General features: G+C 48.4%; 1 protein-coding gene and 2 long non-coding RNA genes across 4 annotated transcripts; 1 reads left to right on the top strand and 2 right to left on the bottom strand.

Moving 5' to 3' along the window:
* The first annotated feature begins 533 nt into the window (after positions 1-533).
* On the top strand, positions 534-30,846 carry RDH13 (retinol dehydrogenase 13). 2 transcript variants are annotated; one of them, XM_047790492.1, is made up of 7 exons: positions 534-595; positions 19,220-19,338; positions 21,412-21,567; positions 24,991-25,095; positions 26,056-26,268; positions 28,518-28,619; positions 29,887-30,846. In XM_047790492.1, exons 1-7 carry the CDS (start codon positions 549-551, stop codon positions 30,129-30,131), a joined length of 987 nt encoding a protein of 328 aa, XP_047646448.1. In that variant the 5' UTR covers positions 534-548; the 3' UTR covers positions 30,132-30,846. The 2 variants fall into 2 exon arrangements, with proteins under 2 accessions (XP_047646448.1, XP_047646447.1); XM_047790491.1 differs by lacking the exon at positions 534-595 and adding an exon at positions 13,074-13,252.
* LOC125132785 (uncharacterized) lies at positions 30,701-34,368 on the bottom strand. The gene is made up of 3 exons (XR_007136322.1): positions 34,016-34,368; positions 32,156-32,244; positions 30,701-30,816 (listed from the first exon to the last, which is right to left on the bottom strand). It is a non-coding gene; the product is annotated as an uncharacterized LOC125132785 (long non-coding RNA).
* A 782-nt stretch (positions 34,369-35,150) lies between these two features.
* LOC125133949 (uncharacterized) lies at positions 35,151-49,294 on the bottom strand. Its single transcript, XR_007136532.1, has 3 exons — positions 48,822-49,294; positions 36,793-37,004; positions 35,151-35,319 (listed from the first exon to the last, which is right to left on the bottom strand). It is a non-coding gene; the product is annotated as an uncharacterized LOC125133949 (long non-coding RNA).
* Positions 49,295-56,942: the final 7,648 nt, after the last annotated feature.

Here is a 56,942-nt window from a genome sequence, read left to right as displayed (position 1 = left end):
ACGAATCTGACTACAAATCATGAGGTTGCGGGTTCGATCCCTGGTTTCTCTCAGTGGGTTAAGGATCTGGCATTGCCGAGAGCTGTGGTGGAGGTCACGGATGCAGTTCAGATCCCGAGTTGCTGTGGCTGTGGTGTAGGCCAGCAGCAGTAGCTCCAATTTGATTCCTAGCCCGGGAGCCTCCATATGATGAGAGTGTCGCCCTAAAAAAGCAAAAGAAAAAAAAAGAAAGAAAAGAAAAGGAAAAAAAAAAAGAAAGAAAGAAATTGACAGGGCTGTAGAAGTGTTTTGATGAAGTTTTTTATATCTAATGATTTTTATTTTTTCTATTCGAGTTGGTTTACAGAAGTGTTTGGTTTGGGGTTTTTTCGTGTCATTGAGATCACACAGCATGTAAGGAAGCGGCTTGCACACTCGTGGAGAGCGTCCTTGAGACCAGGTCACTACCCCGTGTGTCATCAGCCTTCCCCGCCTCAGTTTTGGCATCCACGGGTGCTTCTTGCTTGAATCATTTATGACCAAGCCGGTTCCCCAATGGCACCTGGGTTATGTTTCAAAAGGAGCCCCTCAGTTCTGTGCGGAGAACGGGCTGGAGGTAAGAACAGGAGGAAGCGGGGAGACCTAACAGGAGGCTTCCCACGAATCCAGGGAGCGATGGTAGCAACGGCGCTGCTGAGAGTGTGGATGTGTTTTTGGAGCAAGAGCTGGCAGATTGGGAGGGAAAAAGAGGAGCCTCCATGTCTCATGCTAGGCGACTGGGGAGCTGGAGTTCCCGTGTGCGTTCCTTCTTTTTCTGATGGCAACGTTCATATCAGCTTTATTTATATATATACATAAGAGTTATTTATATACATATTTAGAGTTTGTTTATATATATATATTTGGAGTTATTTATGTATATATATTTAGAGTTCCTGTTTTCTTTCTTTCTTTTTTTTTTTTAAATAATTTTTTTAATTTTCCCACTGTACAGCAAGGGGGTCAGGTTATCCTTACATGTATACATTACAATTACATTTTTCCCCCCACCCTTTCTTCTGTTGCAACACGAGTATCTAGACAAAGTTCTCAATGCTATTCAGCAGGATCTCCTTGTAAATCTACTCTTTTATTTATTTATTTATTTTTATTTTGTTGTTGTTGTTGTTGCTATTTCTTGGGCCGCTCCCGCGGCATATGGAGGTTCCCAGGCTAGGGGTCGAATCGGAGCTGCAGCCACCGACCTACGCCAGAGCCACAGCAACACGGGATCCGAGCCGCATCTGCAGCCTACACCACAGCTCACGGCAATGCCAGATCGTTAACCCGCTGAGCAAGAGCAGGGACCGAACCCGCAACCTCATGGTTCCCAGTCCGATTCGTTAACCACTGCGCCATGACGGGAACTCCTGTAAATCTATTCTAAGTTGTGTCTGATAAGCCCAAGCTCCCGATCCCTCCTAGTCCCTCCCCCTCCCATCAGGCAGCCACAAGTCTCTTCTCCAAGTCCATGATTTTCTTTTCTGAGGAGATGTTCATTTGTGCTGGATATTAGATTCCAGTTATAAGTGATATCATATGGTATTTGTCTTTGTCTTTCTGGCTCATTTCACTCAGGATGAGGGTCTCTAGTTCCATCCATGTTGCTGCAAATGGCATTATGTCATTTTTTTTTATCGCTGAGTAGTATTCCACTGTGTATATATACCACATCTTCCAAATCCAATCATCTGTCGATGGACATTTGGGTTGTTTCAATGTCCTGGCTATTGTGAATAGTGCTGCAATGAACATGCAGGTGCATGTGTCTCTTTTAAGTAGAACTTTGTCTGGATAGATGCCCAAGAGTGGGATTGCGGGGTCATACGGAAGTTCTATGTATAGCTTTCTAAGGTATCTCCAAACTGTTTTCCATAGTGGCTGTACCAGTTTACATTCCCACCAGCAGTGCAGGAGGGTTCCCTTTTCTCCACAGCCCCTCCAGCACTTGTTATTTGTGGATTTATTAATGATGGCCATTCTGACTGGTGTGAGGTGGTATCTCATGGTAGTTTTGATTTGCATTTCTCTTATAATCAGTGATGTTGAGCATTTTTTCATGTGTTTGTTGGCCATCTGTATATCTTCTTTGGAGAAATGTCTATTCAGGTCTTTTGCCCATTTCTCCATTGATTGATTGGTTTTTTTGCTGTTGGGTTGTATAAGTTGTTTGTATATTCTAGAGATGAAGCCCTTGTCGGTTGCATCATTTGAAACTGTTTTCTCCCATTCTGTAAGTTGTCTTTTTGTTTTCTTTTGGGTTTCCTTTGCTGTGCAAAAGCTTTTCAGTTTGATGAGGTCCCATGGGTTTATTTTTGCTCTAATTTCTATTGCTTTGGGAGACTGACCTGAGAAAATATTCATGATGTTGATGTCAGAGAGTGTTTTGCCTATGTTTTCTTCTAGGAGTTTGATGGTGTCCTGTCGTATATTTAAGTCTTTCAGCCATTTTGAGTTTATTTTTGTGCATGGTGTGAGGGTGTGTTCTAGTTTCATTGCTTTGCATGCAGCTGTCCAGGTTTCCCAGCAATGCTTGCTGAATAGACTTTCTTTTTCCCATTTGATGTTCTTGCCTCCCTTGTCAAAGATTAATTGACCATAGGTGTCAGGGTTTATTTCCGGGTTCTCTATTCTGTTCCATTGGTCTGTCTGTCTGTTTTGGTACCAGTACCACACTGTTTTGATGACTGTGGCTTTGTAGTATTTCTTGAAGTCTGGGAGAGTTATGCCTCCTGCTTGGTTTTTGTTTCTCAGGATTGCTTTGGCGATTCTGGGTCTTTTGTTGTTCCATATAAATGTTTGGATTGTTTGTTCTAGTTCTGTGGAAAATGTCATGGGTAATTTGATAGGGATTGCATTGAATCTGTAGATTGCTTTGGGTAGTATGGCCATTTTTACAATATTGATTTTTCCAATCCAGGAACATGGAATATCTTTCCATTTCTTTACATCTTCTTTGATTTCTTTGATTAAAGTTTTATAGTTCTCGGCATATAGGTCCTTTACCTCCTTGGTCAGGTGTATTCCGAGGTATTTGATTTTGTGAGGTGCAGTTTTAAAAGGTATCATATTTTTGTATTCCTTTTCTAATGTTTCATTGCTGGTATACAGAAATGCAACTGACTTCTGAATGTTAATCTTATATCCTGCTACTTTGCTGAATTTATTAATCAGTTCAAGTAGTTTTGGGGTTGAGTCCTTAGGGTTTTCTATGTATAGTATCATGTCATCTGCATACAGTGACAGTTTGATCTCTTGTCTTCCTATATGGATGCCTTTTATTTCTTTTGTTTGTCTAATTGCTGTGGCTAGGACTTCCAAAACTATGTTGAATAGCAGTGGTGAGAGTGGGCATCCCTGTCTTCTTCCATGTTTCTTTCTTTTTTAAATGGGAATATTCATAGCAGCTATATATATATATATATATATATATATATATTAGAGTAATTTATATATATATATTTAGAGTTTTCATTTTCTTTCTTTTTTTATGGGAACATTCATAGCAGCTTTATTTATTTATTCTTATTTTTATTTATTTATTTTTTTGGGGGGGGAGTTCCCGTTTTCTGAGATGGGGAAGATTGCTGCTCTAACAGAGGGACTTGGACTATTAGTGGCTCAAATCAGGTTGAAATTTATTTCCTAAAGTTGATCTGGAGCATGTCTGGCAGCTCCACGATTACCAGGGGCCCAGGCGCCTTCCATCTCATTGCTCTGATAAAAATAGGGCTTCCAGGAGTTCCCGTCGTGGCTCAGTGGTTAATGAATCCGACTAGGAACCATGAGGTGGCGGGTTTGATCCCTGGCCTTGCTCAGTGGGTTAAGGATCCGGCATTGCTGTGAGCTGTGGTGTAGGTCGCAGACGCGGCTCAGATCCCACGTTGCTGTGGCTCTGGCATAGGCCAGCGGCTACAGCTCCTATTTGACCCCTAGCCCGGGAACCTCCATATGCTGCAGGAGCGGCCCAAGAAATGGCAAAAAAGACAAAAAAAAAAAAAAATAGGGCTTCCAGGGAGTTCCTACTGTGGCTCAGCAGGTTAAGAACCCAGCTGGGATCCATGAGGATGCAGATTCAATCCCTGGCCTTGCTCAGTGGGTTAAGGATCTGGTGTTGCCCCAAGCTACATCGGAGGTCACAGATGCGGCTTGGATCCAGCATTGCTGTGGCTGTGGCTGTGGCCAGCCCCTGCAGCTCTAATTCAACCCCTAGCCCAGGAACTTCCATATGCCACAAATACAGCCCTAAAAAGCAAAAAAAAAAAAAAAAAAAAAAAAGGGGGGGGGGATGCTTCCACATCATGGGCCAGAACAGCTGCTTCAGTTCCTGCCATCAGATCTGCTGCATCAGATCTGCCGTCCAGCCTGAAGAAAGGAAGAAAGGGGGAGCTGTTTTTTCTTTTAAGTACCAATGTCCTTTCTGCTCACACCTTGTCGGTCAGAACTTAGATACATGGCCACAGCTAGGTGCAGAGGAGGCTGGGAAATGCTTCTTTATTCTTTTATTCACCTACCCAGCTATAAACCAGTGGGTCATGTACTTTGAGCAAGAAAGGAAGAATGGATCTTAGGGGAAGAACTAGCTAACTTTCCCTAATGGGTCCCCAGTGCTGCTCTTTCTACATCCTTGTGTCCCCCTCCAGTTCACATTCCACATCTCGGCTGGAGAATTCCGAAGACACAGATCGGCTCATGACCTTCCATTGCTAATTACTCCTCTGTGGCTCCCCAGTAACTTCTGAATCAAAGCCAAGCTTCTCAGGCCGGTATTTGACCTGGAATCTGGCTCCATCTTCCCACCACTCTGGCCTCATTCCTTCCCCGCCTTCCACGCCTTCCCCGCCCTCAACATCTGCACACACCTGTGTGCTACCTTTTGCTGAAGCTGATCCCTCAGTGGGGAGCTCCCTTCCTGGCCTGAGGAAATCCTATGTATCCCTCTGGCTGTGATCAACACCACTTTCCAGAGAAAACTTGCCCAGCATCTAACAGAGGGCTCTTTCGCCTCCCATAGGCTCTCAGGGTCCCTCCTTACCCCATCAGAGCTGGGAGGTCAGCTACCTGCTAGGTGCCTGCCCTGCCTCAGGCAAAGTCCCGCCTCTCTCCCTTCCTGTCTTTCTTCCTTCTCATCACCCTTCCCTGCTCTCTCTGCTCTGCCCCTCCTCCCTCCTTCCCGACCTCCCTTCCTCCCGGTTTTGGAGCCGGTTTTGGAGCCGTGCTTGTGCTACTCTCAGCACCCGTACGAAGCAAACAAACCCAAATCAATTGGTCCAGTTACGATGGCCATGCATCAAATCATTCCAAGACCTCCTGCACGGAGAGAATGAATTGGAAGCCCTCCGACGGGGGAGCGTTCTCTCAGCACCTGGGACAGCACCCAGAGCATATCAGGACTTTATTAGCAAGGTCAACAATGATAAAGCTGCGGAGTCTTGGGTGCGTCTGGGAATCAAGTAGGAGGTCCTTGGAGGAGGGATTTGTCTGCATTGTTCTCTTGATAATAAGAGAAGCCGTCAAGGCACTGGGGGTTAGGTCCTTGTCATGAATTACTTTCTTTCAAAAATTGTTTGTTTTGCTGTAGTTGATTTACATTGTTCTGTCAATTTCTGCTGTGTAGCAAAGGGACCCAGTCATGTATCTGTACACTCTCTTTCTCTTTCCATCATGTTCCATCACAAGGAATGGGACATAGTTCTCCGTGCTGCCCAGCAGGACCTCATTGCATATCCGCTCTTAATGTAACACTTTGCATCTCTTAACCCCACACTCCCAGTCCAACCCACTCCCTCTCCCTCCTCCTTGGCAACCACAAGTCTGTTTTCCATGCCTGTGAGTCTGTTTCGTTTCTATGGATAGGTTCGTTTGTGCCATATTTTAGATTCCACATATAAGTGATATCAAAAGATATTTGTCTTATTTCACTTAGTATGAGAATCTCTAGTTCCGTCCATGTGGCTGCAAACGGCATTATTTTTGTTTTGTTCTTTTTTATGGCTGAGTAGTATTCCATTGTGTATATGTCCCACATCTTCTTTATCCATTCCTCTGTCATTGGACACTTAGGTTGTCTCTATGTCTTGGCTATTGTGAATAGTGCTGCAATGAATTACTTTCCTTTTTTTTGGTTGTTCTTCCGATTTACTTCTTTACAAAGAGAAAATAATATTTCCTATGACAGTGTCAGGTTATACAGACTCCTTAATAATATAACATAGAATTACCCTTATCAATATATCTACTTACTTAGTTATTGTTGTCAAAACTGACCCTGCAATCAGAAACATTGTAACAGACTATATTATATTATTTCTCTAGATTACAGTGTAACAAGATATTAAAATATGCACACTAGGGATATGAAGTAATGTTATGTAAATAAAAATAAAATGAAAATGATGCAATTATATCAATTATCATGGAAAAATCATATAGGTATATTGTTGAGAGGAAGAAAGAGCCTGGAAATATATTAAATGCAATGACTTACTTTTGGTCATCCTTCCAAACTCTGTGACAGGGGCCAGCAAACTTCTGCCCCCCTGCTTGTTTTTGTAAATAAAGTTTTATTGGAACACAGCTCTGCTCATTTGTTGGCATGTTGTCTGTGGCTGCTTTCTCGCTCTAGTGGCAAGTAGTTGCCACATGGACCAGATAGCCTGAAACACTGAAATTATTTGCTGTCTGGCTCTTTGCAGAAAATGTTTGTTAACCCTGCCTTAGAGGTAGAGGATATTAGGAGCCCATTTTACAGAGGAGGAGGAAAAGACTCAGAGAGGGAATACTCTATTTGAGGTTGAGAGAACCAGCATGTAAACTGAGCACCCATGTTTTTTCCTCAGACGTGTTTTCCCTATTTTTTTTAAATTTTTTATTTTATTTTAATTTTTGTCTTTTTGCCTTTTCTAGGGCCGCTCCTTCAGCATATGGAGGTTCCCAGGCTAGGGATCGAATCAGAGCTGTAGCTGCTGGCCTGTGCCAGAGCCCCGGCAACTCAGGATCCGAGCCACGTCTGCAACCTACACCACAGCTCATAGCAACGCCGGATCCTTAACCCACTGAGTGAGGCCAGGGATTGAACCTGCCTCCTCATGGATCCTGGTCAGGTTTGTTAACTGCTGAGCCATGAAGGGAACTGTAGAATTTCTCTCCTTTTTAAGGCTGAAGCTTATTGCACTGTGTGTGTATATATCACGTTTTGTTTGTCCATTTGTCCATCGGCAGACATTGGGGTTGTCGACCTCATGCTCTTTTTTCTTTTTTTCTTTCTTTTTTTTAAATGGCTGTACCCACTGCATGTGAAGTTCCCCGGCCAGAGACTGAATCAGAGGCACAGTAGTGACCTATGCCACAGCTGGGGCAATGCCAGATTCTTTAACCCACTGCTCCAGGCCTGGGATGGGACCTATGCCTCTGCAGTGACCCTGGCCCCTGCAGTCAGATTCTTAACCCATTACTCCTGCACTTAACCTCTGCCCTCCATTACGTCTCATGGATGGTTTCACCTGAACAAGGAAGAAACCTTTTCCAGAACAAGGAGAAAATGCAGATGAACAAAAAGCAAAAACCAAAATCACCCATCATCCTGTCTGGCAGAGAGAGACCCCCTGCAGAATATTACAGGTTTTTTTTTTTACTCTAAAAATATTCAATTAGTATATAAATGTAAAAAAATAGAATCAGAAGTTCCTTGGAGTTCCCGTCATGGCGCAGTGGTTAACGAGTCCGACTAGGAACCATGAGGTTGCGGGTTCGGTCCCTGCCCTTGCTCAGTGGGTTAAGGATCTCGCGTTGCCGTGAGCTGTGGTGTAGGTTGCAGTTGCAGTTCAGATCCCATGTTGCTGTGGCTCTGGCGTAGGCCGGTGGCTACAGCTCCGATTTGACCCCTAGCCTGGGAAACTCCATATGCCACAGATGTCGCCCTAAAGAAAAAAGATGACCAAAAAAAAAGAGAGAGAGAGAGAATCAGCCTGCTTCCACCACCCCGCTGGCCTGTGTCAGTATCTGATTAAGGAAGTTTGGATTTTTTTTTTCTTGCTTTTTAGGGCCATACCTGTGACATGCGGAGGTTCCCAGGCAGGGGTCTGATCGGAGCTACAGCTGCCGGTCTATACCACAGCCACAGCCACACCAGATCCAAGCCACATCTGCGACTTACACCACAGCTCATGGCAAGACTGTATCCTTAACCCACTGAGCGAGGCCAGGAATTGAACCCTCAACCTCATGTTTCCTAGTGAGATACATTTCTGCTGCGCCACCCCAGGAACTCCTGGGTGTTCTTAAAGCTGTAGACAGACTCTATCCAGAAAAGAAACACATACAGACAAATTAACTTTTACTTTCAGAGGATCAGTGAGTGAAGGGCCCATGTCTGACTTGTCACTGAATTCCCAGATTCAGTGCCTCAGACGCAGGAGGTGCTCATTGAATAATTTTTTTCTCTTTTTATTTTTAATTTTTTTATTACTCAATGAATTTATTACATTTATAGTTGTACAATGATCATCACAACCCAATTGGATAGCATTTCTGTCCAAACCCCCAGTGCATCCCCCTAGCCCCCGACCTGTCTCCTTTGGAAACCATACGTTTTTCAAAGTCTGTGAGTCAGCATCTGTTCTGCAAAGAAGTTCATTCTGTTCTTTTTTCAGGTTCCACATGTCAGTAATAGCATTTGATGTTGGTATCTCACTGTCTGACTGACTTCACTTAGCATGATAATCTCTAGGCCCACCTATGTTGCTAAAAATGCCAGTATTTCATTCCTTTTCATGGCTGAGTAATATTCTATTGTGTATGTACCACATCTTCTGGATCCACTCCTCTGTCGATGGACATTTAGGTTGTTCCCATGTCTTGGCTCTTGTAAATAGTGCTGCAATGAACATTGGAGTCCATGTGTCTTTGCGAGTCATGGTTTTCTCATTCAGTAATTTTTCAGACGGGTTGTAGAAGTAGGAATAGGAGAGTAGGACTATTCTTTGATAGACATCGAGGTTGATTTTATTTGTGCTGGCATCTTGCTCTTACAGAAAGACAGGGCTGTGTGATAACATTTCCCCTTGCATATTTCTTTTCCAATGACTGACTGTTCTCGGCATAAGTTCTTCCAAGGGGAATGGCTGGGTCAAAGATAGGCAGAGATGGTTTTGCCACGTAGAGCCGAATGGCCCTTTAGGAAGGCTGTACTAATTGCCCCTCCCACCAGCAGGTATGCCTACCTGTTTTGCCGCATCCTTGCCCAGCTGATATTGTCATTGCTTCCGTCCTGCCCATCTGGTGGGTGAAAAATACTGTCTCATTATCCTAAGTAACCACTCGTTTGTGCTCTGTGGGATGGTGACAGCTTGGGGATCATTTTTATCTTTTGTTTTTGTGTTTTCCTTGGCACAGGGTGGGGGAGGTGGTTAATTCATTTGATGACCCTCCTTGGGCTGTGCAACGGGCGTTCCTCACCTCTGGAGCCATGAGATGAGTTTCTGGATCTTTCTTCACCCTGGACATCCTCATCCTAGAGACCAGCCTGGAACTTGCTGTCCAGCTGCTTTTGTCCTGTCACCTGCTTTCGTGCTGTCGCTGGAGGCAGGGTCTCCCTGAGCTCGCAGGACAATCCTTTCCTTGCTGGTCAGATGTCTGGAGCCCCCAGAACCTCACGTAGCCCCGAGGAGAGGAGATGATAAACTGCCCACCTCCAAGACTCCTGACCTCGGATTTCTCCATCCTGACACAGGTCCTGTTGTGCTGACCTCTGACCCTTTCATCTCCAGCCCCCGACACTGCTGCCACCTCCCACCCACACTCACCAGCTTTAACTGAATAGAGCATGTCTTGTCTTGTTTTAACAAGAAAAAAGAGGAGCTCCTGTCATGGTGCAGCAGTTACAAACCCAACTAGTATCCATGAGGCCGCAGGTTCGATCCCTGGCCTCACTCAGCAGGTTAAGGATCTGGCGTTGCCATGAGCTGTGGTGTAGGTCGCAGACCCGGCTTGGATCCTGCGTTGCTGTGGCTTTGGCGTAGGCCGGCAGCAACAGCTCCGATTGGACCCCTAGCCTGGGGATGGCCAGTGTGGCTCTAAAAAGACAGGAAAAAAAAAAAAAAAGAAAAGAAAAGAAAAGAAAACAGAAAACCTCATGGGACATTGGAGACAATTTATTAGTCAGATATCTGTCATTTCATAAGTATTCTCAAGTATGTGTCTTTTTTTTTTTTTGTCTTTTTGTCTTTTTGCCATTTCTTGGGCCACTCCTGCGGCACATGGAGGTTCCCAGGCTAGGGGTCCAATTAGAGCTGTAGCCACCGGCCTACGCCAGAGCTACAGCAACACAGGATCCGAGCCGCGTCTGCGACCTACACCACAGCTCACGGCAATGCCAGATCGCCAACCCACTGAGCAAGGGCAGGGACCAAACTCACAACCTCATGGTTCCTAGTCGGATTTGTTAACCACTGCGCCATGACGGGAACTCCTCAAGTATGTGTCTTGATCGTTGACAAACCCAATCCAATCAAATCAGCTTATCTGTGGTCAAATAATTTTCAAAACAAAATCACTAGTCTTTTTAGCGTTGTTTTCATTTTCATCAGCTTTCTTGAAGTACAATTTACATGCAGTAAAATTCACTTTTTTTTTTTCCTTTTTATGGCTGCACCTGCAGCAGATGGAGGTTCCCAGGCTAGGGGTCAAATGGGAGTTACACCTGAGGGCTATATCACAGCCACAACACTGGATCTGAGCCCCATGCTGCAGCTTGTGGCATTGCTGGATGCTTAACCCACTAAGCGAGGCCAGGGATCAAACCCACATCCTCAAGGACATGATGTCAGCTTCTTAACCCACTGAGCCACAATGGGAACTCCCTAAGATTCACGCTTTATTTAAAAAAATTTTTTTTTATTTGGCCACTTCTGCGGCTTGTGGAAATTCCTGGGCCAGGCATGGAACCCACACTACAGCAGCAACCTGAGTCATAGCAGTGACAACGCCAGATCCTTAACCCACTGAACCACCAGGGAACTCCAAAATTCAGTGTTTTTAGGTGAACATGCTGATGAGATTTGACAAGTGTATGCAGTTGTATATACAGACCCCAGTGTGATTAAGGCAGAGACTATTGCCAACTCCCCCCATGAAGTTCCCTTTGCAGTAATCACTCCCCCAGCTGCCTCCCCCGGCCCCTCTGCCCTTGGTAACCACTGGTCTTCATGCTCTAATATGGTTTTGCCTTTCCTAGACTGTCATGTAACTGGAATCATACATACTGTGCAAGTACCAGTGGTTCGTTCCTTTTTCTTTCTTCCTCCCTCCTTCCCTCCCTCGAGCCTCAGCTGCAGCTTATGCAAGTCTCTTCCAGGCTAGGGGTTGAATCTGAGCTGTAGCTGCCGGCCCATGCCACAGCAAATCCAGATCTGGGCCGCACCTTCGACCTACGCCTCAGCTTGCAGCAACGCTGGATCCTTCACCCACGGATTGAGGCCAGGGATCAAACCCGCATCCTCATGGAGACTAGGCGGGCTCTTAACCGGCCGAGCCACGGCAGGAACTCCATTCATTCCTTTCTATTAAGTAAGAGTCCATTGCATGGATTTACTATCAGTTACTTACTCCATCAGCTGTTGATGGCTCTTGAGTTGCTTCCAGCTTCTGGGTATTATGAGTGGGATGGTTGAATGGCCTCTCCCCTCTCTCCCCACATAGTTATATGTTGAAATCCTCATCTGCAGTAGACCCCGGAATGTGACCTTATTTGGAAATAGGGTTGTTGCAGATGTAATTTGTTAAGATGAGGTCATTTTGAATCAGGGTGGGCCCCTCCTCAGACCCAGGAGTCTGGTCAAGCCTCTCCTCCCTCAGCCCTAGGGAGTCCAGAACCCCAGCTCCCTCCTCCTTCAGACCCAGAGCACGCTCTCCCATGGCCTGCTCCCCCAGGACCCCAAGAGTTTAGGTACCCCCTTCAGATTAGTAGGTCTTGGATTCCGAGCATTGAAATGATCAAATTCTCCCATAAAGGCTACAAGGAATACATATGTATATTTATTGAGGTGTATAGTTGGTATACAATATTATATTAGCTTCAGGTGTACAAAATAGTGATTCAACTTTTTTTTTTTTTTTTTTTTTAAGGTCGCACCTGCAGCATATAGAAGTTCCTGGGCTAGGGGTGGAATCAGAGCTGCAGCTGCCAGCCTACACCGCAGCCACAGCAACACGCTTGTCCCAGCGGCATCTGACCTGCACTCAGCTTGGAGCAATGCCAGATTCCCTAACCCACTGAGCGAGGCAAGGGATCGAACCCGCATCCTCACAGACACTATGTCGGGTTCTTAACCCGCTGAGCCACAACAGGCACTCTGAAATGTTTTATAGATTCCATTTAAAGTTGTTATAAAATTCTGGCTATAGTTCCTGAGCTGTATAATATATTCTCGTAGCTTGTTTATTTCATACATAGTAGTTTGTAAGGAATACATATTTTTATCCTTTTTTAAAAATTTTTATTTTTTTAGGGCCACTCCTGTGGCATGTGGAGGTTCCCAGGTTAGGGGTTGAATCAGAGCTGTAGCTGTTGGCCTATGCCACAGGCACAGCAATGCAGGATCCGAGCCGGGTCTGCGACCACAGCTCACGGCAACGGCGGGTCCTTAACCCACTGAGCGAGGCCAGGGATCGGACCTGCGACCTCCTGGATGCTAGTCAGATTCCTTAACCGCTGAGCCACGACGGGAACTCCAGGAATATATATTTTTAGATGAGGAAACAGGCTGATATATTGGAAAGACATAAAGAGGATTGCATCCGGATGCGGCAGCTGTATGATTGGGATCCGGGGGTCCCTCCAGAACTGCGCCGCGCATTGCAGCAGGAAGAGCATAACTTTGGGGGGCCCGCGCGTGGGCCCCGCCCCTCAACCCCTTTCCCGAGACATTGGCCACGCCCCCTGATCCGGCCCCGCCCCGGGCTCCTGAAACGACCATTCCCAGCTGTAGCTGCGCTCGCAGCCCGTCCCCATTGGTCGCTCCCCTGCAAGCCCCGCCCCCTGCCCCTTTCCGGAAGTTGCGTGTTGCAGCCGCGCCCGCCCTGCCCCGTGTATCCCGGGCGGTGAGTCCCTTGCACCTGCTGCGGGTGAGGGTCTGCGGGCCGCTGCGGTTGGACCCCCGGCTCCGCCCGGCATGAACCGCTACATTCTGCCGCTGTCCGTGCTGGGCACGGCGGTGGGTGGCGCCGTGCTGCTCAAGTGAGTACATGCGGGCCCCGCGGGCGCGGGAACGGTGAGCAGGTGGGCGGGCTCAGGCTGGGTGGAGCTCGCCAACTTCTCCCCGACCCAGGAGTCCTCCAGCTCACCTGTCCCGCTGTGGGCCGGGAGAATGCAGGACACCCTGGGCTCCGAGAGGACAGGTCACGTCCCAAGGTCACCCAGAGAAAGGGGTGGGTCTCGGCCTTGGTAAACATTTTGGTCTGGTTGCTTCGGGGCTTTTAATGGATTAATTAATTCATTCAGCAAATACTTATTGAGCACTTTCTAGAAGTCACGTCCTGGCCCAGATAAAAGGAAAGTGTATTCCACCTAAGCTCTGAATATCCGGAATTTGAGAAACAAATTAGTTTTACACTCAGTAAATGAAAAGATTGTATTGTATGAGTTATACACATACTGTGGTGCTTTCTGGTCGTTTCTAGGCTAATTCGCTTAAAAAAAAAAAGACAAAACAAGGAATTAACAAGTCCAAACTCTTGGGTATAAAATAAACGACAAAGATATTTTGTACAACATGGGGGATATAGCACATATTTTTAAGTGTAAATGACATATAAGCTTTAAAAATTGTAAATCACTGAAGTTCCTGTCATGGCTCAGTGGTGAAGGAATCTCATTAGTATCCCCGAGGATGCCGATCCATCCCTGGCGTCACTCAGTGGGTTAAGGATTCCTTGTTGCTGTGAGCTGTGGTGTAGGCGGTCAGCTACAACTCTGATGGGACCCTAGCCTGGGAACCTCCATGTGCTGCCAGTGTGGCCCTAAAAAGACCAAAAAAAAAAAAAAAAGGTTTAAAAAAACTGTACTTGTATCTTGTATCATTTTGTATATCAACTTCAATTTAAAAAACCTCGAAACCTCCAAAAAACAGCTGCCAAATATTCTATGGCAGCACGGTTGGGTAGAAGTTTCTGTGATGCTGAAAATTTTACATTTGTCCTGTTCATTATGACTTGAGCACTTCAAGTATGACTGTGTTGTGCTTGCAGTAACGGTGGAGTATCATATTGTACACTTAAAAATTTGTTAAGCGGGTAGAGCTCATGGTAAGTGCTCGGAATTAGCAACATGTAATTTTACTGCTGTGACACGCGAGATTGGCTGGGAGGCCAGAAAATAATGGCAATATTGAAATACCTTTTTTTTTTCCCCTTAAGGGAAGGGAGGATGGACTGTAAATCTCTTTGCATAATGACCTTTGGGTTCGTTTATCTGCTCGATGATGAGGCTTCATTTTGAACTTGTTCCTCCTGCTCTGAGAAAGTTTTTTTTTGGTTTCGTTGGCTGGTATCTTGTTATTTATAAGCATGAAACTCCTGCTTTGTAAACATATATACATATTTTATAATGATTTTTATTTTTTCCATTATAGCTGATTTACAGTGTTCTGCACACTTTCTGCGGCACAGCAAGGTGACCCAGTCACACATACATGGATCCATTCTTTTTGCTTATGTTATCCTGCTCCATCACACATGACCACACATAGTTCCCAGGGCTATACAGCAGCTGCTTTGTAAATATTAACTACCTTTTTTTGAAAGCTCTGGAAACATGAAAATAGTTTTTTCCCTGTAATAAAATTCATGGGCTGCTGTTTTTATTTTATTTTTTATTTTTATTTTTTAAATTAAAAAATAACTTGGAGTTCCCGTTATTTATTTTTATTTTTTAAATTAAAAAATAATTTGGAGTTCCTGTTGTAGAAACGAATCCGACTAGTATCCAGGAGGGTGCAGGTTCGATCCCTGGCCTCCCTCAGTGGGTCGGGGATCTGGCATTACTGTGAGCTGCGGTGTGTAGGTCCCAGACACTGCTCGGATCCCACATTGCTGTGGCTGTGGCTTAGCGGGGCAGCTCCAGCTCTGATTAGACTCCTAGCCTGGGACCTTCCATATGCTGTGGGTGCGGCCCTTAAAAAAAACACCAAAAACCTGGGACTGCAATTAAAAAAAAATTTTATGGCCACACCTGTGACATCTGGAAGTTCTCCAGTTAGGGGTGGAATCAGAGCAACAGCTGAGGCCCCACAACAGCTGTGGCAATACCGGATCCAAGCTGCATCTGTGACCTATCCCACAGCAATGAGGGATACTTAACCCACCAGGGGAGGCCAGAGACAGAACCCACTATGCCCCAGTGAGAACTCCAGATAGAATGCGTCTCCCACCCCGCCAGGCTGCACCTGCACCGGTGCTGTATGGAAGTTTCCAGGCCGGGGATCGACTCTAACTGTGACCTGTACCACAGCTGCAGCCATCCTTTGCAACCCAACAAATCCACTGGATTCTTAACCCACTGAGCTGGGCCAGGGCTCCATAGAGATGAGCTGGATCATTAACCCCCTGTGCCACAGTGGGAACTGTTTTTATTTTCATTCATACTGTGGTCTTTCAGTTCTGAACAAGGTAAAAAGCAAGTGCCAGCATGGGAAGAATGAGAGAAAATCGAGGAGTTCCGATTGTGGCTCAGGGGAAACGAATCTGACGGGCATCCATGAGGACACAGGTTCGATCCCTGGCCTCGCTCAGTGGGTGAAGGATGTGGCGTTGCCGTGAGCTGTGGTGTAGGTCACAGATGCAGCTCAGATCTGGCGTTGCTGTGGCCGTGGTTCAGCTCTGATTCGACCCCTAGCCTGGGAATCTCCATATGCCGTGGGTGTGGCCTTAAAAAGACCAAAAAAAAAAAAAAAAAAGAAGGAAAATTGAATGTCTTAGGGTGGAAAAGTATGGCTGTTAATTTTTATTTTATTATTTTTATTTTTGTCTTTTTGTGTCTTTAGGGCTGCACCTGCAGCATATGGAGGTTCCCAGGCTAGGGGTCCAAGTGGAGCTGCAGCTGCCAGCCTACACCACAGCCATAGCCACGCCATATCCGAGCCGCGTCTGCGACCTACACCACAACTCATGGCAATTCCGGGTCCTTAACCCACTGATCAAGGCCTCATCCTCACGGGTCCTAGTCGGATTCTTTTCCGCTGCGCCACGACAGTAACTCCTTATTTTTATTTTTTTAACTCAGTGAATTTTGTTATATTTATAGGTGCACAGAGATCATCACAACCCAGTTTTACAGCATTTCCACCCTAAACCCTCAGTGCATCCCCCCACCCCCCAATCTGTCCCCTTTGGAAACCCTAAGTTTTTTAAAGTCTGTGAGTCAGTATCTGTTTTGCAGAGACATTCATTGTATCCTTTTTATAGATTTCACATATGAGCAATAGCATATGATGTTGGTGTCTCACTGTCTGACTGACTTCACTTAGCATGATAATTTCTAAGTCCATCCATGTTGCAAAAAATGCTGGTATTTGGTTCTTTTTAATGGCTGAGTAATATTCCATTGTGTATATGTACCACATCTTCTGGATCCACTCCTCTGTCAATGGACATTTAGGTTGTTTCCATATCTTGGCTATTGCAAAGAGTGCTGCAGTGAACATTGGAGTCCATGTGTCTTTGTGAGTCATGGTTTTCTCTGGATAGATGCCCAGGAGTGGGATGGCTGGATTAAATGGTAACTCTATTTGTAGTTTTCTGAGGACTCTGTATACTGTTTTCCACAGTGGTTGCACCAATTTACAGTCCCACCAACAGTGTAATAGGGTTCCCTTTTCTCCACATCCTCTCCAGCACTTATTGTTTGTAGACTTTTGGATGATGACCATTCTGGCCGGTGTAAGGTGGTACCTCATGGTGGTTTTGATTTGCATTTCTCTAATAATGAGTGATGCTGAACATCTTTTCATGTGTTTTTTGGCCATCAGTATGTCTTCTTTGGAGAATTGTCTGTTTAGATTTTGTTCTCATTTTTTGATGGGGTTGTTTGTTTTTTTGGTATGGAGCTGCAGGAGTTGTTTATATATTTTGGAGATGAATCCCTTGTCCATCGATTCATTTGTAAATATTTTCTCCCATTCTGTGTGTTGTCTTTTCGTTTTATTTAGGGTTTTCTTTGCTCTGCAGAAACTTTTAAGTTTAATTAGGTCCCGTTTGTTTATTTTTGTTTTTATTGTCATTACTCGAGGGAGGTGGATCTGAGAAGATACTTATTTATTTACTTGTCTTTTTAGGGCCACACCTGTGGCATATGGAGGTTCCTAGATTAGGGGTGGAATCAGAGCTACAGCTGCTGGCCTACACCACAGCCACAGCAACCTAGGATCCTTAACCCAATGAGCGAGGCTGAGGATTGAACCAGCAGCCTCATGGTTCCCAGTTGGATTTGTTTCCGCTGTACCACAATGGGAACTCCCGGATCTGAAAAGATATTTCTGTGGCTTATGTCAGAGAGTATTGGCCCTATGTTTTCTTCTAAGAGTTTTGTAGTATGCGGTCTTATATCTAGCTCTTTAATCCATTTTGAGTTTATTCTTGCGTGTGGTGTTAGGGAGTGTTCTAATTTCATTCTCTTCCATGTAGCTGTCCAGTTTTCCCAACACCACTTATTGAAGGGACCATCTTTTCTCCATTGTATATTCTTGCCTCCTTTGTCCTAGAATAGTTAACTATAGATGCATGGGTGTAATTCTGGGCGTTCCATCCTGTTCCATTGGTCTATATTTCTGTTTTTTGTGCCAGTACCATACTGTTTTGATGACTGTGGCTTTGTAATATAGTCTGAAGTCAGGGACAGCTGTTTATTTTTAATCAACTTAAATTAAAAATTAGCCAGTGGTACCTACTGTCTTGCACAGGGGCCTTCTCTTGTGTGGAGATGACATTGTTTATTTGGCCAGGTCCCCGTTGGTGACATTTGGTTGTTTCCAGTATTTAGCCTTTGGGACATGGATGTAGAAGCAGAATAAGACCCCCAAGGATGTGCTCCTCCTAATGCCCAGGACCAGTGAATATGTTTCCTTTGCAGATGTCACTGCATTAAGGACCTTGAGACGGGGAGATTGTCCTGGATTTTCCAGGCAGCCCAGTGTCATCACTACAGTCCTTATAAGAGGCAGGGGAGTTCCTTGGTGGCTCAGGGGGCTAAGGATCTGGTCTTATCACTGCTGTGGCTCTGGCTACAGCTGTGGCATGGGTTCTACCCATGGCCCTGAGAGCTTCTGTACGCCATGGGCACAGCCAAAAAAAAAAAAAAAAGGCGGTGGGGGGAGGCCGAAGGATCAGAGTGAGAGCCTCAAGGATGTTGTGTTGGTGACTTTGAAGATGAGGAAGCGGCCAGGAGGCCCCTAGAATCTGGAAAAGGCGCAGGAACCGTTCTCCCCTGGAGCTCCCGGAGGAACACAGTTCTGCTGACACCCTGATTTTTTTTTTTTTTTTTTTCATCTTCTTGCCTTTTCTAGGGCCGCTCCTGCAGCATGTGGAGGTTCCCAGGCTAGGAGTCTAATTGGAGCTGTAGCCACCAGCCTACACCAGAGCCACAGCAGCACCGGATCCGAGACGCGTCTGCAACTTATACCACAGCTCACGGCAACGCCAGATCCTTAACCCACTGAGCAAGGTCAGGGATCAAACCCGCAACCTCATGGTTCCTAGTCGGATTCATTAACCACTGCGCCACGACGGGAGCTCCGTACTGTGTCGTGTTCTTTACCTGCTGAGCCACAGTGGGAACTCCCCGACACTCTGATTTTATCCCAGCGAGACGCATTTTGGACCCTGACCTGCAGACTGCAGGAGAAGACCTTTGTGGTTTTAACCCGCCAGCTTGTGGTGACGTAGAACAGGGGCCCCAGCAAGCGCGTGCAGGGGCCCTTTATCAAGTGACAATGGTCACGTCCTGGAGGCTCCGTGACTCCAGGCCAGGGCGGGTCCTTTCCCCGTAACAGGACAGCGTCCCGGGCAGTTATGTGCTGTCGTTGGCGTCTCTCCGTTGGGGGAACACAGGCTGGCTGCCGTCAGGTCGCCTGCCTGAGATGCGTGCAGTTGGGGTGCCTGCGGTGACAGAGGCCAGGCCGACAGTACCGACCTGCTGTTTCTCAACCTTCAGGGACTTTGTTGCTGGTGGGGCTTGTCCTAGCAAGGCCACCATTCCCGGGAAGACTGTCATTGTGACAGGTGCCAACACGGGCATCGGGAAGCAGACGGCCCTGGAGCTGGCCAAGAGAGGTGAGGTCCCGACGGATGCCTGCTTCTGCCCCTGAGGCTCGAAGCGCAAGGTCTGCTGCGGATGGTTGGGTTTCCTGGGGGACTTTTTTCTTTTCCTTTCCTTTTTTGGCCTCCCTGCAGCTTAGGGAGTTCTGGGGCCAGGGATCCGATCCCAGCCGTAGTTGGCAACGCACACCGCGGCTGCAGCAAGGCCAGATCCTCACCCATGGTGCCCGGCTGGGGATCAAACCCTCGTCCCAGAGCTCCAGAGACTCCGCAATCTGGTTGCACCACAGCAGCATTTCCTCTGGGGGATTTTAAGGCATCCGATTCTTCGGGTTGCAAGTAGCAGGAACAGACTCAGGCCAGCTTAAACCCCACAGCCTCGTGACCCTGGAGGAGGGGAAGGCGGGTTCAGGGTCTCCGAGGAGGCTGAGGACGTTCGGCAATTCTGTTTTTGTCTTTTTAGGGCCGCACCCGCGGCACATGGAAGTTCCCAGGCTAGGGGTCGAATCGGAGCTGAAAGCCGCCGGCCTACACCACAGCCACAGAAACACCAACACCAGATCCGAGCCACGTCTGTGACCTACACCACAGCTCACGGCAACACCAGATCTTTAACCCACAGAGTGAGGCCAGGGACTGAACCTACATCCTCATGGATGCTAGTCGGTTCCTTTCCGCTGAGCCACGACGGGAGCTCCCTTATTCCCCACCCTCTCACAATTTTTGCTTTTGCTTTTTCTCTTTGCATTGGCCTCCCTCTTGCCTGCTGCAGTGGGACTCAGTCCTAATGGCTGGATCGGGGCCTGGGTCAGAGGTTGCGGGTCAAGACCGGCTCGAGGCCCTGGCAGGTTTCCTGGCCCGGCGTTTTGCAGAACACCCTTTGATTTGGGTTTGGGTGATGTTTTTCTCTTGGTCAGACCGGGGTTCTGGAGGAGGCATGTCCTTCTCGGCACACGCAGGTGCTCCTTTTAGGAAAAGAGGAGGGGGGGGATGGGCCGGTGCCCCCGCCGCTGTCCTGAGGGCTGGGCTGCCTCTGGGGGGGACAGACAGATCTGGGGCAGGGTGGGTTCTGCTGCAGGCTGTGTAAGGGCAGCCAGGCGGGTGGGAGGCAGCTGGGTCCGCTGGGGGAGATGAGCTGCATAGATCTGCACGGGCAGCCCAGCCCCTCCATCTCTGTTTCTTCTCACTTTTCTAATTTTTTTTTTTGGCTTTTGAGGGCTGCACTTGTGGCATATAGAGGTTTCCAGGCTAGGGGTCAAGTCGGAGCTGGAGCTGCTGGCCTACACCACAGCCACAGCAATGCCAGATCCGAGCCGCATCTGCGACCTACACCACAGCTCATGGCAACGCCAGATCCTCAGCCCACTGAGCGAGGCTGGGGATCAAACCTGCAACCTCATGGTTCCTAGTCAGATTTTTTTTTTTTTTTGGTCTTTTTGCTATTTCTTTGGGCCGCTCCTGCGGCATATGGAGGTTCCCTGGCTAGGGGTCGAATCGGAGCTGTAGCCACTGGCCTACGTCAGAGCTACAGCAACGCGGGATCCGAGCCGAGTCTGCAACCCACACCACAGCTCACGGCAACGCCAGATCCTTAACCCACTGAGCAAGGGCAGGGACCGAACCCTCAGCCTCATGGTTCCTAGTCGGATTCGTTAACCACTGCGCCACAATGGGAAGTCCTCCCTCCTAGTCAGATTTGTTTTTGCTGCGCCACGAAGGGAACTGCAGATTTTTTTTTTTTTTTTTTTTAGGGCTGCACCTGCAGCATATGGAGGTTCCCAGGCCAGCAGTCAAATCGGAGTTACAGCTGCCTGGCCTATACCACAGCTACAGCAATGCCAGATCCAAGCCGAGTCTGCGACGTACACCACAGCTCACGGCAATGCCAGATCCTTAACCCACGGAGCGAGGCCGGGGATTGAACCTGCGTCCTCTTGGATGCTCGTCAGATTCATTTCTGCTGAGCCGCAGCAGGAACTTCCTGGGTACACATTTTTGTGTGGACTCGTGCTTTCATTTGTCTTGGGTACCTGTACTTGGGAGTGGATCTTTCTTTTTTAAGTTTTTTTTCTGGTGCGGCTGTTGCAGGAGGCAACATCATTCTGGCCTGCCGAGACCTGGAGAAGTGTGAGGCGGCGGCCAAGGACATTCGCGGGGAGACCCTGAATCACCGCGTCAGCGCCCGGCACCTGGACTTGGCCTCCCTGACGTCCGTCCGAGAGTTTGCAGCCAAGATCAACGAAGGTAGGAGGGAGGATGCGCCTGTGGGGCCGGCACCTGGGCGGCCAGGCTCGGGACACCGATTACACCAGGCGGGTCCCGGAGCTGGGTGCCATTGGCAGCTGTTTTCTTTTTCTTTTTACATCTGCACCCGTGGCATGTGGAGGTTCCCAGGCGAGGGGTCGAATTGGAGCTGCAGCTGCCGGCCTATACCACAGCCCCAGCCACGCAGGATCCGAGCCGTGTCTGTGACCTACACCACAGCTCCTGGCAACGCCCGATCCCTGACCCACTGAGTGAGGCCAGGGATCGAACCTGTGTCCTCGTGGATGCTAGTCAGGTTCTTAGCCCACTGAGCCACAGTGGGAACTCCATGCTGCCTGTTTTCATTCAGCCAATGGGTGAAGATTTTACATTCTTTGCTGACATTTTCACATTGACTTACAGTACATGTTTCAATGGCGAGGGGGAAAAAATGCTATTTCATGACACCATTAAATGGAATTCAGCTTTTCGTTTCCATAAGTAGTTTTATTGGACTTTATTGGGCAAATGCACAACCCATTGGCTTATGTATTTCTGGCAGCTTTAGGCCCACGAGGGTGGAGCTGAGCAGAGTCAGACTGTGTCGCCTGCAAAGCCAACAGTATTCACTCGCTGGTCCTTTACAGAAAAGGGTGACTGATTCCCGCTCAAGGAAACCTAAGTCCTTCTGAGGGAGCTTGGACCCCGCAGGAGGTGGAGGCGGAGGTGGCTCTGATGAGGTGACAAGGGGCAGAAACGCTGACTCACCCAGCATTTCCTGAGCCCGTCTGCCTCTTGGGTGACACTGGGGACACACGTGCGTTGGACTCGGGCTCTGCTGAGTCCGGGCCGGTGACCTGAGGTGACCGACGGAGGCCCCAGAAGCCCAGGGTGCAGCACCTGCAACGCCCGCATTCCTTGCCGGGTGTTTCTTTTTGCAAATCCAGGGCTCAGGCTGGCATTTTTCTGCACTTCCGTCACATCTACGCATGACTCGCTCTTTTCGCTTCCTGCCCTGTGGGCTCGGAACCACTTGTGTATTTATTTATTTTTTTTCCGAATTGGAATGAATGCTTCCAGAAAGTGCAAAGGGGGTTATAGCACGCCTGCCACTGACTCCCCGGGTGCCAACCCCACATGTGTGCAGTGCTTCGCCTCCTGGCCCTCTGGGCTGTTTATGCAGCCACGGCGTATGGGGGTTCCTGGGCCAGGGGTCGAATCAGAGATGTAGCTGCCAGCCTCCAACACAGCCACAGCCACGCTGGATCCTTAACCCACTGAGCGGGGCCGGGGATCGAACCTACATCCTCGCCAGTGAGACCAGTCGAGTCCTTAGCCCACTGAGCCACACAGCGGGAACGCCCCCTTGGTGTTTTGTACCCAGTGGAGCCTGTGACACATCCAGTGCTGCCCTCTGCTTTTTCTCCCGGGTTCTCCCTCTTGGAGGTCTTCCCTTTTCTTTCTTTCTTTTTTCTTTTTAGGGCTGCACCCGCACCATGTGGAGGCTCCCAGGCCAGGGGTCGAATCGGAGCTGTAGCCGCCAACCTACACCACAGCCACGGCAACTCGGGATCCTTAACCCACTGAGCGAGGCCAGGGATCGAACCTGTGTCCTCATGGATACTAGCTGGATTCGTTTCTGCTGGTCGCTGACGGGAATGCTCCCCTTCCTTGTTGTGGCTGCGTTGTATTGCGTTGCATTGCGGTGTGTGACTCTGACAGTTGGATGTGCATGGCCATTTGACTTGCTTCCAGGCTTTCATTGCTAGTGGGTGCCCCCGGACACACAGCCCCTCGCACACAGGTGCCCCTACATGTGGGGCCTCAGCAGCTGGTCTGTCTCGGGGGTCAGCCTGGATCGTCCGAGACAGGGGCCCCACCGCCCTTGCCACGGTTTTCTCGGTCGAGGCCCCTGTCTGCTTCCTTCCCAGCTCGTCTCACTGGAGAACTCCCTCCACACAGGGCGCTGTGGGCTCGGCTCCCAGCCGCCCTGGACTCTTGGGGGTTGTCTGTGCCTAGTAGAAGGTGCTTAGAAAATACTTGGCTTTTTAAAAATTTTTATTGAAGTCGGAGTTCCTGTCATGGCTGGTATCCATGAGGATGTGGGTTCGATCCCTGGCCTCGATCAGTGGGTTAAGGATCTGGCGTTGCTGTGAGCTGTGTGTAGGTCACAGATGCGGCTCGGATCCCGTGTCGCTGCGGCTGTGGTGTAGGCCGACGGCTACAGCTCCGATTCGACCCCTAGCCTGGGAACCTCCATATGCCGTGGATGCTGCCCTAAAAAGCCAAAAAAAAAAAAAAACACTTTTTTTTTTTAATTGAAGTAGAGTTGATTTAACAATGTTGTTTTGGTTTTAGGTGTACAGTAGCGATTCAGTTATACATTATCTGTTAACCTATTTTTCAGATTCTTTTCCATTATAGGTTATTACAAGATATGTAGTAGAGTTCCCTGTGCTGTATATACAGTAGGTCCTTGGTTTTTTTTGTTTTTTGTTTTTTTTTGTCTTTTTTGCCATTTCTAGGGCCGCTCCTGCGGCATATGGAGGTTCCCAGGCTAGGGGTCTAATTGGAGCTGGAGCCGCTGGCCTACACCAGAGCCACAGCCACGGGGGATCCGAGCCGTGTCTTCGACCTACACCACAGCTCACGGCAACGCTGGATCCTTAACCCACTGAGTGAGGCCAGGGATCGAACCCTCAGCCTCATGGTTCCTAGTCGGGTTCGTTAACCATTGCGCCACAACGGGAACTCCATATACAGTAGGTCCTTGTTGATTCTGTTTTCTATAGAGTAGTTTGTATCTGCTAATCCCAGACTTCTGATTCATCTCCCCCTTTGGTAACCGTAAGTTTGTTCTCTACATCTCTGAGTCTCTTTTTGTTTTGGCAATAAATTGTGTGATTTATTAAAGTTCCTCATATAAACGATTCCATGTTATTTGTCTTTTTCTAACTTCATTTAGTACAATCATTTCTAGGCCCATCCATGTTGCTACAAATGGCATTTTCTGGGTGTTTTTTTTTTTTTTCCCTTTCTTTTTTGGCCACCCCGCGGCATAGGAAATTCACAAGCCAGGGGTCAGATCTGAGCTGCAGGTATGATCGATGCTGCCGCTGTGGCAGTGCTGCATCTTTTAATTCACTGTGCCGGCCCAGGGGGTCGAACCTGTGTCCTGGTGCTGCAAAGACACCATCCATCCCATGGTGCCACAGCGGGAACTCCAGTCTCCCTTTTTTATGGCTGTGTCTGTTATATGTATGTAGCGCATCTTCGTCCATTCCTGTCACTGGATGGACACTGAGGTTGCAGAAGATACTGTTGAATGAATACTCATTAAGCCTTCCGCCCGGCCGGTTCTATCATTACCCCTTTTACAGAGGGGAACCTGAGTCACACGCTGTCCCCACGCCTGTCTTCCAGAGGAGGAGCACCTGCACGTCCTGATCAACAACGCCGCCGTGATGCGGTGCCCACACTGGACCACGGAGGATGGCTTTGAGATGCAGCTTGGCGTTAACTACCTGGGTGAGTGGCATCGGCCTGGGGTGTGAGCAGGGGAAGGGGGGTGCATGAGTCAGACACAGGCTCCAGGAGGAGGGGCCCTTCCCCCCATCTCCAGGGTTGCCAGGCGGCCGTGGGTGGGGTCACCCAGTGGCTCAGGGAGTCACCTGTTCATCGTTGGACCTTCCGTCCTTCAGACCCTCCCTCAGCCTCTCGGCCTTGGGTCCCTTCGTCTGTCTGTCCTTCACCCAGCGTGTCAGGATATCCGTTGTCGCCCTGAATGCAACTGGAGTCTATTAGTAAGGGCGAGGCACATGGATCTCGGGTGGCCCCCAGTCTTAGAGGACTCGGGTTCATCCTAATGACCTCGTTTAACCTGATCACCTCTCTAGAGCCCCTGTCCCCAAACACAGTCACACTCTGAGGTTGTAGGACCTCAACCTATTTTTAGTGGGGTTGCGGGGGCACAATTCAACTTATAACGCAGGTGTTACCACCCTTCACCCCTATTGGCTGGGGCTCCGTCACATGACCTGGTGGAGCCGCAAGGGGCTCTGGGAAATGTAGTCCTTCCCTGGACCGTCTCATGCAGAAGCAAACATTCTATCACCGGGGAAGAAATGGAGAAAGGCTCTCGGGAGACAGAAGGCCTTCTCTTCTCCAGCCGACCTCATAGAGGGTTGTCGCAGGGCTTGACATCTGGGGTGGGGGCGTTCTCTGTCGTGGGCACCGTCTCGTGCACTTTGGGATTTTAGCAGCATCCCTGCCTCCACCCACTAGGTGGCAGCAGCACCCCGTCTGCCCTCATAGTGCCGCCCACAGGATGATCAACGCCGTCTCGATACTGCCCAGTGGCCCCTGGGGGGCAAAGCGGGACCCTATTGAGGAAGCTGGGTTATTGGGAGGATGACACACGGGGATGTCCGCAGTGTGGTCCTAGGCACGTGGCCAGAATTCAGTACAATTTCTTTTTCCTTCTCTCAGGTCACTTTCTTTTGACCAACTTGCTGCTGGACAAGCTGAAAGCCTCTGCCCCCTCGCGGATCATCAACCTCTCGTCCTTGGCCCACGTTGCTGGGCACATCGACTTTGACGACTTGAACTGGGAAAAGAGGAAGTACGACACGAAGGCAGCCTACTGCCAGAGTAAGCTGGCGCTGGTCCTCTTCTCCATGGAGCTGAGCCGGCGGCTGCAAGGTGTGTGCGCTGAGCCTCGCTCATCTCCCCTTCCCCTTATTTATTTATTTATTTATTTATTTTGCAAGCAAACACCTCCCAGAACACCTGGGAGGGCGGAGAAGAGCCCCCTCTCTCTACTGTCCTGTAGGGGTTTTTATCCTTTCAAGATGGAAGGGGCACCAACGTAGGGTTCAGAAGGATGTGGTTTTCTCCCCTCGGCCTTACCCCATTACCTGAATCAGTCCTTGGCCAATAGGGGTCTGAGGGCCGGAAATGCCCTGTAAGTCTCATGGCTTCGTTGCCCTTCTCTTTGCATGGACTCGAGTCCCCATTCCTCTCATTCCTTCTCTATCAGCTGAGAAGCAGGTAGAGATGAATGTCCATCTGGGCACAGGGACACTCCCCAGAGTTAACAGGGCCTGCGGGGACGTTTCTCCCTGGAGCCCTGAAGCCGCACGCGTTCATCGACGGCCACAGCAAAGGCGGCATCGAAGCCCGTGCTCCTGCAGATGACCTGAGTTAGGATTCTGCCTCAATCCCTCCGCTGGAGCTGGAGACTCTCACTGCAGGGCAGAAAAGGGGTGACGACCGCTCTGACTGCCTCCTGCTGCAAAGGGGCGTTGTCCGGGGAAAGCAGTTAGGTCTCCGCTCACGGGACAGTCGGGTGGGCTCCGATACGTTCCATTGGGCACCCTTTGAAGCTTGACGACTTTCTGTCGGGATGTAATGAAGCGAGAAATACAGTTAACTGTACAGGGTCCAAATAAAAGGATCAAGGTCATGGCGACGGTTCTGGTGAGCAAACCAGTTCCAGAGGGCGGCTCCAAAGGCTGGAGCTGGATCGGACATCCTACGAGTCTGCTGCCGGCGATCTCGCAGGGACTCAGACCCAACCTTATGCTGTTCTTCAGTATCAGCACTGAGAAGAAGGGGTCCACGTATTGAGTAACTTTTTTTTTTTCCTCTCTCTAGGGCTGCATGCGTGGCATATGGAGGCTCCCAGGCTAGGGGTTCAATCGGAGCTGTAGCCGCTGGCCTACACCACAGCCACAGCCACGGAGGATCCTAGCCATGTCTGTGACCTACACCACAGCTCATGGCAACGCCGGATCCTTAACCCACTGAGCGAGGCCAGGGATTGAACCAGCAACCTTATGGTTCCTAGTCAGATTCGTTAACCACTGTGCTACACCGGGAACTCCGTATTAGATAACTTTAACAGGCTTAGAAGGCTTAAAGTTTGCCAGATCTCTGGCTGATGCCTGCCCACATAAGTGAGGGCCATCTCTAAATCCTTGAGGCAGGACAGTCCAAGTTAGTCGCGTGGCGAATCTGAGGGGTCCTCAAAAGCAAAAACCGTGAAGCCTTAGCTTACGAGTGCTGGTGTGTTGGATCTGGATTCCCAGACGACCCCCCAAGAGATGATACCAGAAAGATGTTACCAGAACCCGGGTTCTTGTTCTTGAACTTCGCGAACACACAGGCAGCAAGCAAGCAAAGTCTTTTATTACAGGAAAGCGAATAGCTCCCGGGACAGCTGGGAGGGGAAAGCAGAGTCCCTCCCCTTCCCTCTAGCTCTGAGCCTGAGACAGTCAGGGCAGAGCAGGCAGATGTGGGGCACACTTACCACCATGCTCCCTGCCGGGGCCCGAGGCAGGCATCACTAATCAATCACCACACTTGGCTCTGCTCATCCTGCACAGGCGTCTGAGCCTCTGCTGCTCTAGACTAGTGGATCGTGTGCCATATCTGGAGATGTTTTGGGCCATCTGTTGGGGGAGCAGAGGCAGATTGGGTGTTGCTCCGGGCATCCAGCGGGCAGAGGCCAGGGATGCTGGTGAACATCTTACAATGCATGGGGATAAAGACTGATCTGACCTCAGCGCCCATAGTGCCGAGGCGAGGCATCTGTCCTTTGTTCTTGCTTCTCAGCGAGGGTCTGCGGGCCAGCAGCAGTCTGGGTGCTTGTCCTAACTGTGGCGTCTCAGACCCCGTGCTGACCCACTGCTCCAGACTCGGGGGCATGGAGCCCAGCTGTCTGGGCTTCTCAAGCCCTCCAGCTGATCGTCACACACCCAGGTTCAGAGGCTCTGCCCTGGGCACTGGGGAAGCAGCTGCCCTGCAAGATGAAACCACAGATGTGGCACTTTCCGCCCAGGAAGGTGACGTGGATCCAGGGGAGCCCCAGAGCCCAGCGTGGGCAGCGTCAGCCTTCCTGGAAAGGGGTGGACCTGCCCCCCTCTCCCACTCTTCCCGTCTCTCCCCAGGCACGGGTGTCACGGTCAATGCCCTGCACCCCGGCGTGGCCAGGACCGAGCTGGGCAGACACACGGGCATGCACAGCTCTGCCTTCTCCAGCTTCACGCTCGGTAAGTCCCCTCTCGGCCTGGGCTCCCTTTGCTGCACCCTGGCTCTCCCCGCTGGGGGGCCCTCCCTCTGTAGAATCATCCCTTTTCCAGAGACACAGAACCAGAGGGTATCGCTATTTCGAGATTTCTCAGGGGACTAGCTCATGCCTCTCTGGAGGCCGAGAGGCCCCGCGGTCCGATCTGCGAGCCAGAGCCTCGGGGAAGGTGGTGGTGTCCTTCCGGCCCAACCCCAAAGGCCAGAGGGAGGCCCAGGTGGAGCCCCGCTGTCTAAGGGTCTAAGGGCAGGAGGGCCGGCCCGGCCCAGGGAGAGAGGGAACTCGCTGTCCTCCTTTCCATCCTCTCAGCCAGGGGCCTGGGGCGAGGGGGGAGGGGGGGTTGCCCTTGGCCTGTCGATTCAAATGGGGCTCACCTCTGCTCACACACCCTCGCAGACACCCCAGAAATAGTGTTGGACCTGCTGTCTCAGCACCCTTAGCAGTCAGGGTCCCGCGTGAAGTGAACCCCATGTCAGACTCTCTCGGGCTTTGCTCTGCCCCCCCCCCACGCCCCCCATATCTCCCCCTGGTACCGAGTCACTTCTGTGTGTCTCTGCGGCCTGCTCGCCTCAGAACAGCCCTGGCAGACAGACCCGCTGAGGTTGTGGAGCTGACTTCTGGAGTCTCGCTGGGCTCTGGGAGACTCCAGTTTCATTCCCGACGAGCTGGGCCACCCAGCGCAGGGACCCCTCTCCGAGCCTCCCTTTCCTTATCTGCAGAGTGAGGGCCACAGGGGGGACGAGGAGAGGAGACCGCCTTTAAAAGGGCCAGCACTGTGCCTGGCCCAAATTTAGCCTGAATAAATCGAGCTATTTCACTAGGGTTTATAAGCCTGGAAAACATTTAACAGGTGGGGACTGGGGAGCCAGGATCGCAAGCTGAGGCTGGCATGGGAGACATTCACTACACAGAAGTTAGAGATGGGGTGAGGTGAGGACCTGGGGCCGACCTTGAGGAGGGGGAGCTTCCAGTTGTCTGGGAAAAGCCAGGGGGGCTTCCTGGGGAGGCAGCTTTCAGGCTAGTCCCTGCATCTGGAAGTATCTGTCTGGGCAGTGCCATGGAAGGGAACGCCTGCTGTAGGGAGCCCCGCGGGCAGAGACCTGGAGCTGAGCTCCGTGGGACCGCAGAGAAACTTGCCGCCACAGCGGGTGCTGAGCAGCCGGCAGATGGGGGGAGGTCTTCTGTCTCCCCCTCTGACCGTGCGGACTGATCTTGCTGTGGGTTGATTGCAGGGCCCATCTTCTGGCTGCTGGTCAAGAGCCCCCAGCTGGCGGCCCAGCCCAGCACGTACCTGGCCGTGGCCGAGGAGCTGGAGAGCGTCTCCGGCAAGTACTTTGACGGACTCAGAGAGAAGGCTCCGGCCCCCAAAGCTGAGGATGAGGAGGTAGCCCAGAGGCTTTGGGCTGAAAGTGCCCGCCTGGTGGGCTTGGAACTGTCCTCTGGAGCCTCCGGGAGGGGACAGCCCCTCCCCAAGTAACCCCTGAAAGCCACCAGGGAGGCAGCGTCACGGTCACGGGCGGAGCAGCCCCCAAACAAGGTTGACCGCCATGCTTGCCGCACCCGCTAGGTGGCAGTATTGGCCAAGGAATGCTGGCTGCCAGGCCCGCAGCACCCGCTAGGTGGCAGTATCGCTCCCTTCTGGCCACAGGTGGGCACCTGACCCGGGGCTGCCTGGTGAGCTGTGCCATCAGATGCTTCCCTCGGGAATCTAAACCAGGAACCTCGGAGGGTGGTGTCACCTCTGTCTGGCGTGGGCCGCGTTGGGGACTATGGCCAGTGGGCAAGTTGTCCGCCAGATGCTTGAGCTCATGGTTCCTGGTGGGGCCTTGACACCTCCGTCTCCGCTCCGAGCCTTGGCGTCTCCAGCCGCGAGCTGTGCGCAGTAAGGAACCCGACTCATCGGACGGCGGTGCCCGAGTTCTTGCCTGGCTCGGGCGAGGGCAGCCGCACTCCTTCCCAGTGGGCGCTCACCCGGGACCTGCCGTGAGCCAGACGCTGGCGAGCGATGCCCCGCCGGGAACGGGCTGACTCTGATCCGGCCTTGTTATCCGAGTGACGCTGGGGACGGCGTGGCGGGGGAACCTCTGGGGAGCCAGGATGGCTGGGGTCACGACCTCTCCAGTTCCTGTGGTGACTTCAACCATAGACTCTCCAACTTGCTCCTTAATAATAAAAATGAAAACATTGGCTGAGTCACCGGTTTTATTTTTCCTGTGCTGTGTGTGTGTGAAGTGCCAATGAGCTGCACAGAAAGAACTTGTATTTCCTGCATTTAGGAAGCTGTGTTATTGGTTTAAATGCTGTCAGGACAGCAAACGCTCACAAGTCCAGACTTAGGGATGAAAGGTGCCCCTTCCTTTCACATGGCAACAGTCCCTGAGGTCTGGGTACCTTCTGTGTTAGAAACTGGCTGACACTTAGCTTGGGCACAACTAAGAGGAGCACCGCAAAACTCAGTCCCCAAGATCTGTCTGTCTGTCTTGCCCAGGGCAGGCGGTATGTCCTGGGCCAGCGATTGAACCTGTGCCACGGCAGTGACAATGCCAGATCCTTAACCCCCTGTGCCACCAGGGAACTCCCAAGATAAAAAAGACCATTTTAACATTAACAGAGGTAATATTTGAGATAGATGTGGACACTGGCGATGCTGCCCATCATCCTACAATACCCAGAATGACAGCGAGCGATCCTGTGCCCAACACCAGCAGTGCTGAGGGAGGAGAGTGGCGGAGGAGGAACGCTCTAAAACACAGCAAATTTTCTTTCTGTGACCACACCAGGTGGCAGCTGGTCCTGGCAGGCAGCTCTCATGTGGATCACACCTCCGTTGATGCCTCCCCCGGGTCTTTTGCAATGGTGGGCTGGACATAGCAAAGGACTCCCTTTTATTTTTATTTAATTCATTTTTTTTTTTTTTGGCATGCGGAAGTTCCTGGGCTGGGGGTTGAACCCACAACACAGCAATGACCCAGGCTGCTGTAGTGACAACACTGGGTCCTTAACCCACTGCACCACAAGGGAACTCCTTTTTAATTTTTTTTTTTTTTTGGCAAGTGACTAACGTCTAACAAGTAGACAGGACTAGGGCAAAGGTGTTGGGATGTCAGTCCCGAGATCAGGTTACCAGGTATCCTGGGCACTCCCGCCCCATCTGTGCTCACTGATGAGCTGGCCGCCCTGCTCTGGGTGGACCCTGGGGGGGCCCCCGTGGCCAGGAACAGCCAGACGGGACCTGAAGTGTTAGTCCAACACGTGGGAGAAACCACGTCGTGCCAACAGCCGTGTAGACGGGCTTGCTGTGTTCTGTTGGTTAGAAGAACATAGCAATCCAGCCACAGAAAAGGAGGGGACTCCTGCCAGGGTGTGAACCCTGGGAGGTGAAAATTGTGGGGGAGCCCCTTAAGACCTTGCCTGTCATAGCACTATATATGCTTGTATGACCCTGGTGGGCTGGGGATAAGTGCAAACCCCAGGTTCTCTAGGTGCATGTGCAGGACTCACCCGGGGTGATGGGGTCCCCTCTTCCACAACCACAGTGCCGTGACAGGTCAGGAAGGCAGCAGCGACAATGCTAGGGTCCACCGTCTCACCTATAGACATTCATGTTTCAGCAACAGCAGTGCCCTTTATAGAACCCACCCCCCCCAACCCTGGCCCAGGATCCAATCTAGGGTCACGTGTTGGAATAGCTGCCCTGTCTCCTTAGCCTGACTTATTTCTTTTTTTTTCTGGCTTTCTAGGGCTGCATCTGTGGCATATGGAGGTTCCCAGGCTAGGGGTTGCATCAGAGCTGTGGCCACTGGCCTACGCCACAGCCACAGCAGATCCTTAACCCATGGAGCGAGGCCAGGGATCGAACCTGTGTGCTCATGGATGCTCGTCAGATTTGCTTTAGTTTCAAGTGTACAGCAACGTGACTCACATATATAAAACTGTAATATACACAGTTCAGCTTTTTTCCATTACAGGTTATTCTAAGATATTGAATACAGTTCCTGGTGTTATATAATAAATCCTTGTTGCTTATCTGTTTTCTTTTTCTTTACATTTATTTTTATTTTTGTCTTTATTCTCAAAGTTTATTGTTGGGGTCAGTTCCCATCTACTGGGGAGTACAACTATGCCTCAATGTGTGCTATAATAACTCCAGGCCATTCTGCAAAATAGCTGCACTAGGGCTCTGTAAGGCATAGACCATAATTAAGTCAGTGGAAGAAGGAACCCAGAAAAACCCTGACAGTAGAGCCATGACTCTAGTCAAGTTCCAGTGCTGTGCAACCTGTATAAATTTATTTTTAAATTATAGTTCATTTACAATATTGTTTTAGTTTCGGGTCTACAGCAAGGTGATCTATATACATATATGTAAACCTATAATAGATCATACATGAAAAACTGTAATATGTATATTTCAGATTATTTTCCATTATAGGTTATACTCTATGTATTTAGTATCCAAGATACTAAATGTAGTTCCTGGTGTAATATAAATAAATCCTTATTATTTATTTGCTTTGTCTTTCTTTTTAAAAATTATGATTATTTTTTACAGCTGCACCCGTGGCATATGGAAGTTCCCAGGGGAGGGGTTGAATCAGAGCTGCAGCTGCCAACCTACAACCACAGCCACAGCAGCGCCCGATCCGAGCTGCATCTGCCGTCTATGCTGCAACTGGTGGCAACCCTGAATCCTTAACCCACTGAGCGGGGCCAGGGATTGTACCTTCATCCTCATGGAGACTATGTTGGTTTTTTGTTTTGTTTTGTTTTTGTCTTTTTGCTATTTCTTGGGCTGCTCCAGTGGCATATGGAGGTTGCCAGGCTAGGGGTTGAATCGGAGCTGTAGCCACCAGCCCACGCCAGAGCCACAGCAACACGGGATCCGAGCTGCATCTGCGACCTACACCACAGCTCACGGCAATGCCGGATCCTTAACCCACTGAGCAAGGGCAGGGACCGAACCCCCAACCTCATGGTTCCTAGTCTGATTCATTAACCACTGCGCCACGATGGGAACTCCTATGTTGGGTTCTTAACCCTCTGAGTCACAACGGGAACTCCTAAATTTATTTATTTTTTAATTAAACTATAGTTGACAATGTTGTGCCATTTCTCTTCTGTACAGGCATTTGTCACTGTTACTCTCACACTCCCAGGCCCTCTTCCTGAATCTGCATCTCCCTGGACCAACTCCAGGGCTAAATGGTTTGTCCAAAGACTGCAGCCCCAGGGATGTTCCCCTGGCTCCTGTCCCTGCCTCCCGGGCATGACCCTGGTTCCTATCTGTATCAAGTTCCTACGGCTGCGGTAACATGTCACCACAAACTGGGTGGCTTAAGCAATACACGTGTATCCTCTTACAGTTCTGTGAGTCCAAGTCCGAAAGGGGTCTCTCCAGGCTGAAATCAAGGCGTGAACAGGGCTCGTTCCTCCTGGAGGCTCCGAGGGAGGGTCCATTTGGCTGTTTATTCCAGTTCCCAAGGCGCCTGCACTGCTTGGCTCGTGGCCCCTGCCTTGGCAGGGGTGGCAACCGCAGGCCAGGTCCTTCTCAGGCTGCCACCTCTCTGTGTTTCCCTCTGCCACTTCCCTCCCCTCTTTTTTTGGTCTCTTTAGGGCCGTACCCACAGCATATGAAGGTCCCCAGGCTAGAAACCAAGAAACCCCAAGGACCACAGGCAAGGGGTCCAATAGGAACTGTAGCCACCGGCCTACACCACAGCCACAGCGACACAGGATCCAAGCCACGTCTGTGACCTACACCACAGTTCATGGCAACGCCGGATTGTTGACCTGCTGAGCGAGACCAGGGATCGAGCCTGGGTCCCCATGGGTGCTAGTCGGGTTCATTAACCACAGAGCCACAACGGGAACTCCCTTTTTAAGGATGCTTGGCCTGCCAGGTATGCGGGGTCATTTCCCTCCTCCAAGTCAGCTGGTTAGAAGCCTGAATCCCACCACCCACCTTAAATTCCCCCCTTTGCCTTGTGAAGTGACGGGTTCCATGCATTGGGATGTGGGCATCTTTTTTTTTGGGGGGGGGCACTGCTCTGCCCACCACACTGTCTTTTTCCAAATCTGCCTCCTTAGCAGCCCTCACATACTTCCCATCAACTCCTTTCTGCTTAAATGAATCAAAATCAGCTTCGAAATCAGCTTCAACAGTGTTGCTTGCCAGCCAATCAACTGGGGGGAAAAAAAGCTAACCAACTGAAGAGCAGATTTTTTTAAATCATTAATTCCCACTTTAAAAAACAACCTGGGGAGTTCCCGTCGTGGCGCAGTGGTTAACGAATCCAACTAAGAACCATGAGGTTGCAGGTTCGATCCCTGGCCTTGCTCAGTGGGTTAAGGATCCGGCGTTGCCGCGAGCTGTGGTGTAGGTCGCAGACGCGGCTCGGATCCCGTGTTGCTGTGGCTCTGGCATAGGCTGGGGGCTGCAGCTCCGATTAGACCCCTAGTCTGGGAACCTCCATATGCTGCAGGAACAGCCCAAGAAATGGCAAAAAGACAAAAAAACAACCAAAAAACAACATGGGATGTGTTAGCAAGAAGAGGAGCTGGAATCCAGAGCGTGCTTCTACAGCCCCCTCTTTTTCAGGATGGGGGGAGCGTTATAGGTCTAAATGCCCAGGAGGACAGCTGACTCTCTGGGGACGTGTCCGTTCCTGTAGGGGAAAGCGGCGCAGGGTTAGTTCTCGCCACAAGCCCCCACAACCAACCTTCCCTTCCTTTCCGAAACCCAGACACCCCGAGGACCACAACCGACTCACAGCATCAGCACCATCCCCGCCCACTTCTCTGAGGGCGTTGAGGTGGCTCACGAATCTGGCTCGAACCCTTCCCACAGGTGGAAGAGGATAAAAATGACTCAAAGCCAACATGCAAAACAAAACCCCAAACCTGCAGAAGCCTGGAGGAGGGGGGGTTGGTGGCAAAGTCACTGAGCAGAAGCGGGGGCCCAGCGTGAGCGGCTGATGTTTCAGGGGCTGGGCTCGTGGCAGAGTGAGGTCTTCACCCCTGCCCTCCCCCTGCCCCCTGCCAACCCCGCCCAGCTGGGTCTCTGCAGCAGGCTAGATGGTGTTCTCACCCCTCAGTAGGAAGGTCCAGGAGGTCCCGTCCTGGCTCAGCAGAAACAAATCTGACCAGCATCCATGAGGATGCAGGTTTGATCGATCGACCCCTGGCCTTCCTCAGTGGGTTAAGGATCTGGTGTTGCCATGAGCTGTGATCTAGGTCTCAGAAGTGGCTCCAATTTGGCGTTGCTGTGGCTGTGGTGTAGGCCAATGGCTACAGCTCCGATTTGACCCCTAGCCTGGGAACCTCCATATGCCACAGGCGCAGCCCTAAAAAAGACCAAAAAAAAAAAAAAAAAAAGAGGCAGGTCCCAATCCTAGCCCCCGGGGTGGTGCCTATGAGCTAGCGTGGGAAAAAGGTGCTTTGCAGATGCAACCAAGGCTCTCCAGACAAGCTTGTCCCAGAACATTCAGGTGGACCTTCCATCCAAGAACAAGTGTCTTTAGAAGGCACAGAGACAGCAGAGGAGGGGGCTCTGTGAAGGCGGAGGGCGGAGACAGGATGGCTGCGCACCCCTCACCCTCAACCTGCAAAAAGCAAGGAACTGACTCTCCCCCAGAGCCTCTGGAGGGTGCGAGGTCCCCTGGTCCCTGGAATGTGGACTTCTGTTTCCCGAAACTGTGAGAGAATAGGTTTATGTTCTAAGCCACCAAGGGGAAGGTCATTTGTGACAGCAGCCTGAGCAAACTCATAGGGTCTCTTTGGGGTCACAAGCCAACAGCCAGAGCCAACTGGGGCGCTTGCCCTGTGAGGAGAGAGAAGCACTTCTCTTGGTCAAATTGGGTACTCTCAGGTCATGTGTTCATCTTAGAACCCAGGACAGCCTCCCACACACACCCCCGCCCCAGGGACTGCCCAGAGGTCCCAGGGTTTGCCAGCACCAGCGCAGCTACCCTCGGGGACTGGATGTGCCCGTGGGGCGCGGGGCCAGCCTGCCCACCGTGGGATATCGGCCGGCACCCTAGGCCGCTACTCACCAGATGCCAGGAGCACCTGCCCTCCCAGTGTGACCACCCGAACTGTCCGCGGACATTGCCAGAGGTCCCCGGGGACGGAAAAGTCACCTTCAGTTTAGAACCGCTGTCCGGGGGCTGCAAGCGTCAGGAGCTGCGCACGGAGGGCCGATCAGGTGAAGCCGGTTACTAGGGCTCCGTGGGCTGTGATGGCTGGTTCTCATCTGGGGTTAACTGGGATGGGGCGCAGCTGAAAGACCCGGGGCTGGGAGACGGGTCGTCATGGAAACAGCGCAGGCGCCCTGTGCAGGGCCACTGATTTCCTAGGGAAGAAACGCCGGAAATCCTGGGACCCAACGGAGACCTGGGATAGGGTCATTTGTGTGGACAAACCCGAAAATCTCGAGCCCCCCCCCCGCCCCATTTCCACCGAAAGCCCCGTGCTGGAGACTAGCACTCCTTGATGGAAGGTCAGGGTCCTGCCTCAGATAAGCCTCTGGCAGCAGCATCCCCAGACCTGCCTCCATCACCCCCGGTTCCCTGGGGCTGATCCCAGCTGGTCTTGGGTGCACTGCGGGGTCTGGCTAATATGTACTGATGTGAACACGGGGACAGTCTGGGAGGGGATCTTGAGGGCGTTAGACTGGGGTGGAAAAATGAGATCAGCTGGGGAGAAAACCGGCACAGGGGGTCGCTCAACTATGATGAAGATTTTATTTAATCTATTGGGCTTTTTGCGGTAGCTGGAGACTGCAGAAACTGCATGAGGAAGTGTCTTCTACAACCTCTAAAGACAGTACAGGGAGCTCCCTTCGTGGCTCAGCAGTTAACGAACCTGACTAGTATCCATGAGGATGTGGGTTTGATCCCTGGCCTTGCTCAGTGGGTTAAGGATCCGGTGTTGCCGTGAGTGGTGGTGTAGGTTGCAGACGAGGCTTGGATCCCACGATGCTGTGGCTGTGGTGTAAGCCAATGGCTACAGCTCTGATTGGACCCCTAGCCTGGGAACCTCCCTATGCCGCAGGTGCGGCCATAAAAAGCAAAACAAAAACAAAAGCAAAAAACAGCGCAGATCCACACTGCCCTGGTTTTGGTGACAGCATTGTGCTGAAGGAGCAGCACAGCCTCGTTTGCAGGAAAAACAATCGGTATTTGGGGATTGGGCGTCAAGTCTACAACATAGTTTCAAATGGTTCAGGGAAAAAAAAAGTTCTTTATTTCGAAAATAATTGGAAGTATGGTTAATTTACAATATTAGATGAGTTTCAGGTGTTCAAGATAGTGACTCAATATTTTAAGAGATTGTACTCCACCTAATGTTATTATATAAAAATATTATTATAACACTGTTATTATAAAACAGTTATAAATCACGTTCCTATGCTGCGCAATATACCCATCCTTGTAGCTTATTTTGTTAAAAGTTTTATTTTTTTATTTTTAGTTTTTTAGGGCCACACTTGCAGCACATGGAGGTTCCCAGACTAGGGGTCAAATTGGAGCTGTCACTGCTGGCCTACACCACAGCCACAGCAACGCCAGATCCAAGCCGAGTCTGCGACCTACACCACAGCTCACGGCAATGGCAGATCCCTAACCCACTGAGTGAAGCCAGGGATCGAACCCGCAACCTCATGGTTCCTAGTCGGATTCATTAACCACTGCGCCACGACAGGAACTCCAAGAGTTTTACTGAAGTACAGTTGATTTTCAAGGTGTGGTCATTTTTTTTTGTACAACAAAATGATTCCGTTATTCATGTACACACATCCCTTCTCTTTCAGATTCTCTTCCCACATAAATTATCACAGAATCCTTGTAGCTTATTTTACAAAAGAGTAGTTTGTACCTCTTAATCCCTCCCCCCTATATTTCCCCCCACCCCCCGTAACCACTAGTTTATTCTCTGTGACTCTCTTTCTGTTTTGTGATCTTCATTTGTTTGTTTTATTTTTCCTATTTGGAATTCTTCCTGTAAGTTTGTTTCAACATAAACGAATGAAATGGAATCCCTCAACCCATGCACGGAGCATGCCTGCATGGCAAAGCAATTCCACGTAAAAAGAAAAAGGCAAAACCCCACCAGTTTCCAGTGGGCAAACTCTCCTCCTCTCTTTTTTTCACAGTTTTTATATTTAAACCATGCGAACGAACTACTAAAATAAAATGAAGTTCAGTAAGAAAAGCCAAGGGATGCATACACATGGTAGCACACTGTAGCAGAGCCTGCATCTTTAGCCACGGACCAGGAAGATCCGCTGTGTCACGACACAAAGATCCCCACATTCCTGTCTTCATTGGCCACCCTTGGCAGGTATTAACCTTTAAAACAATTTTAAAAAGTGTAATTGATGTGCAATGCTCTGCCAATTTCTACTGTATGGCAAAGTGACCGAGTCATTCATATATATGTGTATACATATATATATATATATATAGTCTTTTTCTCATACTATCTTCCATCGTGGTTTATCCCAAGAGACTGGATAGAGTTCCCCGGGCTGTACAGCAGGACCTCATCACTTATCCATCCGAAATATAATAGTTTGCATCCACCAGCCCCAAACGCCCAGCCTAGAAGGCATTCATCTTGTCCCCGCTGCTCAGTGGTCTGAGCTGGAACCCCCACACCTCAGCACTTGGGACCTAGACTCTGTGACAGTCATTAGGAGATGAGGTCACGTGTCCAGCGGACTCTGCCAGGCCACAGGGTCGATTCCTGCCTTGTCACTCTCAGCTCCAGGGTATGACAGTACTCCGACCAGAAGGAGGTCTCATAGTGACAGACGTAGGTCCTTCCATGATGGGCTGATACCCCTCAATGGAAATTCGACGGCTCCTGGGAAATATTTGGGTGTTTTTCCTGCCACATCTGAGGGTTTTCTGCTTCTTGCTCTAGTCTGTCCCGAGATGTCCCAGAGGATTTAACAGACCCCCCCCCATCACAGAACCACCCATGGCCCAGATGGAATCCCTCAACCCATGCACAGAGCCAAGTTCTCCTTGAAGAGAAGTTCAAGTTCTCCTTGAAGAGAACTTGGCTCCAGGAATCTCATCAGGAAATCCCCCCTCCCCTTTTTCTCCAGGAGTCTTGGGCCCCAGAGGACAAGAAATCCCACAGACAGGGAATAGGACAAAGCTAACGTGTGTGGTTTTGAATTACATAGGCGTACCTTGGGGATATGGTGTGTTTGGTTCCAGACTGCAACGATGGTATGAAACTAGTCTCCACTGACAGGAGGACAGTGGAAAAACTCACAAACATGAGGCAACTACGTCACACATTCTGGAACAATCAACAGGTCAGAGAAGAAATCGAAAGGGAAAAAAAAACTTTGAGACAAATGAAAATGGAAACGCAAAACATTGAAATGTACCAGATATAGCAAAAGCCATTCTAAGAGCCAAGTTTGTAGTGATAAAGACTTACATCAAAAAGAAAGACATGTCTCAAATAAACAATTTTATACCTCAAGGAAATAGAAAAAAAAAAAGAAAGAAAAAACCTAAGCCTAAAGTTAGCAGAAGGTAGGAAATAATAAAGATTAGAGCAGGAATAAGTGAAATAGAGGTACAAAGACCATAGAAAAGATCAATCAAACCAAGACATTTTTATTTTTAAGTTTTTTTCTTTTTTGGCTGCCCTGTGGCGTATGGCGTTCCCAGGCCAGAAATCAGATCTGAGCCACAACTGCAGCAAACTGGGTTCTTAACCTATTGAGCGACGCCAGGAGTCAAACCCGCATCCTCATGTACACTATGCCAGGTTCTTAACCCACTGAGCCACAATGGGAACTCCCAGAATTAAAGAAAAAAAGACAAAGAAATGGACAAAACTTTAGCTGGAGGAAGAAACAGAGCTCAAAGAAATAAGTAAATAAAATAAGAAATGGAAAAGAAGGCATTATAGCCGGTACCACAGAAATATAAAGGACCACAGACTATTATGAACAATTATATGCTAACAAATCGGATGACCTAGACAAAATAAATAAATTAATAGAAACATATGGCCTATACCAAGATAAAATTATGAAGAAATTGAAAAAGCTGAATAGATCTATAACCAGCAAAAAGATTGAATGAGTAACCAAAAATATTCTAGCAAAGAAAAGCCCAGGGCCAGGTGGCTTCCCTAGAGAATTCTACCAAGTGTTTAAAGAACCAACGCAGGGGGCGGGATCAAGATGCCGGAGGAGTAGGACGTGGCGCTCACCTGCTCCCACAAACACATGGAAAAAAACCGTCTACAGGTAGGACGATTTGCACAGAATATCTACTGAACTCTGGCAAGAGACCTCAGACCTCCCCAAAAGGAGAGAAACCCTCCACATAACAGTAGAACAAAAGGAAAAGAGAGAGAGAAGGGACCCGCCCTCCTGGGCGGGAGCTGAGAAAGAGGAAAGGGGTCTATCTGTACCTTGGGAGGCCACCTAACTACCGGGGGAGACCAGCTGAGCCTCGGAGAAAAGCGCAGCAGCTGGACTGACCAGGGCCAAGCAGAGAGAGAGAGCGGCCGGGGCCATCTGCACAGCAGATGGGGGACGGGGGAGGGGGGGGGGCGCCGCGGCCTGAGATGCTCGGGTGGGAGCTGGGCGCTGAGACTCCCGACGCGGACGTCAGTTCTGGGGCGAGGACCAGGGGTGGCTGTGCGGAGACAGTGTGAGGGGCTAAGGAGCGGGGCCCCAAGGGCTGCGGAGCTGAGCGCCCGAGCAGAGGGTCAGGGAGAATGCCCGGCTCTGCAGGCGTTGACGGCGAGGGAGGGACCACCGTGGGAACTTCTGCCTCTGCGCATGTGCGGCCCCCGGGCCGCCCGGTAGATGGGCTGGGTGAAAACTGCTGCATGCATCTCCAAATCCAGAGGTGGGTGTGGTCCCCCCAACACGAAGTGTCCTGTGAACAGTCACCTTAGGGATCACGTGGACGGCCCGGCACTGCAACACCACCCAGGGTCCGGATCCCCCTGGGAACCCACACACCGCTCTGGGCTCCGCCTCCACCTCCCTGGGGGTCGTCACCGTGGTCAAAGGCCCAACAACCAGGTACCCCCTGCAGGTGTCGCCCACCGCCCTCCACCTCCCTCGAAGCACATTTACCTTCACACCCCCATCAAGGGGTAGCATCCTGCACGCACGGAGGAAAGCGACAGCAAGAATCCAAACCCAAAGCCGACCTCATGCCAAAAAGATAGTAAACCCTCTATAATGCTAATTTTTAAAGAAAAATTGAATGTAATAGATAATACTAAATAGTAAAGATGGAAGCCATACAAAATGGGATAAAGTATAGAATAGATTTCCTATTTGTCTCAGCATACTTTCCATTCCACTTCTCCAGAGGGAGTCACTTAATCTGTTTCTTAAGATCCATGATATAATAATCTATATGAATGTAACTGTGTTTAAATATATGTATTTTATTTTGTAAAAAAAAAAAAATTCAAAAAAAAAAAGATAGCAAACCTTCACAAGCTGCCCAGGGATGCTCCCTCATATGAAGAGCCCTCCAAGGCTACAGTAGATATTTTTTCTCCTGAATTCATAGTAAGAAAAATATTAACAAAATGAAGAAGCACAGGAACCATCCCCGGTTGAAACAGAATTTCCCTGAAGGAGCAAACAACGACAGAGACCTCCGCAGTCTGGAAGAGGCCAAGTTCAACAAGGAGGGATGAAAACATTGAAGGAATTAAGATCAGTATCAACAGTAATGCAGATGGTTTGTTTGCTTATTTATTTTGGTTTTCAGGTTTGCACCTGTGGCATATGGAAGTTCCCAGAGTAGGGGTCAAATCAGAGCTGCAGCTGCCGGTCTGCACCACAGCCACAGCCAATGCTGGATCCAAGCCGTGTCTGCAACCTACACCACAGCTTATGGCAATGCTGGGTCATAAACCCACTGATCAGGCCAGGGATTGAACCTGCATCCTCATGGATACTAGTCAGATTTGTTTCTTCTGTGTCACAAAGGGAACTCCCAGATTACTTTATTACTTTATTTTAATTTTTTATTACTCAATGAATTTTATTACATTTTTAGTTGTACAATGATCATCACAACCCAATTTTATAGCATTTCCATCCCAAACCCTCGGCACATCCCCTCACCCCCCAACCTGTCTCATTTGAAAACCGTAAGTTTTTCAAAGTCTGTGAGTCAGCATCTGTTCTGCAAAGAAGTTCATTGTGTCCTTTTTTTAAGATTCCACATGTTAAGGGATAGCATTTGATGTTGCCATCTCATTGTCTGACCGACTTCACTTAGCATGAAATTTCTAATTGCCCATGTTGCTGCAAATGCTGTTATTTCTTTCCTTTTAATGGCTGGGTAATATTCCCTTGTGTATATGTACCACCTCTTCTTGATCCACTCCTCTGTTGATGGACATTTAGGTTGTTTCCATGTCTTGGCTATTGTATATAATGCTGCAATGAATATTGGAGTACATGTATATTTTTCAGTCATGGTTTTCTCTGGATAGATGCCCAGGAGTGGGACTGCTGGATCAAATGGTCGTTCTATGTTTAGTTTTCTGAGGCATCTCCATACTGTTTTCCACAGTGGTTGCACCAACTTACATTCCCACCAACAGTGTACTAGGGTTCCTTTTTCTCCACACCCTCTCCAGCACTTATTGTTTGTATACTTTTGGATAATGGCCATTCTGGCTGGTGTGAGGTGGTACCTCATCGTGGTTTTGATGTGCATTTCCCTAATAATGAGTGATGTTGAACATCTTTTCATGTGTCCCGGATTACTTTAAAAAGGAACTAGAAACTTTAAAGAAGAGCCAAGGAAAGTTAGAAAATTCATTTGTAGAGACAAAAGCTGAGTTAAAGGCATTTGAAGGGCAAACTGAATAATGCAGAGGAATGAATAAGTGACTTAGAAGACAAATAATGGAAATCGCCGTATAGGATAGTAGACAGAAAACCAAATGAAAAAACATGAAAGCAATGTAAAAAAGGACATCAAAATCATAAAATGTGGGGAAGGAGAGTAAGGAAAGCCAGACTCTTTTTCAGAATGTGTTTGAGCCTATGTGACTATCAGGCTAAAGCAAGCAGAGGGAGGAAGGTGTTACCATACTTGAAAAAACAGGGCAATGACAAATCAAAGCCAAATGTTACATTCCCAAAAACTAAAAAGAAGAGGACACAAGCATAAAATAAAAGGAAAAAATCCAATCAAAAAAAAAAAAAGAAAGAAAGAAAAAGAAAGAAAGGAACAAAGGAGAAACAGAATCAACGTGAAAACAAGATTTAAAATGGCAGTAAATACATATTTATCAATAACCACCCTAAATGTCAATGGACTGAATGCTCCAATAGAAAGACACAGAGTGGCAGACTGGATGCAAAACAAGAGCCTGCAATAGTGGTGAAGGAACCCGACTAGCATTTATGAGGACACAGATTCAATCCCTGGCCGCGCTCTGTGGGTTAAGGATCTGGTGTTGCCCTGAGTTGCGGTGTAGGTCACAGATGTGGCTTGGATCCAGCATTGCTGTGTCTGTGGTATAGGCCCATCAGCTATAGCTCCAATTGGACGCCTAGCCTGGGAACCTCCATGTGCTGTGGGTGTGGCCCTAAATAGACAAAAGACAAAAAAAAAAGTGAGGGGAGGGAAAAACATATTTTATACAAATAGAGAAGACAAAGTGTGAACTGCAATGCTCACATCTAACAAAACAGTCTTTAAAACCAAGGCCATAAAATCAAGAAGGACACTATTCAATGATAAAAGGATCAATTCAGAAAGAGGATATGACGCTTGTCAACATATATGCCCCTAAAATAGGAGCACCCAAAAACACACAACAAATACTGACAGAGCAGGAGAATCTGATGGGAACACAATAATAGTAGGAGATTTTAACACCCCAAGCACATCAATGGATGTAGCCTCTACACAGAAAATCTATAAGGCAACAGAGATCCTAAATGACATGACAGAACAGTTGGACTTAATTTATGTTTTCAGGACGTTATATCCAACAAACCATGATATACTTTCCTTTTGATTGCACAGGATTGACACATACTGGAAAACAAAACTAACCTCAACACATTTAAGACTGTAGGGATTATTTCAAGCATCTTCTCTGACCACAATGGCATGACACTGGAAATCAACTACAGGAAACGAAATGAGAAAAAACTGACTGCATGGAGACTAAACAACATGCTACCAAAAAAACCAGTGGGCCAATGAGGAAATCAAACAGGAAATTTAAAAATACCTTGAGACGAACAACCATGAAAACAAAATGATTCAAAATCTATGGGATGCTGTAAAGAGAAGCGCATAGCAATACAGGCCTTCCTCAAAAAATAAGAAAAATCTCCAATCAACAACCTAAGCTGCCACCTCAATGAAGGAGAAAAAGAAGAACAAACAAAACCTGAAGTCGGGAGAAGGAAGGAAATCATAAAGCTCAGAGAGGAAATCAATAAAATAGACATGTAAAAAAATAGGAATAAATCACTGAAAGCAAGAGCTGGTTCTCTGAAAGGGTAAACGAAATTGACACAACCCTGGCCAGAGTCACCAAGAAGAGGAAGAACATAAATAAACAAAACAAGGAATGAAAACGGAGAATCTCCATGGATGCTGTAGAAATACAAAAACCATAAGAGAATACTCTGAACCATTATATGCCAACAAATTTGACAACCTAGAAGAAACAGACAACTAAAACTTTATCAAGAACAAAGAGATAATGTGAACAGACTGATCACTAGAAATGAAATGGAACATGTAGTAAAAACACTCCCTACAAACAAAAGCCCAGGACCGGATGGCTTCACGGGTGAATTCTACCAAACATACAAAGAGGAACTTATACCCATCCGTAGAGTTTTTCAAAAGACCAAAGAAGAAGGAACACTCCCAAAGACATTCTATGAAGCCACGGTCACCCTAATACCAAAACCAGACAAAGATACTACCAAAAAAGAAAATTACAGGCCAATATCTTTGGTGAATATAGATGCAAAAAGTATCAACAAAATGTTAGCCAACAGCACATGAAAAAGATCACACACCATGACCAAGTGGGATTCATCCCAAGTTCCCAAGGGTGGTTTAACACATGCACATTAATCAAAGTCACACACCACATTAACAAAAGAAAAGTCAAAAACCACAAGATCATCTCAACAGATGCAGGAAAAGCATTTGACAACATCCAACATCCATTCATGATAAAAACGCTCAGCACATTCAGTATAGAAAGAAGGTACCTCAATATGATCAAGGTCAAGTATGGCAGATCCACAGTGGACATTTTCAATGGCAAAGAGCCGAAAGCTCTTTCTCTCACATCAGGAGCAATGACATCCACTCTCCACAATTCTATTCAACATGGTTCTCAAGTCCTAGCCAGAGCAATTAAGCAACAAAAAGCTATAAAAAGCATGAAAATCAGAAAGGAAGATGTTAAATGTTCTGTTTTCAGGTGACATGATATGATATACAGCAAATCTTAAGTCTCCACCAAAAAAAAAAAAAAACCACTTAAAATTAAATTAATTCAGTAAAGTTGCAGGATATGAAGATAACATACAAAAATTCGTTGTGTTTCTCTAACAATGAAGTGTCTGAAAAACAAGTGAATACAGTGATCTCATTTACAATAGCCTCAAAAGCAATAAAATTCTTTGGAAAACATTTCACCGAGATTAATGATCTGTACACGGAAAGCTATAGAATATGTATGAAAGAAATGAAGCTGACCCCAAGAAATGGACAGATAGAAACCCCATGCATACGTTGTCCAATGAATATTGGACAAGGGAGGCAAGAATATTCAATCGAGAAAGGATAGTGTCTTCAATACATGGTGCTCGGAAAACTGGACAACCACATGCAGAAGGAAGGAACTGAACCCGCATTTAAAACCATTCACAAAAGTCAACCTGACATGGAGTTTCAGGAAGGAGACTGGCATGAAGGGATGGTCCTGTCTCGGTCACGTCTGCCTGGTCCAGCGCAGGGGCAGGGCGGGAGGTGGCCCGTGTCAGGTGGAGCCTACACAGGAAGGGGAAGGGCTGGAGCTCAGGGGTGGTGCCTTCTCCCACCCAGTCCCACAAACGTGGGCAGTGGGCAGAGAAACTGTGCACCACATGCGTTCCTTTCTGCAGTCCCCGAGCCGGACAGAGACCAGGGCCATCAGCAGAGTCTGGCCAGAAGTCATGCTTCTTAGGGCTTTCTGAGATAGGTAGGAAGCAAAAGTCAAGTCCAGCACTCGGAATGAGTCAACGCTTGTTAAGTCCAAGCGAAAAAGGGGAGGGGGACCTGCAGATTCAAACCAGGATGTGCAAATCAGACCGCTGTGGTCTGAACCTGGGCACAAGACCAAACCAAATGGGATGAATTCCCTGGTGTTAGAGGAAGAGCAAAGAAATCCCCTGAAGTCATGGACTTTATGAGTCTGGGTTCTCGTCTAAAAGTCACCTGTCGTATTTCAAGAGACAACCCCATGGGTGGATGTCCCCGAACCGTGGAAAAGTTTAGATGTTTAGAAAGATTTGTTTCACTGGCCTAGTTTTACACACGTGGTACTACTTTTTATTTAGAGAAGCCCTTTTGGTATTTCTTTGAGAATGGGTTTAGGATTGCTCTACTCTTTTAGCTTGTTGGAGAAATTCTTTATTTCTCCTTCTGTGGTAAATAATATCCTGGCTGGGTAGAATATTCTAGGCTGCCCATTTTTGCCTTTTAGAACTTTGAATATGTCTCCCCTCTCTTCCGGCCTGTAGTGTTTCTGTAGAGAAATCAGCTGGTAGCCTCATGAGGTGCTGAGACCAGCTCAGCAGGATGGGGCTGAAGAACGGGTGCTGTGAAATTTCAGGAAAAAAGTTAACATAAAACAAGACACAGAGACATTTATCTTAAGTAAATGTGGGAACAGGGGGACTCGAGGTCTCAGGGACCAAGAGCCCCGCCTCAAGAAACCACACTGCTTTGATTGTGCTCTTGAGGGTGACTTCAAGTGAGGAGGAGGCTGTAGGTGCAGGATATAGGTTTTTTTAGGTCATTTTAAAAGTCACATAGCCGGTTGCTGATTAAGCTTTTATGCTGATCTTGAGGCCATTTAACAATCATTAGCATTTGAGGAAGCTTGGTGTCAGCTATCTATGCATAGCATCTAGAGAATCACCATTGTGCTTCTGCAGACAACTTGCCTAGCATAGCATCTAGAGAATCACCATTGTGCTTCTGCAGACAACTTGCCTATCTGCAGCAACCCTGCGTGCCTAGGTTTGCACCTCGCTAATGCATATCCAGCTAACGACCCCTCATAAACCCCTTGGGGCTATGGGGCTCCTCTTTTATTCTTAAGAGGATGTATCATGCTGTGCAAACGGCGAGCCAATCTGCACAGGTCCAGTGTGTGTGCCCAGACCAACGCATTAAGTCCTCATTCAACTGACCCTGTGAATAACTTATGACTTTAGGTCTTTGTTCTTAAGCTGAAGCCATTCACCGTCACTACACCACAGCTCACGGCAACGCCGGATCCTTAACCCACTGAGCAAGGGCAGGGACCGAACCCGCAACCTCATGGTTCCTAGTCGGATTCGTTAACCACTGCGCCATGACGGGAACTCCCTCACTGGGCTCTTAACACCAGCAAGGACCTGCAGGAAGGTGGCACAGGCTACTCCTAGTTGCAGGGCCCTGGGAAGCGGTAATGAGCCTCAGGCAGATTTAGGGTGTGCCTGAAGCATTTGGCGGTGGCACTGGCAGGGTGCCGTGAGTTTCCAGGGGAGGGTGAGCAACACCAGGTATTGTTTGGTCACAATGCCCTCCTCTGTGGTGCCCTCTGAGGGGATGGTGCCACAAGTGGTGCCTGTTCACAGACCCCTAGTGGTGGCGGGCCAGGCCCACCTCGGGAGTCAGAGATAATTGCAGTGGTTTGCCCCTGCCACCTGTAGACCATGCAAGAAACACCCCGTCCTGCCCCTCCTCCTCTCGCTCTCTGCAACAATGGCGCCTTGCTTCTCCTGCAGGCCCAGACTTCCTCCTGGGTCCCCTCGGCTGTGGCCTTCCGCTCCCTAGCCCATGGCACACTGTTCCCTAGCCCCTCAGACTGTCCCCACACAGCCGACCCCAGTCCTCTCCACAGCACTGACCTCCAGAGCCACCGTCTCAGCGCCCAGCCCCCGCCCGAGCATCTCAGGCTGGGGTTTCCCTCCTCCACACAGCAGGTGCTGCACAGGCTGCTCCTAGTTGCAGGGTCCTGGGCAGTGACAGTGATCAGGTGTCTGGGCGCTGCCCAGAGCGTTTGGCAGTGGCAGCAGCAGCAGCGAGGGTGCGCTCCCAGGGGAGTGGGAGCAACAACAGGTGGTGCTCCGTTGCAGGGCCCTCTTTTTTGCCCACCTCTGAGATGCCAGGCCACAGCTGGAGCCTGTTCACAGACCCCTTGTGGTGGCGGGGCCAAGCCTCCCTCTGGTTTCCGAGTTGACTGTTGTGGTCTGTCCCTGCCGCCTGCCAGTCACACAAGAGGCCCTCTGTCACGCTCAGCCTCCCGCTGCCCTTAGCCCACACAAGAGATGCCCAGCCACCCTTGCCCAAATAAGAGGTACCCAGGCTCCAGCAGCTGGAGCAAAGGGCCACCCGGAGCCGGCGCGAGAGACGCCCCGCCCCCTGAGAGCCCGCGCATGCGCAGGGAATGGTCCCTCCGGCGGCCCGCCCCTCCTCCTCCTCCTCCTCCTCCTCCTCCTCCCGCCTCCGCAGCAATGGTGCCCTGCTTCCCCTGCGGGCCCAGGCCTCCTCCTGGGTCCCCTCGGCTGTGGCCTTTGGCTCCCCAGCCCCTCAGACTGTCCCCCCACAGCCGACCGCAGCCCTCTCCCCGGCACCGGCCTCCAGAGCCTCCGTCTCAGCGCCCAGCCCCCGCCCGAGCATCTCAGGCCGCGGCGGCCGCGGCAGCGGTGCAGGTGGTAGATGGTCTGTGCGTCTCCCGCGCTGCCTGGTCCTCCTCCGACCAACTGCTGTGCTTTTCTCCACGACGTTGAGGTCCCTCCGTCTCCGCTGATGTCCCCGTCGGTCAGGTGGCCTCCCAGAATATGGGTTCCCTTTCGCTTTCCCGGCTCCCTCTCCGAGTGCTAGTCCCCTCCTGATTCCTTTTTGTTCTCTCTCTCTCTTTTCTTTTGTTTTACCCGGTTATGTGGCACGTTTCTTGCCCATTTTGGAGGTTGACGTTCTTCTGCCTGCGTTCAGGAGATGGTCTGTGCGGGTCGTTCTAACTGTAGGTGTGTTTTTTGATGCGTTTGTGGGAGCAGGTGAGTGTGACATCTTACGCCTCCGCCATCTGAATCCTTCTCCAGTTTTACACTTTTGTAAACCTTGTACCTGTCTTTCTAATTTTTAGGAAAATGTCTTATGTGAGGTTAACTTTGAGGCTGACATTTAAAATACATCGTGTGGAGTTCCCGTCATGGCGCAGTGGTTAACGAATCCAACTAGGAACCGTGAGGTTGCGGGTTCGATCCCTGGCCTTGCTCAGTGGGTTAAGGATCTGGCATTGCCGTGAACTGTGGTGTAGGTCGCAGACACGGCTTGGATCCTGAGTTGCTGTGGCTCTGGTGTAGGCCGGCGGCTACAGCTCCAATTGGACCCCTAGCCTGGGAACCTCCATATGCTGCGGTAGTGGCCCTAGAAAAGGCAAAAAGACCCCCCCCCCAAAATAAAATAAAATAAAATACATCGTGAATCATTTGGTTTAGACTTGTGCGGAAGACTAAAAGTGCACCCCAAGGAACTGAAAGCAGGGACTCAACTTGATACTTACACACTTGTGGGCAGTGCCGCACTATTCACAACAGCTGGAAGGTGAAAGCCACCCAAGCACCCATCCACAGATGAGTGGGTGACAGCATGTGGTTTATACATGTGGCGGAATATCATTCAGCCTTGAAAAGGAAGGACAGACGGACACATGCAGCAACATGGGCCAGCCTTGAAAACACTGAGCTAAGTAAAAGAAGCCACACGAAAAAGACCACATCCTTTCTGATTTCATTTACATGAAATATCCAGACGAGGCACATTCACAGATGGAAAGAAGATTTGAAGTTACCAGGGGCTGTGGGGAGAGACTGGGGAGTTATTACTTAATGATGGCAAAGTTTCTGTTTGGGGTGATGAAAAGTTTTGTAGAGAGACAGAAGTGGTTGCATAATATTGTGAGTGTACTCAAAGCCATTGAAATGTATACTTGGTTTTTTTGTTTGTTTGTTTGTTTGCTTTTTCAGGGCCACACCCATGACATATGGAGGTTCCCAGGCTATGGGTCCAATCGGAGCTACAGCGCTGGCCTACTCCAGAGCCACAGCAACGCAGGATCGTTAACCCACTGAGCAAGGCCAGGGATCAAACTTGCATCCTCAAGGATCCTCGTCACGTTCATTCCTGCTGAGCCACCATGGGAACTCCTAAACTGTATACTTAAAATGGATAAAATGGACAGCTTTATTTTATATGTATTTTAGTAATATTTTAAAACAGAATGAACGTGTAAGGGATGTAAAAAAAGCCTGTCGTTGGAAAATAAAATAGAACCTGAGATTCACCATGTATGTTTACATATATGTATAAGCACACACACATATATACATATATATAATATATATATTCTTTTTCATTTTTAATTGAAGCAAAATGTACATAATGTGTATGTATATTTATCGCTTTGACCATTTATAATTGGCCTCTTCAGTGGCATTAAGTGCATTTACATTATTGTGCAACCATCCATCCCTAGAACTATTTTCCTTTAATCTCCAGAATAATTTATTGGTGTAATATCTGTTCTTTACAATATTAGGTACAATAAATAATTATTCTAATGAATGATTTACCTATTCTAATATTGATAAGATATGACCATTTCTAAAATAAAATATTCCTCCATTATTAAGCCCAAGATCCTAGACCTATTTTCATCTTGTACAACTAAAACTCTGTCTCTTTGGAGTTGCTGTTTTGGTGCAGTGGTTAACGAATCCAACTAGGAACCATAAGGTTGCGAGTTCAATCCCTGCCCTTGCTCAGTGGGTTAGGGATCTGGCGTTGCCGTGAGCTGTGGTGTAGGTCACAGATGCGGCTCGGATCCTGCGTTGCTGTGGCTGTGGCGTAGGCCGGTGGCTACAGCTCTGATTGGACCTCTAGCCTGGGAACCTCCATATGCCGCGGGAGCCCCCCTAGAAAAGGCAAAAAAAAACCCCAAAAAACAAAAAAACCCCAAAACTCTGTCTCCATGAGGTTCAGTATATGTTAAATTTAGCCAGTTAGAATGCAACATTTGATAACTTTTGAATTTGAAAAGAATGGTCCATATATATCGTTAAAACCATTTTTTAAAAAAAATCTTAGCATGTATCTGAACAAATATCTTTTCTTCTGATGCGTAAAATCTCAAAAAAGAATGCAGCCGTTGAATTTAAGTATCTAAGTTTCTTGCTGGATGCAATTAGATTGCCTCAATGAGAGTTCCGAGTCTATCATATTTTCTGAATGCATTTAAAATCTTTCAGACAATTTAATTTAGTTCGCAAAGGGCATTGACTGTTTAAGGGAGTCATGTTCTGCTTGTGCTGATGGAACATCAGCCAGAGGTCATTTTTTTCCAGCTTTAATGAGACGTTATTCGTGTATCATATGGTGTGAGGTATTTCTACACATTTGGCTTTTTAAGATTCCACATGTAAGTAATTCCACACATTCATTGTCTTCCTCTGTGTGACTGACTTTACTTAGTGTAATACCTTCAAGGCCCTTCTGTGTTGTGACAAATGGCAGTGTTCTTCTTTCTCATGGCTGAATATCTATGTATTTATGTAGATGTATTTATCACATATTCCTTATCCATTCATCTATAGGTGGATACCTCAGTGGTTTCCACATTGTGGCTTTTGTGAACAAGGCTGCAATGAGCATAGGTGTGCACATGCCTCTGTGATAGTTTGTTTTCATTTCCTTTGGATATATTCGTAGGAGAAACATTGCTGGATCATACGGTAGTCTTATTTAAAATTTTTTTTTGAGGACCCTCCACGCTTTTCCATCGTGGTTGCACCAATTTACATTCCCACCAGCAGTGGAGGAGGGTTCCCTTTATTCCACATTCTCACCATTCTCTTTAAAAAGACATCAACAAGGTTTGAATTTATTTTCAGCTAACAAGAACCAATTGAATATTCTCCTAAAGTGACATAACATCTTCTAATTCAGGTATAATGATGATTATATATATTCTATTATATATAGAAAACTAAAGATTTTGTCTCTTGCTTAGAAAGCAATGAAGGAGTTCCCGTTGTGGGGCAGTGGTTAATGAATCCGACTGGGAACCATGAGGTTGCGGGTTCAGTCCCTGCTCTTGCTCAGTGGGTTAAGGATCCGGCGTTGCCGTGAGCTGTGGTGTAGGTCGCAGACGCGGCTCGGATCCTGAGGTTGCGAGTTTGATCCCTGATCTTGGTCAGTGGGTTAAGGATCTAGCGTTGCCGTGAGCTGTGGTGTAGGTCACAGACGCAGCTCAGATTCTGCGTTGCTGTGGCTCTGGCGTAGGCTGGCGGCTACAGCTCCGATTGGACCCCTAGCCTGGGAACCTCCATATGCTGCGGGAGCAGCCCAAGAAATGGCAAAAAGACAAAAAGACAAAAAAAAAAAAGCAATGAAAAAGCTTCATGAAGATTCTAAATGTAGGAATTCCCATCGTGCCACAGCGGAAATGAATCCAACTAGGAACCATGAGGTTGTGGGTTTGATCCCTGGCCTTGCTCAGTGGGTTAAGGATCCAGTGTTGCCGTGAGCTGTGGCGTAGGTTGCAGAGGCAGCTCAGATCTAGTGTTGCTGTGGCTGTGGCGTAGGCTGGCATGGCAGCTGTAGCTCTAATTAGACCCTTAGCCTGGGAACCTGCATAGGCTGCAGGTGCGGCCCTCAAAAAGACAAAAGAGAAAAAAAAAGATTCTAAATGTAGATCTTGGTGATTTTAAAATTAATGCTTGGTTTTTCCTGTTCCCCCAGAAATCAACTATAATTTTGTACACAGTCAAAACTGTCCTTTCTGTCTTTTTTCTGAAGCTGGTTCTGACGGGTTCTGGCAATATTAAGAGTTCTTGCACGGTGACTGCTGGGTAATTTTTGCCCAATATTTAACTTTCAGTGGCTGTTCTATTTTATTTGGCTCTACAGGGGTGTATTGGTTTCCACTCAGAATGATATGGTGAATACATAATTTTTTGCTCAATAACTGTGTCAGAAGGAACACTAACTTCTCAGTGGGATTCAGTAGTGCACACTTAATCCTCTCTCTCTCTTTCTTTTCTTTTCTTTTGCTTTTTAGGGCCACACTCACAGCATATGGAGGTTCCCAGGCTAGGGGTTGAATTGGAGCTACAGCTGTCCGCCTACACCACAGCCACAGCAATGCAGGATCTGAGCTGCGTCTGTGACCTACACCACAGCTCACGGCAACGCTAGATCCTTAACCCACTGAGCAAGACCAGGGATCAAACTCGCAACCTCATGGTTCCTAGTTGGATTTGTTTCCATGACGGGAACTCCAGCACACACTTATTTCTTATGAACACGTCTGCAGGGTGACGTCGTTATGCTCCAAGTGCTGCACTTTAGGTACAGATTGGGGCCAGGTCTGCTTCCTGTGGCTGACTTTTTCAGCACTAGAGGAGTGGACAGCGCCAAACCCAGCCGTGTTGATCACTGGGGACCTGGAGATTCACAGGGGTCGCCATGTCTATTTTTTTCCCTTCCAACGACCCACGGTCAACTCTTCTGCTTGTTTCTCTAGCAAAATCGAATCACGTGGGCCTGATGGTCTCCTCCTGGGAACCATCCAGAAGATATTTGTAGGCACAAAGCAAGAGCAATTTGTACGACCAGTTTTGTCTGTTTCCTTCTTCTTGGCTGTCAGAGTCCACCAAGGCAAGTTACCCATACCAAAAGAATTGCTTTTAAACTTTATTCTCTTTCTCTATTGCTTGGTTGAAAAGGCAAGACTAGTTTTGATAATGTACTTCAAGAGGCTGTGGCAGGAGTCAAACTTTGAGTCGTTGGGTTGATGGTTCCCCATCTTGTTGGATCTTCCATTGTATAACCGCCAATGTTATGTATGTTATACATTCCATTTTTCTTAATTGTTAAATTGTAAAATGGGCGTAGCATTTACCATCTTAACCACTTTAAAAGGGTACCGTGGCATTCTTGCACAACCATCATAACCGTTCATCTCCAGAATTCATTTCATTTTGCAAAGCTGAAACTCTGTATCCATTAAATAACTTATTATTTTCCCCCTCTCCCCAGCCCGTGGCAACCACCCTTTTCCCTTCTTTTTTTTTTTTTTTGTCTTTTTGCTATTTCTTTAGGCCGCTCCCGCGGCATATGGAGGTTCCAGGCTAGGGGTCAAATCGGAGCTGTAGCCACCGGCCTACGCCAGAGCCACAGCAACGCAGGATCCGAGCCACGTCTGCAACCTACACCACAGCTCACGGCAACGCCGGATCCTTAACCCACTGAGCAAGATCAGGGACCGAACCCGCAACCTCATGGTTCCCAGTCGGATTCATTAACCACTGCGCCACGACGGGAACTCCCCTTTTCCCTTCTGATTCCAGACTTTTTACTAGTCTAGGCATCTCATGCAAGTGGATTCATACAGTATTTGTCTTTTTGTAAATGCTTTATCTCATTCAGAATAATATCCTCAAGGTCCATGTCTGTGGCAGCAAAGAATTTCCTTCTTTTTGAAGGCTGAATAATATTCCACTGTATATATACATACCACATTTTGTTTGTCCATTCGTTTGTTGGTGGACATGAGTTGCCTCCATGTTTTATCTGTGAGAATAATTCTGCCATAAACATGGGTATAGAAATTTTTCTCTAAGACCCTTATTCAGTTATTTTGGGCACATACCCAGAAGTGGAACTGCCGTATGACAGGGTGAATCTATTTTAAGTTTTTTAGGAACCACCATACAGTTTTGCAGGGACCGTACCATTTTACATTCCCACCAACAGTGCACAACGGTTACAACTTCTCTGCCTCCTGGGAAACACTTGCTCTTTTGTTTGTTTGTTTGTATTTTGATAGCAGTCATTCTAGTGGACACGAGTTATTATCCCATTGCGGTGTTTTGTTTTTTTTTTCTCTCTTTCTTTTTAGGGCATCACCCTCAGCATATGGAGCTTCCCAGGCTAGGGAGTGAATCGGAGCTGTAACCGCTGCCCTACCCCACAGCCACAGCATCCTGGGATCTGAGGTGCATCTGCAACCTACACCACAGCTCATGGCAACGCCGGATCCTTAACCCACTGAGTGAGGCGAGGAATTGAACCTGCATCCTCATGGATACTTGTTGACTTCATTTCCACTGAACCAGGACAGGAGCTCCCCATTGTGGTTTTTATTTGCATTCACCAATGATGAGATATGTTGAGTCTCCCTCTTCAAAGGCGGGAATACCTGCTGGACCATTGCTTTTTTCTTCTTCTAAGGCCAACAATGTAATTCCTTAGAAGATTAATTTTCCTTTCCTAATCCTGTAATGGACATGGTGACTCACTTCTTGCCTTGTATGTACAGATCTGGAAAATATATCTTTGGCGAACTTTATGCAAAATGTCAGTGTGTCATTTTAATGTATAGTTCTTATCTTGAAAATGTATCTGGCTATGCCTTCGACTTCTACCAGTTCTCAGAGCTTGCTTTTCTTTTCACTTTTTTAAGGAAGACTTTTTTTTATTTTTAAAAACTTTTTTTAGGGAGTTTTTTTTTAAACTTTTTTTAGGGTCGGAGCTTTCTGAAAGACTGTCTCCTGGCTTATAATCCTCAGCTTTGTTCGAATAAACTTCTCTATTTCTCCTTTATGTCGACTGCTGATTAAATTTTTTGGTTGACATATCAGAAACGTTTTAAGAGAAGTAAAGATATATACTTTCCCTTTTATTAGAAAAGCCTCTATAAGACATCGAATATTTAAGAATTTACATATTTCTCAGATTAAAAGGAGGTCATTGATCATCCCAAGCAAATTAAAACACTTAGAGCTGGTGAGATGAATGCCCCCACTAGAGATATTTGGTCAGGATATATTTCTTAGAACGCAGTAATTCAGGGAAGACGTCTCTCTGACTTAGATGAATATTTTCATACCTTTGTTTTCATACAAAGAATCCATATCCTACAAAAGAATTGGTCTTCTGAGCATCTTCACTGGCTCCACTTTCCT

Source organism: Phacochoerus africanus, chromosome 8 (assembly GCF_016906955.1).
Source record: "Phacochoerus africanus isolate WHEZ1 chromosome 8, ROS_Pafr_v1, whole genome shotgun sequence".
Classification (NCBI taxonomy): domain Eukaryota; kingdom Metazoa; phylum Chordata; class Mammalia; order Artiodactyla; family Suidae; genus Phacochoerus; species Phacochoerus africanus.
The sequence above is the reverse complement of the archived record's forward strand: the minus strand, read 5'-3'. Positions and strand labels throughout refer to the sequence as shown.

What these genes read in the sequence shown, in the direction of transcription:
- RDH13 (XM_047790491.1), top strand. Translation starts at nt 13,188, where the DNA reads ATGAACCGCTACATTCTGCCGCTGTCCGTGCTGGGCACGGCGGTGGGT. An exon ending in TGCAGCCAAGATCAACGAAG is followed by an intron (nt 21,568 to 24,990) that starts GTAGGAGGGAGG and finishes CCTGTCTTCCAG; the next exon opens with AGGAGGAGCACCTGCACGTC. An exon ending in GCTGAGCCGGCGGCTGCAAG is followed by an intron (nt 26,269 to 28,517) that starts GTGTGTGCGCTG and finishes GTCTCTCCCCAG; the next exon opens with GCACGGGTGTCACGGTCAAT.